Consider the following 72089-nt stretch of genomic DNA (forward strand, 5'->3'; position numbering starts at 1 on the left):
GGAACGCTTCAACGGATCCTAGCGGTTCTGAGATTGTTTTTTCGTGACATATTGGGCTTCATGTTAGTGGTAAATTTAAGTCAATAAACTCTGCATTTATTTGTGATAAAAACGTAAATTTGGCGAAAATTTTGAAAATTTCGCAATTTTCACATTTTGAATTTTTATTCTGTTAAACCAGAGTTATGTGACACAAAATAGTTAATAAATAACATTTCCCACATGTCTACTTTACATCAGCACAATTCTGGAAACAATTTTTTTTTTTGCTAGGAAGTTATAAGGGTTAAAATTTGACCAGCGATTTCTCATTTTTACAACGAAATTTACAAAACCATTTTTTTTAGGGACCACCTCACATTTGAAGTTAGTTTGAGGGGTCTATATGGCTGAAAATACCCAAAAGTGACACTAAAAACTGCAACCCTCAAGGTGCACAAAACCATATTCAAGAAGTTTATTAACCCTTCAGGTGCTTCACAGCAGCAGAAGCAACATGGAAGGAAAAAATGAACATTTAACTTTTTAGTCACAAAAATGATCTTTTAGCAACAATTTTTTTATTTTCCCAATGGTAAAAGGAGAAACTGAACCACGAAAGTTGTTGTCCAATTTGTCCTGAGTACGCGGATACCTCATATGTGGGGGTAAACCACTGTTTGGGCGCACGGCAGGGCTTGGAAGGGAAGGAGCGCCATTTGACTTCTTGAATGAAAAATTATCTCCATCGTTAGCGGACACCATGTCGCGTTTGGAGAGCCCCTGTGTGCCTAAACATTGGAGCTCCCCCACAGTGACCCCATTTTGGAAACTGGACCCCCCAAGGAACTTATCTAGATGCCTAGTGAGCACTTTAAACCCTCAGGTGCTTCACAAATTGATCCGTAAAAATGAAAAAGTACTTTTTTTTTCAAAAAAAATTTCTTTTCGCCTCAATTTTTTCATTTTCACATGGGCAATAGGATAAAATGGATCCTAAAATTTGTTGGCCAATTTCTCCCGAGTACGCCGATACCTGATATGTGGGGGTAAACCACTGTTTGGGCACACGGCAGGGCTCGGTAGGGAAGGCGCGCCATTTGACTTTTTGAATGGAAAATTAGCTCCAATCATTAGCGGACACCATGTCGCGTTTGGAGAGCCCCTGTGTGCCTAAACATTGCAGATCCCCCACAAATGACCCCATTTTGGAAACTAGACCCCCAAAGGAACTAATCTAGATGTGTGGTGAGCACTTTGACCCCCCAAGTGCTTCACAGAAGTTTATAACGCAGAGCCATGAAAATAAAAAATAAAAATTTCTTTTCTCAAAAATGATTTTTTAGCCCGCAATTTTTTATTTTCCCAACGGTAACAGGAGAAATTTGACCCCAAAAGTTGTTGTCCAGTTTCTCCTGAGTACGCTGATACCCCATAAACCACTGTTTGGGCACACGTCGGGGTTTGGAAGGGAAGTAGTGATGTTTTGAAATGCAGACTTTGATGGAATGCTCTGCGGGCGTCACGTTGCGTTTGTAGAGCCCCTGATGTGCCTAAACAGTAGAAACTCCCCACAAGTGACCCCATCTTGGAAACTAGTTTTTATTATTTTCCCAAGGGTTACAGGAGAAATTGGACCCCAAAAGTTGTTGTACAGTTTCTCCTGAGTACGCCGATACCCCATTTGTGGGGGTAAACCACTGTTTGGGCACACGTCGGGGCTCAGAAGGGAAGTAGTGACTTTTGAAATGCAGACTTTGATGGAATGGTCTGCGGGCGTCACGTTGCGTTTGCAGAGCCCCTGGTGTGCCTCAACAGTAGAAACCCCCCACAAGTGACCCCATTTTGGAAACTAGACCCCCCAAGGAACTTATCTAGATATGTGTTGAGCACTTTGAACCCCCAAGTGCTTCACAGACATTTACAACGCAGAGCCGTGAAAATAAAAAATCATTTTTCTTTCCTCAAAAATGTTTTAGCAAGCAATTTTTTATTTTCACAAGGGTAACAGGAGAAATTGGACCCCATTAATTGTTGTGCAGTTTGTCCTGAGTATGCTGGTACCCCATATGTGGGGGTAAACCACTGTTTGGGCACACGTCGGGGCTCGGAAGTGAGGGATGTTGTGATAGGCAATTCAGTATCACAATGGACATAGCGGTCAGAGCACATACAGTGATCTGACAATAACCCAAAATAATAGAACGAGCTCTGAGACGTGGGAACTCTGCAGACCGCAATCCCTAATCCTCTCCAAACAACACTAGAGGCAGCCGTGGATTGCGCCTAACTCTGCCTATGCAACTCGGCACAGCCTGAGAAACTAACTAGCCTGAAGATAGAAAATAAGCCTACCTTGCCTCAGAGAAATACCCCAAAGGAAAAGGCAGCCCCCCACATATAATGACTGTGAGTTAAGATGAAAAGACAAAAGTAGGGATGAAATAGATTCAGCAAAGTGAGGCCCGACTTTCTTAACAGAGCGAGGATAGGAAAGATAACTTTGCGGTCTACACAAAACCCTAAAGAAAACCACGCAAAGGGGGCAAAAAGACCCTCCGTACCGAACTAACGGCACGGAGGTACACCCTTTGCGTCCCAGAGCTTCCAGCAAAACAATTAGACAAGCTGGACAGAAAAAATAGCAAACAAATAGCAAAGAAGAACTTAGCTATGCAGAGCAGCAGGCCACAGGAATGATCCAGGGAAAAACAAGTCCAACACTGGAACATTGACAGGAAGCATGGATAAAAGCATTAGGTGGAGTTAAGTAGAGAAGCACCTAACGACCTCACCAGATCACCTGAGGGAGGAAACTCAGAAGCCGCAGTACCACTTTCCTCCACAAACGGAAGCTCCCAGAGAGAATCAGCCGAAGTACCACTTGTGACCACAGGAGGGAGCTCTGCCACAGAATTCACAACAGTACCCCCCCCTTGAGGAGGGGTCACCAGGCCGACCAGGATGAGCCACATGAAAGGCACGAACAAGATCGGGAGCATGGACATCAGAGGCAAAAACCCAGGAATTATCTTCCTGAGCATACCCCTTCCATTTAACCAGATACTGGAGTTTCCGTCTTGAAACACGAGAATCCAAAATCTTCTCCACAATATACTCCAATTCCCCCTCCACCAAAACCGGGGCAGGAGGGTCAACAGATGGAACCATAGGTGCCACGTATCTCCGCAACAATGACCTATGGAATACGTTATGTATGGAAAAAGAATCTGGGAGGGTCAGACGAAAAGACACAGGATTAAGAACCTCAGAAATCCTATACGGACCAATGAAACGAGGTTTAAACTTAGGAGAGGAAACCTTCATAGGAATATGACGAGAAGATAACCAAACCAGATCCCCAACACGAAGTCGGGGACCCACACGGCGTCTGCGATTAGCGAAACGTTGAGCCTTCTCCTGGGACAAGGTCAAATTGTCCACCACATGAGTCCAAATCTGCTACAACCTGTCCACCACAGTATCCACACCAGGACAGTCCGAAGACTCAACCTGTCCTGAAGAGAAACGAGGATGGAACCCAGAATTGCAGAAAAATGGCGAAACCAAGGTAGCCGAGCTGGCCCGATTATTAAGGGCGAACTCAGCCAAAGGCAAAAAGGACACCCAGTCATCCTGATCGGCAGAAACAAAGCATCTCAGATAGGTTTCCAAGGTCTGATTGGTTCGTTCGGTCTGGCCATTAGTCTGAGGATGGAAAGCCGAGGAAAAAGACAAGTCAATGCCCATCCTACCACAAAAGGCTCGCCAAAACCTCGAAACAAACTGGGAACCTCTGTCAGAAACGATATTCTCTGGAATGCCATGCAAACGAACCACATGCTGGAAGAACAATGGCACCAAATCAGAGGAGGAAGGCAATTTAGACAAGGGTACCAGATGGACCATCTTAGAAAAGCGATCACAGACCACCCAAATGACTGACATCTTTTGAGAAACGGGAAGATCTGAAATAAAATCCATAGAGATATGTGTCCAAGGCCTCTTCGGGACCGGCAAGGGCAAAAGCAACCCACTGGCACGAGAACAGCAGGGCTTAGCCCGAGCACAAATCCCACAGGACTGCACAAAAGTACGCACATCCCATGACAGAGATGGCCACCAAAAGGATCTAGCCACTAACTCTCTGGTACCAAAGATTCCAGGATGACCAGCCAACACCTCAGAGATAACTTTATTGGTCCACCTATCAGGGACAAACAGTTTCTCCGCTGGACAACGATCAGGTTTATTAGCCTGAAATTTTTGCAGCACCCGCCGCAAATCAGGGGAGATGGCAGACACAATTACTCCTTCCTTGAGGATACCCGCCGGCTCAGATAAACCCGGAGAGTCGGGCACAAAACTCCTAGACAGAGCATCTGCCTTCACATTTTTAGAGCCCGGAAGGTACGAAATCACAAAGTCAAAACGGGGAAAAAACAGCGACCAACGAGCCTGTCTAGGATTCAAACGCTTAGCAGACTCGAGATAAGTCAAGTTCTTATGATCAATCAATACCACCACGCGATGCTTAGCTCCTTCAAGCCAATGACGCCACTCCTCGAATGCCCACTTCATGGCCAGCAACTCTCGGTTGCCCACATCATAATTTCGCTCAGGAGGCGAAAACTTCCTGGAAAAAAAAGCACATGGTTTCATCTCTGAGCAATCAGAACCTCTCTGCGACAAAACAGCCCCTGCTCCAATCTCAGAAGCATCAACCTCGACCTGGAACGGAAGAGAAACATCTGGTTGACACAACACAGGGGCAGAAGAAAAACGACGCTTCAACTCTTGAAAAGCTTCCACAGCAGTAGAAGACCAATTGACCAAATCAGCACCCTTCTTGGTCAAATCGGTCAATGGTTTGGCAATACTAGAAAAATTGCAGATGAAGCGACGATAAAAATTAGCAAAGCCCAGGAACTTTTGCAGACTTTTCAGAGATGTCGGCTGAGTCCAATCATGGATCGCCTGGACCTTAACAGGATCCATCTCGATAGTAGAAGGGGAAAAGATGAACCCCAAAAATGAAACCTTCTGCACACCAAAGAGACACTTTGATCCCTTCACAAACAAAGAATTAGTACGCAGGACCTGAAAAACCGTTCTGACCTGCTTCACATGAGACTCCCAATCAACCGAAAAGATCAAAATGTCATCCAAGTACACAATCAGGAATTTATCCAGGTACTCTCGGAAGATGTCATGCATAAAGGACTGAAACACTGATGGAGCATTGGCAAGTCCGAATGGCATCACTAGATACTCAAAATGACCCTCGGGCCTATTAAATGCAGTTTTCCATTCATTGCCTCGCCTGATTCGCACCAGATTATACGCACCACGAAGATCTATCTTGGTGAACCAACTAGCCCCCTTAATCCGAGCAAACAAATCAGATAACAATGGCAAGGGGTACTGAAATTTAACAGTGATCTTATTAAGAAGGCGGTAATCTATACAAGGTCTCAGCGAACCATCCTTCTTGGCTACAAAAAAGAACCCTGCTCCTAATGGCGACGATGACGGGCGAATATGCCCCTTCTCCAGGGATTCCTTCACATAACTGCGCATAGCGGTGTGCTCAGGCACGGATAAATTAAACAGTCGACCTTTTGGGAATTTACTACCAGGAATCAAATTGATAGCACAATCACAATCCCTATGCGGAGGTAGGGTATCGGACTTGGGCTCATCAAATACATCCCGGTAATCAGACAAGAACTCTGGAACCTCAGAAGGGGTGGATGACGAAATTGACAGAAATGGAACATCACCATGTACCCCCTGACAACCCCAGCTGGACACCGACATGGATTTCCAATCCAATACTGGATTATGGGCTTGTAGCCATGGCAACCCCAACACGACCACATCATGCAGATTATGCAACACCAGAAAGCGAATAACCTCCTGATGTGCAGGAGCCATGCACATGGTCAGCTGGGTCCAGTATTGAGGCTTATTCTTGGCCAAAGGCGTAGCATCAATTCCTCTCAATGGAATAGGACGCTGCAAGGGCTCCAAGAAAAACCCACAACGCTTAGCATATTCCAAGTCCATCAAATTCAGGGCAGCGCCTGAATCCACAAACGCCATGACAGAATACGATGACAAAGAGCAGATCAAGGTAACGGACAGAAGGAATTTTGACTGTACTGTACCAATGGTGGCAGACCTAGCGAACCGCTTAGTGCGCTTAGGACAATCAGAGATAGCATGAGTGGAATCACCACAGTAGAAACACAGCCCATTCAGACGTCTGTGTTCTTGCCGTTCAACTCTGGTCATAGTCCTATCGCACTGCATAGGCTCAGGTTTAATCTCAGGTAATACCGCCAAATGGTGCACAGATTTACGCTCACGCAAGCGTCGACCGATCTGAATGGCCAAAGACATAGACTCATTCAAACCAGCAGGCATAGAAAATCCCACCATGACATCCTTAAGGGCTTAATAGCTTCCAGCGCAGATTCATTCCATTGAGTGAGCACGGACCACTTTCTAAATTTCTGGCAATATACCTCTATCTCATCCTGAGCCTGACAAAGAGCCAGCAAATTTTTTTCTGCCTGATCCACTGAATTAGGCTCATCGTACAGCAATCCAAGCGCCAGGAAAAACGCATCGATATTACTTAATGCAGGATCTCCTGACGCAAGAGAAAATGCCCAGTCCTGAGGGTCGCCACGCAAAAAAGAAATGACGATCCTAACCTGTTGAACTGGGTCACCAGAGGAGCGAGGTTTCAAAGCCAGAAATGGTTTACAATTATTTTTGAAACTCAGAAATTTAGTTCTATCTCCAAAAAACAAATCTGGAATAGGAATTCTCGGTTCTAACAAAGAATTCTGAACCACAAAATCTTGAATATTTTGAACTCTTGCCGTGAGCTGATCCACACATGAAGACAGACCTTTAATGTCCATTGCTACACCTGTGTCCTGAACCACCCAAATGTCTAGGGGAAAAAAAGGCAAAACACAGTGCAAAGAAAAAAAAATGGTCTCAGAACTTCTTTTTTCCCTCTATTGAGAATCATTAGCACTTTGGGCTTCCTGTACTGTTGTGATAGGCAATTCAGTATCACAATGGACATAGCGGTCAGAGCACATACAGTGATCTGACAATAACCCAAAATAATAGAACGAGCTCTGAGACGTGGGAACTCTGCAGACCGCAATCCCTAATCCTCTCCAAACAACACTAGAGGCAGCCGTGGATTGCGCCTAACTCTGCCTATGCAACTCGGCACAGCCTGAGAAACTAACTAGCCTGAAGATAGAAAATAAGCCTACCTTGCCTCAGAGAAATACCCCAAAGGAAAAGGCAGCCCCCCACATATAATGACTGTGAGTTAAGATGAAAAGACAAAAGTAGGGATGAAATAGATTCAGCAAAGTGAGGCCCGACTTTCTTAACAGAGCGAGCATAGGAAAGATAACTTTGCGGTCTACACAAAACCCTAAAGAAAACCATGCAAAGGGGGCAAAAAGACCCTCCGTACCGAACTAACGGCACGGAGGTACACCCTTTGCGTCCCAGAGCTTCCAGCAAAACAATTAGACAAGCTGGACAGAAAAAATAGCAAACAAATAGCAAAGAAGAACTTAGCTATGCAGAGCAGCAGGCCACAGGAATGATCCAGGGAAAAACAAGTCCAACACTGGAACATTGACAGGAAGCATGGATAAAAGCATTAGGTGGAGTTAAGTAGAGAAGCACCTAACGACCTCACCAGATCACCTGAGGGAGGAAACTCAAAAGCCGCAGTACCACTTTCCTCCACAAACGGAAGCTCCCAGAGAGAATCAGCCGAAGTACCACTTGTGACCACAGGAGGGAGCTCTGCCACAGAATTCACAACAGAGGGAGCACCATTTGACTTTTTGAATACAAGATTGGCTGGAATCAATGGTGGCGCCATGTTGCGTTTGGAGACCCCTGATGTGCCTAAACAGTGGAAACCCCTCAATTCTACCTCCAACACTAACCCCAACACACCCCTAACCCTAATCCCAACTGTAGCCATAACCCTAATCACAACCCTAATTCCAACCCTAACCCTAATTCCAACCCTAAGGCTATGTGCCCACGTTGCGGAGTCGTGTGAGATTTTTGAGCACCATTTTTGAAAAATCTGCAGGTAAAAGGCACTGCGTTTTACCTGTGGATTTACCGTGGATTTCCAGTGTTTTTTTGTGCGGATTTCACCTGCGGATTTCTATTGAGGAACAGGTGTAAAACGCTGCGGAATCCGCACAAAGAATTGACATGCTGCGGAAAATACAACGCAGCGTTTCCACGTGGTATTTTCCGCACCATGGGCACAGCGGATTTGGTTTTCCATATGTTTACTTGGTACTGTAAACCTGATGGAACACTGCAGCGGATCCGCAGCGGCCAAATCTGCACCGTGTGCACATAGCCTAATTCTAAAGGTATGTGCACACACTGCGGAAAACGTTTCCCATGAGTTTACAGTTCAATGTAAACCTATGGTAAACAAAAATCGCTGTACACATGCTGCAGAAAAACTGTACGGAAACGCAGGGGTTTACATTCCGCATCATGTCACTTCTTTCTGCGGATTCCGCAGCGGTTTTACAACTGCTCCAATAGTAAACTGCAGTTGTAAAACCGCAGCGAAATGCGCAGAAAAACCGTGGTAAATCTGCAGCGGTTTAGCACTGCGGATTTATGAAATCCGCTACGGAAAAATCCGCAGGGGACCAGAATACGTGTGCACATACCGAAACCCTAAACCTAACCCTAGTGGAAGAAAAAAAAAATTTTCTTTATTTTATTATTGTCCCTACCTATGGGGGTGACAAAGGGGGGGTCATTTAGTATTTTTTTATTTTGATCGATCACTGTGATAGGTTTTATCGCAGTGATCAAAATGCACTTGAAGCGAATCTGCCAGCTGGCAGATTCGGCGGGCGCACTGCGCATGCGCCCGCCATTTTGGAAGATGGTGGCGCCCATGGAGAAGACGGACGGACCCCGGGAGGCTCGGTAAGTATGATGGGGTGGGGAGGGAGCACGGGGGGGGGGTGGATCGGAGCGCGGGGGGTGGATCGGAGCACGGGGGGGTGGATCGGAGCACGGGGGTGTGGATCGGAGCACGGGGGGGTGGATTGTAGCACCGGGGGGTGGATCGGTGTGCAGGGGGGGTGGATCGGAGTGCAGGGGGGGGTGGATTGGAGCACGGGGGTGGGATTGGAGCACGGGGGTGAGCAGACAAGAGCACGGGGGGAGCGGACAGGAGGACGGAGGGGAGCGGAGCTGTGTACCGGACTGATCGGAGGACTGGGGGGGGGGGGGGGACAGACCAGTGTTTCCAGCCATGGCCGATGATATTGCAGCATCGGCCATGGCTGGATTGTAATATTTCACCAGTTCTAATAGGTGAAATATTACAAATCGCTCTGATTGGCAGTTTCACTTTCAACAGCCAATCAGAGCGATCGTAGCCACGGGAGGGTGAAGCCACCCCCCCTGGGCTAAAGTACCACTCCCCCTGTCCCTGCAGATCGGGTGAAATTGGAGTTAACCCTTTCACCCGATCTGCAGGGACGCGATCATTCTGTGACACAGCATATGCGTCACAGGTCGGATTGGCACCGACTTTAATGACGCATACGCAGTGTCACAGGTCGGGAAGGGGTTAATGATAATTAAGTTGCCTGCTTTTACAAGTACGGTATTTTGTCTCCTGGCTTCCCTCTTGCCAGTGGCGGTCAGCTCTTACTTTATTGGCATTGCTCCCTTCATGTGTGACATCAGGCTATTTTCATGAACACTCTGGCATACACAGATCGCCACTGCCCTCACTTCTGCGCAGTGTTCTGCCCGCTTATTGGCACTGGTTTCAGCTTCCTTCTGCTCAGGAGCGGAGCAGCCACGTAGAAGGAAGTTAGTGATCTGCGCATTCTCAAGCTTTCATGAACAGGCCCTGACGTCACATGTGCAGCGAGGAGATGCGTCACTAAGCATTAAAGTAGCTCTAGAGGCAGACTCAATTGTGGTGAAATGATGAACAAAAGTCTTCAGCCATATGTTTTTTGGGTTTATTTTTACAGCTTTAATTGTGTAGACTAAATGACTTTGGAACGTAATTCTCCAAGTCAGTATGGTTGTAGAGATACAAAACATGTATAATTATTTTAACAAGTTTTTCCACCTACAAAGATTGGAGAGGTCTGTAATTTTTATCGAAGGTACACTTCAACTGTGAGAGATAGAATCTAAAAAAAAACAAACTGAAAAAATCACATTGTATGATTTTTACCTAATTAAGTTGCATTTTTTTGCATGAAATAAGTATTTGATACAATAGAAAAACAGAACTTAATATTTGGTACACAAACCTTTGTTTGCAATTAGAGGTCAGACGTTTCCTGTAGTTCTCAACCAAATTTGCACATACAGCAGCAGGGTCTTTGGCCCACTCCTCGATATAGATCTTCTCCAGATCTTTCAGTTTTCGGGGCTGTCACTGGGTGACATTGAGTTTCAGCTCCCTCCAAAGATTTTCTATCGGGTTCAGGTCTGGAGACTGGCAAGGCCACTCCAGGACCTTGAAATTCTTCTTATGGAGCCACTCCTTAGTTGCCCTGGCTGTATGTTTCATGTCATGGTCATGCTGTAAGACCCAGCCACGCCCCATCTTCAATGCTCATACTGATGGAAGAAGGTTGTTGGCCAAAATCTTGCTATACATGATCCCATACATCCTCCTTTCAATAAGGTGCAGTCGTTCTGTTCCCTTTGCAGAAAAGCACTGCCAAAGTATGATAGTCCCCCCAACATGCTTCACGGCTGTCATGGTGTTCCTGGGGTTGTACTCATCCTTTTTCCTCCAAACACAGCAAGTGGAGTTGATACTAAAAAGTTCTATTTTGGTCTCTTCTGACCACATAACTTCTCCCATTCCTCCTCACATGGACCTGGAAATTTACTGGCATGAGCAGGGGTACCTTGTGTGCCCTGCAGGATTTTGATCCCTTAATGAGCAAGCCACTTTGTCGGTTAATGAACAGGCTTCATTTTTTAAAGCTGATCACTGTCACTTTGAGGTAATAACTCTGGAACAATTGTCTGGAATTGAGAGCGCACACCATGCCGTGTTTGAAGAGCCCCTAATGTGCCTAAACAGTAGAAATGCCCAACAAGTGACCCTATTTTGGGAACTAGACCCCTCAAGGAACCTATCTAGATGTTTTTTATGGTTTTAGTATTGTTTAGTATTTGTGTATGTCAATAAAGAGAAATTATTTTTATATATTCTTCTGAGTGATCCTTGTGATGTTTTATGCCTCTCTTCTTTGTGGGTTTCAGGAATCCAAATTGGGCATAACACAGGTGATCTTTTTTAAATTGTGGTGGTGCCCTACTTATTCAAAAATCTGCTATCTAGATGTGTGGTGAATGCCTTGAACCCCATGGTGTTTCACAGAAATTTATAGCGTAGATCCGTGTAAATAAAAAATCAAATTTTTTCAACAAAAATCATCTTTTAGCCCCATTTTTTAATTTTAACAATGGTAACAGGAAAAAATGGATTGCAATATTTGTTGTCCAATTTCTCCTGTGTACGCCGATACCCCATATGTGGGGGAAAAACCACTGCCTGGAGCGAGCGATGTGAGCGGACGTGCGACGGGTCTCTCTCCCCGCACCGCTCCTAAGTTCTTACCTTTGAAGGCGTCGCCGAGCGCCGAAAACCGGACGGAGACGCTCCGCAAGACCCCTGGGCACGGGGGAGAGGGCCGGAGGCAGGGAGAGGAGTAAAGCGGCGATGCCGCGCCGAAAACAGTCGGCGCCCGCGACTGGCGCGAAAATCCAAGATGGCGCCGTGGCAGAGGAGGAGGCGGCCAGAGCCAATACTGAATACCGCCGGAGGCTGGAGGTAATCGCCCGGCTGGAAAGGTTTGCTCGAACGGAGGAGGGGGGTGCCCTGCTGCTGGGCCCAGAAGGGCCGGAAGAGAGGGAACCCCTGCAGAGGCAGAAGAGAGGGGGGGAAGATACCCTCAGTGTGGTGGAGGAGCAGCTTTCTCCAGGGAGGATGCAGGAGATGCATGGTGCAAATAACATGACACCTGCCGCCAGCCCAGTACAGGCTAAGGACTCTGAGGGTGCGCAGCAATCAAATGTGGGGGAGCCTACACTGCAGGACATTTTCTCAGTCGTTATACACTGTAAATCTGCCCTGGCCGCACTGAATCTAAGAGTGGACGATTTAACAGTTGAAATGAAGTCCCTTAATTCTGCTATGCGTAAAGTGGAGAAAAGAGTGGAGGTGGTGGAGGAGCGCGTGGGCAGTGTGGAGGATCAGACAAATGAACTGTTAAAAAGAGAAAAGAGATACATTCAGCGCATTGCGGAACTGGAATTTAAAACAGATGACCTGGAAAACCGTTCCCGAAGGAACAATCTAAGAATAATTGGGGTGCCGGAGAAGGTGGAGGGGAATAATCCTGCTGAATACATTGAGGCATGGCTTAAAAACTCGGTGGGAGGAGCAGATCTTACTAACCACTTCTCCGTGGAAAGGGCCCATAGAGTCCCCACCCGACCCCTGCCGCCTGGATCCCCCCCTCGAGCCTTGATGGCAAAAATTTTGGACTATCGGGATCGGGAAACCCTACTAAGGAAGGCCAGGATCAGTGATGGGCTGAGTATAGACGGAAATCGGATCTCCATTTATCCGGACTATTCGGCATCGGTGCAAAAACTGAGAATGAAGTTCGGGGAAGTCAAGCGGCGGCTCCGAGACCTGGATCTAAAATATTCAATGCTATACCCGGCTAAGCTCAGGGTGGTAGCGCTGGACCGGGTTCATTTTTTCCAGAACCCGGAGGAGGCTATGCAGTGGCTGGATACCAATACCAAGAAAACTGGCGTGGATCGGAACCGATGAGACTGACGCTGTGACTTCGCCACTCATCTGGTTATACCCCATGACTGTGATTTTTGAAATTGTCTTGTGTCTTTAGACAGAATGTTCTCAAAAGGATAAAACAGTGTGCTCGGCGGCGCAAAGAATACTTCATGCTGTTAGCGGTGGGAGGGGGAGAGATGGACTGCAAAGGGCTTAGTTCTAGGTTGTATCAAGAGCTCTCAGTTCTCATACAGAGAAAGAAAGTTTGTTCTAGTTGAACTCCATTGAGTTTTAGATGGGGGAGTCGAGGAAAGGGGCGGGGAGGGGGGAGGTGGGTATCGGGGAGACCTGAAGGAGACTGCTCTAACTAATCATTTTGTTTCTAGGAAATGGGAGGGGATGTTAACATTATAAGCTGGAATGTTAGGGGATTAGCGGACGCCACTAAACGCGCAGCAATATTTCAGTATTTACTGAAACAGAGGCCCTCGGTGATTTGCCTGCAAGAGACCCATCTAGTGAAGGAAAAAGTTGATATGTTACAGAAAAGATGGGTGCGCAAGGCGTATCATTCGACGTTCTCTAGTTATGCGAGAGGTGTGTCAGTATTGATTCATACTAATACCCCATTTGAGGAAGTTGAGGTCAAAATTGACACGGATGGTCAATATGTTTTGTTGGTGTGTAAACTCTTTAATCGTTTAATATGCATAGTATCATTGTATATACCTCCGCCATACTCTGGAAGGAAGATCCAGGACATATTGGAGTCTATAAGAGGTTGGGATGGGATCCCTCTTTTGGTGGTGGGGGATGTAAATAATATAGCAAATGACCACTGGGACAAGAGTAACCATGCACCTAAGCGTAGGGACGGTAATGACACTCCCTTTGGTAATTATCTCAGAGAAATAGGCTGGACTGATCTGTGGAGGGTCCGCAATGTCAACACATATTCCTATTCCTGTTACTCGACTACATATGGCTCGATGTCAAGAATTGATGTCGCCTTGGGAAACGATAGGATGAACGAACTGTTAAACTGGGTGGAATATAATCCTAGGATTTTATCAGATCACAGCCCTGTTCAGGTCTCTTTAAAGTTGTCAAGTCAGGATGGTTTGGGGAAGGCGGGATGGAAAATTCACCCAGTTTGGTTACAAATTTTGTACATGGAAAAGGTGGGGGCAGAGATAGATGAGTTTTTTAAGATCAATGAAGGGAGCGCAGAATGCCATGTAGTGTGGGACACCATGAAAGCGTATCTAAGGGGAATTTTGTTTAGGGACATCTCAAGACATAAGACAAGGACCAGAGAGCGGGATCAGGGTGTCCTAGAGGAATTGAAGGCAGCAGAGGCGGCATTGGGGGAACATCGTACTGTGGAATCTCGGAATCGTATGAGGGCAGCTCAGAGGGAGGTTGACCAGCTATTTTTGAAAAAGGCGGAGAGGTTGAGGGCCTTCCAGAAAGAAACCTTTTACTCAGAGGGGGAAAAAGTGGGGCACTTGCTCTCGGTAGTGGCGTCCGCGCAAAGAGAATCTTCACATGTCTACTCTATTAAGACGGAGGAGGGAACGGTGGTCACTCAGGGGGTGCAGATCTTGGAAGTGTTCAGGAAATTCTATGACAAATTATACGCGTCCAGTGTGGAGAGGGGACCCGAAGATATGGCAAAATATTTGGAAGAAATTGATTTGCCCCGGTTGAGTAGAGAGGAGTGTGAATTGTTGGAAGAACCGATTGGAGAGGAAGAATTGGGGGCTGCATTGGCGGGCGTTGCGGGGGGTAAGGCTCCGGGAGCGGAAGGCATTCCAGCTGAGATTTATAAGACCCTGAAAGAAACTCTGTTGGCCAAATTGGTAGGGGTGTATAATAGCTCGTTGGAAAGAGGGGAGTTGCCTTTGTCGATGAGAGAGGCTATTGTGGTGGTTATCCCTAAGGCCGACAAAGATCCACTGATGCCAGAATCCTATAGACCAATTTCACTCCTGACTGCCGATATTAAGATTTTGGCAAAAACCTTGGCAAATAGGTTAAGTAGGGTGATAGACAAATTGGTACACCCTGATCAGTCAGGCTTCATGCCAAACAAATCAACGGCACTCAATCTGAGAAGGCTGTTTTTAAATTTACAAATCCCTTCGGACAATGTTGGCAAAAGGGTTGTGGTATCATTGGACGCCCACAAGGCCTTTGACTGTGTGGAGTGGGGCTATTTGTGGTCAGTGTTGGAACGTTTGGGATTTGGACCTAAATTCATCTCATGGGTGCGGCTGTTGTACTCTTCCCCAGTGGCCAAAATTAGAGTGAATAATGTCCTTTCTGAGACTTTCTCTCTGTCTAGGGGAACTAGACAGGGATGTCCTTTGTCCCCACTGCTATTTGCCCTGGCGGTGGAGCCCCTTGCTGCGAAAATTAGAGGCTCCCGGGAGGTGAAAGGATTTATGTATGGGGTTTCGGAAGAAAAGATTGCGTTATACGCAGATGATATTTTGCTATTCTTGGAGGATTCGGGGGAGACCCTGGCAGGGGCGGAGGCCATTATTGAGGAATTTGGGAGTTACTCTGGTTTGAGAATCAACTGGGAAAAGTCCAATATGATGTTAGTAGATGGGGACTATGATAATAGTGAAATACGGGACTCTCCTACAAAGCTGAGGTTAGTAGATAAATTTAAATACCTGGGGATCCAGATCGCGTTGCCTCTGACTAGCTTTGAGGAACTAAATTTGGCGCCACTTTTGCGGAAGATACGCACTAAGGTTCAGGCGTGGAAAAAGCTACATTTATCGGTTATTGGTAGAATAAATCTAATAAAGATGATTGTGATGCCGCAACTTCTCTACGTGCTACACAACTCCCCTATGTGGATATCGCAGAATAGATTTAGGAGGATTAAATCTCTATTTGGCGAGCTGATTTGGGATGGGAAAAGTTCTAGATTTAAACAAGAAATTCTACAAAGACCAAAGACGGAAGGAGGAGTGGCATTGCCCAACCCATGGTTATACTTTTTGGCTGCACAATGTCAACATTTTAGGGGATGGGGTGAGGAATCGGGTTGGGAGCGGACACCCTGCAGTCTGAGGAATTTGATTGGGTCAAGGGTACTGAGTGAGGGCCTGGAGGGTGGGCATTTTCGAGAGAAGGGTACTAAATTCTGCACTATTAGGCTTATCCAAAAGGTTTGGGACAAAGTTAAGGGAATTAGGGGAGTGAGGGCACTTACTAGGTTCTCGCCCTTGTGGAATAATTGTCTCCTACAGGAATTTAGACAGATGGAGGGATTTCAGGTTTGGAAGGGAGCGGGAATCTCTCGGATGAGCCAGGTTTTGCACCAAGGTAGAATGAAGGATTTCAAGACATTACAGGAGGAATTTCTGCTGCCAAGCTCTGAACTGTATCAGTATAATCGCATCTCTCATGCATATCGGGCACAATGTAGGAGGGGGCCTATAGAGATTCAGGTAGACCTGATGCTAGACTTTATCCTTATGGGGGAAAGCACAAGGGGGGTGATCTCGGGAATATATGAGTTCCTGCTATTTTCCTTTTTAGAGAAACATCCTATCAGAGACAGGGCGAAGTGGGAGGCCGATTTGGGGGCGATTGACGGCGATCGGTGGGACTCAATATTGGAATACGTGCCCAAGATCTCGATGAGTGAGCCTGGGAGGTTGTCACAATTGTTTGTTATTCATAGGGCCTATAGAACTCCGGATATGCTGTTCAGGGCAGGTTTAAGACCTAATTCTGAGTGCCCTAGGTGCTCGCAATCCGAGGCGGGTATCTTCCATATGATGTGGCAGTGCCCTAGGCTGGCCTCGTTTTGGATTGTAGTGATAAACAAAGTGGGACTAACATACAATTGTTCGGTACCACGGGACCCTCTGGTATGCATATTAGGTTACGTGGAGGAAATTGTAACTGATAACTTGTATAAAACAGTTATTGCTAGATTGCTGTTTATTGCACGAAAGTTGATCGCTAAGTTCTGGATTAGGGTTGAGCCACCAACGAGAAGAGATTTCATGATGCAAGTAGACCATATTGTTGCATTGGAGAGGAGCATCTATTCTAAAAGAAACAAGATGGACCTTTTCAACAGGTTATGGAATCCCTGGATCGAGTCGACGTGATCTGGAGACCTTGCTCGTGCTTTTGGAACATATATCCCCGTGGGAGCAGTATTGATACGACGCCTTCTTGTTCCTGGTTAATAATGGACATTCGGGTAGATCGGAGTGGTTCTTGTTAGGTCTCCAGGGGTGGGGGTGAGGGGGGGGAGGGAGGTTGGTTTGGGGCTGAAAGAAAAAAAACCAAAAAAAAAAAAGAAAAAAAAAAAACCACTGCCTGGACGCATGGCAGGAATCAGAAGGGAAAAGGAGCACATTTGACTCTTGGAATGCAAAATTGGCTAGAATCGAGAGCAGAGACCATGTTGCATTTGAAGAACCCCTGATGTGCCTAAACAGTGGAAACCCCCACAAGTGACCCCATTTTGGGAACTAGATCCGTCAGGGAACTTAATTGTATGTGTGGTGAGCACCTTGATTTCCCTGGTGCTTTGCAGAATTTTATAACTTGGAGCCAAAAAAAAATTAAAATTTTCCCACAAAAAATTTCTTTTAGCCCCAAATTTTATATTTTTACAAGGGTAAGAGGAGAAAATGAATGGAACCCAAGTGTGTTGTGCAGTTTCTTCTGAGTGTGCCAATACCCCATTTGTGGGGGAAAACTTCTTTTGAGGCACATTGCAAAGCTCAGAAGAGAAGAAGTTCCATATTGGAGTTCAGATTTTTCCGGAATGGTTTCAGGGTGCCATCTCATATTGGCAGAGCCTGATGTGCCAGAATAGCATAAACCCTCAATAAGTTATATAATTTTACAGACTACACCTCTCAATTAATTCATCTAGGGGTGCAGTGATCATATTGACACCACATGTGCCTCACAGAAGTTTAGACTTTTTGGACAGTGAAGAAAGAATAATTACATTTCTTCTATTAATATTATTATTGTGCAGATTTTACTTTTATTGTTTGAGTGTGCCATGACCCACTGGGAGAGCCCCTGAGGTGCCAGGTCAGCAGAACCCCGCATAAGTAACCCCATTTTACAAACTACACCTCTAAATGAACTCATCTAGGGGTGCAGTGACCATATTGACACTACAGGTGTGTCACTGAATTTTATACAGATGGTCAGTGAAGAAAAAACAATTACCGTATATACTCGAGTATAAGCCGAGATTTTCAGCCTATTTTTTTAGGCTAAAAGTGCCCCTCTCGGCTTATACTCGAGTCATTGTCCCAAGGGGTCGGTGGGGGAGGGGGAGCGGCGGCTGTCACATCATACTCACCTGCTCCCGGCGCGGTCCCTGTTTCTCTGATGCGATGGTCTCTGTCGCCAGCAGCTTGTTCCTGTGTTCAGCGGTCACGTGGTACCGCTCATTAAAGTAATGAATATGGACGCGACTCCACTCCCATAGGGGTGGAGCGCATATTTATTTCTTTAATGAGCGATACCATGTGACCGCTGAACACAGGAACAAGCTGACGGCACCTCAGACCATCGCATCGGAGAAGCAGGGACCGCGCCAGGAGGGGGTGAGTGTAACTGGGGAGGGTGAGCCATGCGATATTCACCTGTCCCTGTTCCGCCGCCGGGCCCCGTCTTCCACATCCTCTGGCTGTGACGTTCAGGTAAGAGGGCGCGATGATGTGGTTAGTGCGCGCCCTCTGCCTGAACAGTCACTGCAAAGACCCAGAAGACACAGCGGCGCGAGGCAGTGGAACGGGGACAGATGAATATCGCAAGTGCCGGGGGCCTGAGCCAGCGGTGAATCCCGCACCTGACCCCCATAGTGCGCCGGTGCCCCCGCCTGCTCATGACCCCGGCACCTCTCCCCCAGCGATGAGAGGTGAGTGTGTCTTTTTTCTTTTTTAATCGCAGCAGCATTATATGGGGCATAATATTCTATGGAGCATCTTATGGGGCCCTTAAACTTAATGGAGCATTATATGGGGCATAATCTATGGAGCTTCTTATTTGGCCAACAACCTTTATGGAGCATTATATGGGGCATAATATTCTATAGAGCATCTTATGGAGCTATCAACCTTTGTGCAGCATTATATGGGGCATAATCTATGGAGCATCTTATGGGGCCATCAACCTTTGTGCAGCATTATATGGGGCATAATCCATGGAGCATCTTATGGGGCCATCAACCTTTGTGCAACATTATATGGGGCATAATCTATGGAGCATCTTATGGGGCCATCAACCTTTGTGCAGCATTATATGGGGCATAATATTCTATGGAGCATCTTATGGGGCCATCATTAACCTTTTATGCAGCATTATATGGGGGATATTTTAATATGGAGCATCTTATGGGGCCCATCATGAACTTCATGGAGCATTATATGGGGCATATTTTGTATGGAGCATCTTATGGGGCCCATCATGAACTGTATGGAGCATTATATGGGGCTCCTGATTCAATATGGATTTTCAAAAACACTTAACCTACTGATGTCTCATCAAGTTTACTTTTATTGGTATCTATTTTTATTTTTGAAATTTTTGAGTAGCTGCTGCATTTCCCACCCTAGGCTTATTCTCGAGTGAATAAGTTTTCCCAGTTTTTTGTGGCAAAATTAGGGGTCTCGGCTTATACTCGGGGCGGCTTATATTCAAGTATAATAAAATGTATAGTCACTACACTCGTGCAAGATAAGGTTTGCTTCAAGTGAATAATTTATTGGTGAAAAGTGAGGCGTCAGAAAAAATTAACTTTTCAGCCAATCAGTGGCCTTTATCACAATGTCGCCCTTTGTAGGTAGTTTTCTACAATTTAAACATGTAGTATCGTTGAGGTAGATAAATATGAGGATGTATACATACAATCCACACTGAGGGAAAAAAAAATTTTTGCACTGGGGTCCAAAAGACACCAAGGTAGGCATGCATACAGTGTATACTGACAGGCAATAAGATTGGTATTTGGTTTTGAAAAAAGAACAGGTCCGTGTTTTAATGGAGTTACTGTTCTGGTCGGCGTTAGTGATACAGTGGAAATGCTGAGATATACAGTATATATCCAGGCAAGGAGGATATTATGGCCAAAAGAGGGTTTGGAAACAAGTCTGTTGGTGGCGCAGCTGTGCCTGCAGAACAGGCAGTTTCCCTGGAGTTGCTGCCGGAGCCAGCATTGGCTAAATGGGGGATGCTGACACGGACGTGTCTCAGCAGAAGGAGCAGCAGAATTGGCATGCATATTCCCGCTAAATACTAGCGTTTTGCAAGTGTAATTAGCTTGCAGAATGCTAGCGTTTTCTGAGCGATCTGTAGCATCGCTTGGAAAACTGATTGACAGGTTGGTCACACTTGTCAAACATAGTGTTTGACAAGTGTGACCAACTTTTTACTATTGGTGCTGCCTATGCAGCATCAATAGTGTAAAGATATACTGTAATGTTAAAAATAATAAAAAAAATCGTGATATTCTCACCTTCCGACAGCCCCCGCAGCCTTCCCGCTCCTCGCGATGCTCCCGTTCCCAGTAATGCCTCGCGACAATGACCCCAGATGACGTAGCATCATGCGAGACCGCTGCGTCATCACAAGGCATTACTGGGAACGGGACATCACGAGGATCGGGAAGGCTGCTGAGGACGCCAGAAGGTGAGAATATAACCATTTTTTATTTTAATTCTTTTTTTTTTACAGGTATATGGTTCCCAGGGCCTGGAGAAGAGTCTCCTCTCTTCCACCCTGGGTACCAACTGAACATAATCCGCTTACTTCCCGCATGGTGGGCATAGCCCCATGCGGGAAGTAAGCGGATCAATGCATTCCCATGTGTGCGGAATCGCCGTGATTCCGCACAAACAATGAACATTCTGAGTTTTTTTCCGGATTGTGATTCCGCCGAGGAAAAAAATGCAGCATGTGCACAAAAAATGCTCAATGCATTAAAAATGATGGGATGCTTATGTAAGTGTTTTTTTAGTGTTTTTTTTCGGCGGAAAACGGCCGAAGAAAAGCTAAAAATCCTGAACGTGTGCACATAGCCTTAAATCTGTCAGTGACGTAATTCAGATGAAACCCCCGAGAGATCCATTCACTATAATGAGGCAGCAGAGTTACTCTGTACTCTGGCCTCTTCAGCAGTGTTCTTCTTTTCAGAAGTGCACAAAACTGTGGCCGATTGCACTTTTATGCAATCCTAATAAGACAGACACCGCTGGATCATAGTGCAGACACTTCTGCCGGGGGTTTTGTCTGAATCACGTATTTCACAGAATTACATGGAAGCCCTTAGCATAGAGTACAGGATAAATGTGTGCCAAATATTACTGTGATCTTTGGGAGGCAGAATGAGCAAATACACTTCAGGTGAAGAATTGGTTTTATTTTTTCCGTTGTTCCTCATGCGGTATAAGTGATTAGGGACTTTATTCTTCGGGTTGGTGCGATTACAGCGATACCAGATTTATTTCGGGTTTTTATGTTTGGCAACTGTCTCACACTAATAGACTCTTTATTATATTGCCTTATTTTAAGAGTTATAATTTTTCCATATTTCTGCCCACAGAGTCATGTGAAGGCTTGATTTTTGCAGGATGAGTTGACGTTTTTATTGGTACCATTTTTAGTTATATAACTTTTTTGATTGCTTTTTACTCCGATTTTTGTGAAGGCAGAATGAACAAAAAACAGCAATTCAGGAATTGTTTTTTGTTTGTTTTTTAAGCCTCTCCACTTGTGGTAAAATTGATAAAGCAGTTTTATTCTTTGAGTCAGTATGATTACAGCGATACCTCATTTATATCTTTTTTATGTTTTGACGCATTTACACATTAAAAACGTTTATTGAAAAAATAATTATTTTTGCATCGCTTTATACTGAGCGCTATAACTTTTTATTTTTCCATTGATGTACCTTAAAGGGACTCTGTCACCTGAATTTGGCGGGACTGGTTTTAGGTCATATGGGCGGAGTTTTCGGGTATTTGATTCACCCTTTCCTTACCCACTGGCTGCATGCTGGCTGCAATATTGGATTGAAGTTCATTCTCTGTCCTCCATAATACACGCCTGCGCAAAGCAATCTTGCCTTGTGCAGGCGTGTACTATGGAGGACAGAGAATGAACTTCAATCCAATATTGCAGCCAGCATGCAGCCAGCGGGTAAGGAAAGGGTGAATCAAACACCCGAAAACCCCGCCCATATGACCCAAAGCCAGTCCCGCCAAATTCAGGTGACAGGTTCCCTTTAATGGCGGCTTGGTTTATGCCAGACAAGATGACGTTTTCAGTTATACCATTTTTATTTATATTCATCTTTTTGATAACGTTTTTTTCCACATTTTTTCAGCGGTATGATGATAAAGCAGTTTGCTACTTTTTTGTGTTTTTTTATGGTATTCACTAGTGTGACACTTAATAGATCGGGTTGTGCCGGATGTAGCAATGTCAAATATGTGTACTTTTTTGTTTATTTTTTTTCTAACATATAAATGTGTTTTTATCAGTGTAATTATTATTATTATTATTTTGTCTATTTTTCGTATTTAATTTTTACCTAGTCCCTCTATAGGACTTTCACTTTTTAAAAAAATTTGAATGCAGGTATAATGTATTGCACGGCGCTAGCATTTAGCATTGCAGTGCATTATACCTATACTGAAAGCTTCTGACACCATGAGTGCACGGACCGATGGCATGAGTCCCTGTGCCACTCAGTTGTCAGTGGCAGATGTCGGCACTGAACTGTCACTGCGTGTTTGACGGACATAGCACAGCATGGAGCGGGAACTGACATCCGCTCATGATGTGGAATATCCGTCATTGAGCGTTAAGGGGTTAATTTGTGATGGCTTAGTGTGTTACTAACAGTAATGTTTGAGGCTGTGGTCCCAGCTCTCTTCAGGTCATTGACCAGGTCCCCCCGTGTAGTTCTGGGCTGATTCCTGACCTTTCTCAGAATCATCCTTACAACACAAGGCGAGATCTTGCATAGAGCCCCAAACCAAGGAAGATTGACAGTCATCTTGTGTTTCTTCTATTTTCCAATAATAGTGCCAACAGTTGTTGCCTTCTCACCAAACTGTTTTCTTATTGTCCTGTAGCCCATCCCAGCCTTGTGCAGGTCTACAGTTTTGTCCCTGGTTTCCTTAGACACCTCTTTGATCTTGGCCATGGTAGAGAGGTTGGAGTGTGATTGAATGTGTGTAAAAGGTGTCTTTTATACAGGTAATGAGATCAAACAGGTGCAATTTATTCAGGTAGTGAGTGCTGAGTAGGAGAGCTTCTTAAAGGGAACCTGTCACCTGAATTTTGCGGGACAGGTTTGTGGTCATATGGGCGGAGTTTTCGGGTGTTTGATTCACCCTCTCCTTACCCGCTGGCTGCATTCTGGCCGCAATATTGGGTTGAAGTTCATTCTCTGTCCTCCATAGTATACGCCTGCGCAAGGCAAGATTGCCTTGCGCAGGCGTGTACTACGGAGGACACAGCATGAACTTCAACCCAATATTGCGGCCAGCATGCAGCCAGCGGGTAAGGAAAGGGTGAATCAAACACCCGAAAACTCCGCCCATATGACCACAAACCTGTCCCGCCAAATTCAGATGACAAGTTCCCTTTAACAGGTCTGTGATGAGCAGAATTCTTGCTGGTTGGTAGGTGAGCAAATACTTATTTTATGCAATAAAATGCAATTTAATTATTTAAAAATCATACAATGTGATTTTCTATTTTTTATTTTTAGATTCTGTCTCTCACAGTTGAAGTGTACCTACGATAAGAATTACAGATCTCTTCACTCTTTGTAGATGGGAAAACTTGCAAAATCGGCAGTGTATCAAACACTTATTTTCCCCACTGTATGTGTTGAATTTTCCCAGAATGCAACTGTAATGTTGCCATTGGTGGGTATTCAATAAACAGAGGCCACAAAATAAATGATGTAAAAATTATGAAAAAACGTTTCACCAATAAATACACCTTTTTATATACCGTATATACTCGAGTATAAGCCAAGCTTTTCAGCACATTGTTTTGTGCTGCAAACTCCCCCCTCGGCTTATACTTGAATGAGGGTCCCAGAACATGGAGGGGGAGCAGCAGCCGCAGAGCAGCGGGTCGCAGAATGTAGGAACCGGCTCTGCCCACTGCTAAAGAGAAATGAATATTCACTTCGCTGGCAGTGAATATTCATTTCTCTGTAATAGCGGGCACAGTAGTTGCAGCCGCCAGCTTTCTTTTTGTAGCTGGGTGGTCACGTGTGCCCGCTACTTGAGGGTATGTGCACACGTAGAATGGTTCTCTGCTGATTTTTCCGCAGCGGATTTGCAAAAACACCGCGTTTTTCCTGCGGATTTATAGCGGATTTACCGCGGTTTTTGTGCGGATTCCACTGTGGTTTTACACCTGCGGTTTTCTATTATGGAGCAGGTGTAAAACCGCTGCAGATTCCGCACAAAGAATTGACATGCTGCAGAATGTAAACCGCTGTGTTTCCGCACGTTTTTTTCCACAGCATGTGCACAGCGTTTTTGGTTTCCCATAGGTTTACAATGTACTGTAAACTCATGAGAAACTGCTGCGGATCCACTGCGCATCCGCAGCAAAATCCGCATCGTGTGCACATAGCCTAAGAGAAATTAATATTCACTTGTCTCCTCTCCCGTAGCGGGCACACGTGATGGCTACTTGCACCAGAACAAAGCGCTGCTCAGGAGCGCAGAAAGGTAAGTAGGATTAGGTTTATTTTTTTGATGGGGGGCCATGCATAGAAGGACAGGGATGAAGAGCCGCGCAGACCTAGATAGGGATGAGGAGGTATGCATACCAGGAAAGGAATGAATAGCTATGCAGACCAGGATGAGGATGAGGAGCCATGCATACCAGGATAGGGATGAGGAGCCATGCACACCAGGATAGGGATGAAGAGCCATGCATACCAGGATGGGGATGAGGGAGCCATGCGGACCAGGGTGGGGATGAGGAGCCATGCGGACCAGGATGGGGATGAGGGAGCCATGCATACCTGATGATCTGATTTAAAGGGAACCTGTTACCCCCCAGGCATTTGTAACTAAAAGAGCCACATGGGGCCGCACTAATGCTGCATTCTGACAAGGTGGCTCTATTAGTTCTGGTCCCTGGCACTGCTGGAATGTGTCCCTCATACCTAGAAATCGTCAGGGAGGCACGTCTTTCCCCCCTAATCCAGACGCTTCACAGCCGTCACTCATGGCCTCTGCGCGGCGGGTGCTGCCTCCTCTTCCTTCATTAGCGTTCCCGGTGTCTGCGCTGTTATTTTTTTTTTCAGGCATGCGCAGTTGCGCTGCCCTTCGAACTTACAGCACAGGCGCCAGGAACGCTAATGAAGTAAGAGAAGGCAGCGCCTGGCACGCAGAGGCCATGAGTGACGGCTGTGAGGCATTTGGATTAGGGGGGAAAGACCTGGCCCGGGACGATTTTGAGGTATGAGGGACAAATTTCAGAAACGATTATTTCTGGACAAGAACTAAAAGAGCCACCTTGTCGGAATGCAGCATTAGTGTGGCACAAGGTGGCTCTTTTAGTTACAAACTCCTGGGGGGAAGGGAGGGGGTGACAGGGTCCTTTTAAGTATTTTGCAGATTTAGATGGAAACCCCAAAGTAAGTGCTCAGTGTAGAGCACAGGATAATTATGAATGTAGCCATAAAAGTGAAGCAAATTATTATGTACTCCAAAATCAAGTAAAAACGTCAACTCATCGCGCTAATAAACAAGCCTCCACTCAGGTCCCCCATATGTCAACAGAAATGTGGAGAACTTCCACATTCTGGTAACACAATGGTTCAGAAAAACAGTATTGCTTCTCTCTAAAATGAAAAAAATCCAACATCTGCTCTCCAAAACCCAGATGCCCACATGTCTCTTGGCCCCACACAGTTATTGTGTACGTTTGGCTTTTCTCTATCTGGGAGACACCACTTAACAATTTACAGGGTGCCTGTCTCCAGAAGCGCAAGCTGGGCACTAAGCTGACTCCCCCCTACTAGATGAAGTCTTTAAAGTGAACCTGTCACCCCGTTTTTTCAGATTGAGAAATAAATACTGTTAAATAGGGCCTGCGCTGTGCGTTACAATAGTGTATGTAGTGTACCCTGATTCCCCACCTATGCTGCGAAATACATTACCAAAGTCGCCGTTTTCGCCTGTCAATCAGGCTGGTCAGGTCAGGTGGGCGTGGTGACATCGCTCTTTTCTTCCCCAGCTTTCCGTTGGTGGCGTAGTGGTGTGCGCATGTCGCAGTGACGAGTCCACTGCGCGCACGTGAAGAAGCAGCGCGCGATCTGCGCTATTACCCCCTGTCATCGGTGGGGGCGGCCATCTTCCTGGGGCCGCGCGTGCGCAGATGGAGTGCTCTGCTGCACGGCTTTGGGAAAATGGCCGCCGCGATCTCTTCTGCGCACGCGCGGCATCCCGCGGCCATTTTCCTGAAGCCCCGAACGGAAAGCTGGGGAAGAAAAGAGCGATGTCACCACGCCCACCTGACCTGACCAGCCTGATTGACAGGCGAAAACGGCGACTTTGGTAATGTATTTCGCAGCATAGGTGGGGAATCAGGGTACACTACATACACTATTGTAACGCACAGCGCAGGCCCTATTTAACAGAATTTATATATCAATCTGAAAAAACGGGGTGACAGGTTCCCTTTAAGGTATGTTGTTTAACCCCTTAGTGACAGAGCCAATTTGGTACTTAATGACCGAGCCAATTTGAAGTCATTTTGAGGGGTCTATATGATAGAAAATAACGAAGTGTGACACCATTCTAAAAACTACACCCCTCAAGGTTCTCAAAACCACATTCAAGAAGTTTATTAACCCTCTATGTGCTTCACAGGAACTGAAAAAATGTGGAAGGAAAAAATGAACATTTAACTTTTTTTTGCAAACATCTTAATTCAGAACCATTTTTTTTATTTTCACATGTGTAAAAACAGAAATGTAACCATAAATTTTGTTATGCAATTTCTCCTGAATACGCCAATACCCCATATGTGAGGGTAAACAACTATTTGGGTGCACCGCAGAGCTTGGAAGTGAAGGAGTGCCGTTTTACTTTTTCAATGTAGAATTGGCTGGAATTGAGATCGGACGCCATGTCGCGTTTGGAGAGCCCCTGATGTGCCTAAACAGTGGAAACCCCCCACAAGTGACCCTATTTTGGAATCTAGACCCCTTAAGGAACTTATCTAGATGTGTGGTGAGCACTTTGAACCCCCATGTGCTTCACAGAAGTTTATAACGTAGAGCCGTGAAAAAAAAAAATCGCATTTTTTCTACAAATATGATCTTTTTGCCCACAAATTTTTATTTTCACAAGGGTAACAGGAGAAATTAGACCACTAAAGTTGTTGTGCAATTTCTCCTGAGTACGTCGATACCCAATATGTGGGGGTAAACCACTGTTTGGGCGCACCGCAGAGCTTGGAAGAGAAAGAGTGCCGTTTTACTTTTTCAATGTAGAATTGGCTGGAATTAAGATCGGACGCCATGTCGCGTTTGGAGAGCCCCTGATGTGCCTAAACAGTAGAAATCCCCCACAAGTGACCCTATTTTGGAATCTAGACCCCCCATGGAACTTATCTAGATGTGTGGTGAGAACTTTGAATGCCCAAGTGCTTCACAGAAGTTTATAATGCAGAGTCGTGAAAATAAAAAATATTTTTTTTTCCACAAAAAAGATTTTTTAGCCCCCAAGTTTTTATTTTCACAAGGGTAACAAGAAAAATTGGACCCCAAAAGTTGTTATCCAATTTGTCCTGAGTATGCTGGTACCCCATATGTGGGGGTAAACCACTGTTTGGGCGCACGGCAGAGCTCGGAAGGGAAGGAGCGCCGTTTTGGAATGCAGACTTTGATAGAATGGTCTGTGGGCGTTATGTTGCGTTTGCAGAGCCCCTGATGTACCTAAAGAGTAGTAACCCCCCAAGTGACCCCGTTTTGGAAACTAGACCCCCCAAGGAACTTATATAGATGTGTGGTGAGAACTTTGAATGCCCAAGTGCTTCACAGAAGTTTATAATGCAGAGTCTTAATAATAAAAAAAAAAAAATTTCCACAAAAAAGATTTTGTAGCCCCCAAGTTTTTATTTTCACAAGGGTAACAAGAGAAATTGGACCCCAGAAGTTGTTGTCCAATTTATCCCGAGTACGCTGATGACCCATATGTGGGGGTAACCCACTGTTTGGGCGCACGGCAGAGCTCAGAAGGGAGGGAGCACCATTTGACTTTTTGAGCGCAAAATTGGCTGTCGTGTTTGGAGACCCCCTGATGTACCTAAACAGTGGAAACCCCCCAATTCTAGCTCCAACCCAACTCCAACACACCCCTAACCCTAATCCCAACCTGATCCATAATCCTAATCACTAACCCTAACCATAATCACAACCCTTACCCCAAAACAACCCTAATGTCAACCCTAACCATAACCCTAATCAAAACCCTAAATCCAACACACCCCTAATCCTAATCTCAACCCTAACCTCAAACCTAACCCTAATCCCAATACACCCCTAATCACAACCCTAACCTTAACCCTAATCCCAAACCTAACCCTAATCCCAAGCGTAACCCTAATGCCAACCCTAACCCTAATACCAACCCTAATCCAAACCCTAACCCTAATCCCAACTCTAACCCTAACTTTAGCCCCAACCCTAGCCCTAACTTTAGCCACAACCCTAGCCCTAAGGCTACTTTCACACTTGCGTCGTTTGGCATCCGTCGCAATCCGTCGTTTTGGACAAGAAACGGATCCTGCAAATGTGCCCGCAGGATGCGTTTTTTGCCCATAGACTTGTATTGCCGACGAATCGTGACAGATGGCCACACGTCGCGTCCGTCGTGCACTGGATCAGTTGTGTTTTGGCGGACCGTCGGCACAAAAAAAGTCCAATGAAACGTTTTTTTGTACGTCGCATCCGCCATTTCTGACCGCGCATGCGTGGCCGTAACTCCGCCCCCTCCTCCCCAGGAGATAGATTGGGCAGCGGCTGCGTTGAAAAACTACATCCGCTGCCCATGTTGTGCACAATTTTCACAACGTGCGTCGGTATGTCGGGCCGACGCATTGCGACGGCCCCGTACTGACGTAAGTGTGAAAGAAGCCTAACCCTAAATTTAGCCCCAACCCTAACCCTAAATTTAGCCCTAGCCCTAACCCTAGCCCTAACCCTACCCCTACCCCTAACCCTAGCCCTACCCCTAGCCCTAACCCTAGCCCTAACCCTACCCCTAACCCTAATTTTAGCCCCAACTGTTGTTCTCCTGCCGGCCAGCAGATGGAGACAGATGGCGGGCCCACTGCGCATGCGCCCGCCATTTTCTTTTCCCCGGCAGCCAGGTGGAGCAGCAGGAGGATCCAGGGACACAGGTGAGTATGCTAGGGTCCCTGAATCCCCCTATTTCTCTGTCCTATGATGTGCGATCACATCAGAGGACAGAGAATTACACTTTACTTTTTTTTTTGCGGTCGCCGGTAAACAGTTAATTACCGGCGATCGCAAACCAGGGGTCGGTAAAACCGACCCCGATCATGTTCTTTGGGGTCTCGGCTACCCCCGGCAGCCGAGACCCCAAAGATTCTCCCGGTGGCGGGCGCACTACGCATGCGCCCGCCATTTTGAAGATGGCGGCGCCCACCGGGAGCCACGAGGAGCATCGGGGGAGATAGGTGAGTATTGGGGGGCTACCTGGGACCCCTTTTCTATGTCCTCCGATGTGCGATCACATCGGAGGACAGAGAAATTAAAGAGATCGCGTTTTTTTTTTTTTTGCGATCGCCGGTAAACGGTTAATTACCGGCGATCGCAAATGCGGGGTGGGTAAAAAAAAACCCGAATCATGTTCTCTGGGGTCTCGGCTACCCCCGGCAGCCGAGACCCCGGAGAAAATCCGACTCTGGGGGGCGCTATTCACTTTTTCCACAGCGCCGTTAATTAACGGCGCTGTGGTTTAAGTACCCTTAGCGGCCGCCGTTAAAAGGCGTATCGGCGGTCGCTAAGGGGTTAAAAAATGTGGTCACAATTGTTGGGTCGCTGTTTTGCCACCTTCGGGGGCTCTCCTATTTGACATTGTGTCTACAATCTATTCCAGCCAAATTTGCCTTCCAAAAGCCATGTAAGATACGTTCTCGTCTGAACCCAAACTGTAGTTCACAACCACATATCCGTGTACTCAGGAGAAATCACACAACAAATAGTAGTGTCCATTTTCTTCCAATAACCTTGTGAAACTAAGAAATTTACATGGAAAAAACATTTCATTTTTATGACCCAATATCATAAAGTTCTGAAAAATATCAGTGTGTTCAAGATGCTCATAACACCACTAGATGAATGGTGTAATTTCCAAAATAGAGTGAAATATTGGGATTTCTGCTGTTTTGATACCACAGGGACTCTGCAAATGCGACACGGTGTCCGCAATCTACTCAGTTCCAAACATCAAATAACACTCATCATCTGAGGCTTACTGTGCTCCCAAACAGTAGATTCCAACCACATACAGTATGGGGTGTCGGTATCATCACAAGTTCTGGGGACCATTTTCTTCTATCATCCTTGTGAAAAAAAATGGGGCTTAAAGTAACATTTTAGTAAAATAAATGTAATTTTTCATTTCCACTATGTATTAAATCCTGTGAAGCATGTGTAGGGCTACCAAACTTTCTGAATACAGTATTGAATATTGTGAGGGGTACAGTCTTTAAAATGGTGTCTTGTTAGGGGTTTTCTGGCACATAGGGCCTTTAAAGGCCCTTAAAATGTAAAGTGGTCTTTAACTCTTTTACGACCCATGACGTATTCGTATGTCATAAGTCGCCTCCCTTTCTTTCATGCGGGCTGAGACCGCATCTTTTTAGCCATCGCTATCCATCCGCAGCTATTAACATGTTAAATACCGCTGTCAATCTCTGACCCTGGCATTTAACACGATCTCATAGGAAGCACATAAAAAACCATGCCCATAGGCTCTCCCTTGTCGCGGGGCACCAATGGGCTGGCTTGACAACCAGGGATCTGCAGGAAACCCCCTGTGCTTGTTATTGTCGATCTGCTATGAGCGCTCCTCGTGGCCGGCGTTCATTGCCGATGATGATTTTTACAAGCCCTGCTATGTGTAGCACAAGCGATCAGAAGATAGCGGCTTCATGTCTCTTAGGCTATGTGCACACGTTGAGTATTTGATTGCAGAAATTTCTGCAACGTTTCTGTATCTCTAGGAATTTGTTGTAGAAAAATTCATGCTTCCCTTTGCTGACAAGCTTTTTGGAGCTGGAAATGTCATTTTCCAGCAGGACTTGGCACCTGTCCACACTGCCAAAAGTACCAATACCTGGTGTAAAAACAACAGTATCACTGTGCTTTATTGGCCAGCAAACTCGCCTGATCTTAACCCCATAGAGAATCTATGGAGTATTGTCAAGAGGAAGATGAGACACCAGACCCAACAATGCAGACGAGGTGAAGGCTGCTACCAAAGCAACCTGGGCTTCCATAACACCTCAGCAGTGCCACAGGCTGATCGCCTCCATGCCATGCAGTACAGTACAGTACTGATGCAGTACTGATTACAGATACAGTAATTGATGCCAAACTAGCCCCGACCAAGTACTGAGTGCACTTACTGAACATATCGTATATACTCGAGTATAAGCGGAACTGAGTATAAGCCGAGACCCCTAATTTTGCCACAAAAAACTGGGAAAACTTAATGACTTGAGTATGAGCCTAGGGTGGAAAATGCAGCAGCTACTGGTAAATTTTAAAAATATAAATAGATACCAATAAAAGTAAAAATTAATTGAGACATCAGTAGGTTAAGTCTTTTTGAATATCCATATTGAATCAGGAGCCCCATGTAATGCTCCATACAGTTCATGATGGCCCCATAAGATGCTCCATATGAAAATATGCCCTATATAATGCTGTAGAAATGCTGATTATGGCCCCATAAGATGCTCCATATAAAAATGCGCCACATATAATGCTCCATACAGTTCATTATGGCCTCATAAGATGCTCCATACGGATATTTGGCCCATATAATGCTGCACAAATGCTGATTATGGCCCCATAAGATGCTCCATATAAAAATGTGCCGCATATAATGCTCCATACAGTTTATTATGGCCCCATAAGATGCTCCATAGACACATTTGCCCCAGATAATGTTCCACAAATGCTGATTATGGCCCCATAAGATGCTCCATACAGATATTTGCCCCATATAATGCTGCACATGGCTCCATACAGATATTTGCCCCATATAATTCTGGCCATGGCCCCATACAGATATTTGCCCCATATAATGCTGCACATGGCCCCATACAGATATTTGCCCCATATAATGCTGCACATGGCCCCATACAGATATTTGCCCCATATCTTGCTGCACATGGCCCCATAAGATGATCCATACAGATATTTGCCCCATATAATGCTGCACATGGCCCATACCGATATTTGCCCCATATAATGCTGCACATGGCCCCATACAGATATTTGCCCCATATAATGCAGCACATGGCCCCATACAGATATTGCACCATATAATGCTCCGCGTTCCACCATCGGCGCCACTGTGTCTTCCCCATCCTCTGCACTGACTGTTCAGGTAGAGGGCGGTGCGCACACTAATCGCGTCACCGCGCCCTCTGACCTGGGCGTCACTGCAGAGGACGGAGAAGACGCAGCGGCGGCCGGCAGCGGTGGAATGCGGAGCAGGTGAATATCTCGCACTGCGTTATACTCACCTGCTCCTGGTGCGCTGTCCCTGGTTCTCCGGCGCCGGCAGCTTCTTTCTGTATTGAGCGGTCACATGTGTCATGATCCCAATGGCAGGGGATCACAAAAGGACAAGCACAAAAAACAAAACAAGCTCTAGGGTGATGGAAACTGAGCTGACCGCGATCCTGAACCTAAACACACAACTAGCTGTAGCCGGGGAACGTGCCCACGATGATTCCTAGACGTCTCGCGCCAGCCGAAGGACCAACTTCCCCCATTAGAAGAAACACAGACCTCTCTTGCCTCCAGAGAAACACCCCACAGAAATAGCAGCCCCCCACATGTAATGACGGTCAAATGAGAGGAAAGCACATACGTAGTTATGAAAACAGATTTCGCAAAATGAGGCCCGCTAAAGCTAGATAGCAGAGGATACAAAAGTGAACTGCGCGGTCAGCGAAAAACCCTACAAAAAACCATCCTGAAATTACTTGAACTCATGTGCCAACTCATGGAACATGAGGAGTAATATCAGCCCACTAGAGCAACCAGCAAAAAGGAATCACATATCTGCAAGCTGAACTAAGACAAAAATTAAGCAAAACGTGGAACAGGAAAATAAAAAACTTAGCTTGTCCTGAAGATTACAGAAGCGGGAAGCAGAGGTAACAAGACACACTGATTTCATTGATAGCCGGCGAGGAAATGACAAGAAAGCCAGGTTAAATAGGAAACTCCCATATCCTGATAGAACAGGTGGACACCAGAGACCGCAGAGAACACAAGTCACCCAGTACCATCTGTAACCACCAGAGGGAGCCCAAAAACAGAATCCACAACAGTACCCCCCCCTTGAGGAGGGGTCACCGAACCCTCACGAGAACCACCAGGGCGACCAGGATGAGCCCTATGAAATGCACGGACCAAATCATCAGCATGAACATCAGAGGCAACCACCCAAGAATTATCCTCCTGACCATAACCCTTCCACTTGACCAAATATTGGAGTTTCCGTCTGGAAACACGAGAATCCAAGATCTTCTCCACAACATACTCCAATTCTCCCTCCACCAGCACCGGAGCAGGAGGTTCAAGCGAAGGAACAACAGGTACCTCATACTTCCGCAACAACGATCGATGGAACACATTATGAATAGCAAACGATGCCGGGAGATCCAAACGAAACGACACAGGGTTAAGAATTTCCAAGATCCTATAGGGACCGATGAACCGAGGCTTGAACTTAGGAGAAGAGACCTTCATAGAAACAAAACGAGAAGACAACCACACCAAGTCCCCAACACGAAGTCGAGGACCCACGCGGCGACGGCGATTAGCAAACTGCTGAGCCCTCTCCTGGGACAACTTCAAATTGTCCACCACATGACTCCAAATCCGATGCAACCTATCCACCACCAAGTCCACTCCAGGACAATCAGAAGGCTCCACCTGACCAGAGGAAAAACGAGGATGAAACCCCGAATTACAAAAGAAAGGAGAAACCAAGGTAGCAGAACTAGCCCGATTATTAAGGGCAAATTCGGCAAGCGGCAAAAAGGTAACCCAGTCATCTTGATCAGCAGAAACAAAACACCTTAAATAAGTTTCCAAGGTCTGATTAGTTCGTTCCGTCTGGCCATTCGTCTGAGGATGGAATGCAGACGAAAAGGACAAATCAATGCCCATCTTAGCACAGAACGTCCGCCAAAATCTAGACACAAACTGGGATCCCCTGTCAGAAACGATGTTCTCCGGAATCCCATACAAACGAACCACGTTCTGAAAAAACAGAGGGACCAACTCAGAGGAGGAAGGTAACTTAGGCAAGGGTACAAGATGAACCATCTTAGAAAAGCGGTCACACACAACCCAGATGACGGACATTTTCTGAGAGACAGGGAGATCCGAAATAAAGTCCATGGAAATGTGCGTCCAAGGCCTCTTCGGGATAGGCAAAGGTGACAACAATCCACTGGCCCGAGAACAGCAAGACTTAGCCCGAGCGCAAACTTCACAAGACTGCACAAAAGAACGCACCTGGCCACCAAGTCTCTAGTACCAAATATCCCAGGATGACCTGCCAACGCAGAAGAATGGACCTTGGAGATGACTCTACTGGTCCAATTATCCGGAACAAACAGTTTTTCAGGCGGACAACGATCAGGTTTATCCGCCTGAAACTCCTGCAAAGCACGTCGCAAGTCTGGGGAGACAGCCGACAAAATCACCCCATCCCTAAGGATACCAGTGGGCTCAGAATTTCCAGGGGAGTCAGGCACAAAACTCCTAGAAAGAGCATCCGCCTTCACATTCTTTGAACCTGGCAGGTATGAAACCACAAAATCGAAACGGGAGAAAAACAGTGACCAACGAGCCTGTCTAGGAGTCAGACGCTTGGCAGACTCAAGGTAAATCAGATTTTTGTGATCAGTCAAGACCACCACACGATGTCTAGCACCCTCAAGCCAATGACGCCACTCCTCAAATGCCCACTTCATGGCCAATAGCTCCCGATTACCAACATCATAATTGCGCTCAGTGGGCGAAAACTTTCTAGAAAAGAACGCACATGGCTTCATCACTGAGCAATCGGAGCTTCTCTGCGACAAAACCGCCCCCGCTCCAATCTCGGAAGCATCAACCTCAACCTGAAAAGGAAGCGAAACATCTGGCTGACGCAACACAGGAGCAGAAGAAAACCGGCGCTTAAGTTCCTGAAAGGCCTCCACAGCCGCAGGAGACCAATCAGCAACATCAGCACCCTTCTTAGTCAAATCCGTCAAAGGCTTAACAACACTAGAAAAATTAGTTATGAAACGACGATAAAAATTAGCAAAGCCCAAGAACTTCTGTAGACTCTTAAGAGATGTAGGCTGCGTCCAGTCACAAATAGCCTGAACCTTGACGGGATCCATCTCAATAGTAGAAGGGGAAAAATATACCCCAAAAAAGAAATCTTCTGGACTCCAAAGAGACACTTTGAACCTTTTACAAACAAAGAATTGGCCCGCAGGACCTGAAACACCTTCCTGACCTGCTGAACATGGGACTCCCAGTCATCAGAAAAAACCAAAACATCATCCAAATATACAATCATAAATTTATCCAGATATTCACGGAAAATATCGTGCACAAAGGACTGGAAGACAGAAGGAGCATTAGAAAGTCCAAAAGGCATCACCAAATACTCAAAATGGCCCTCAGGCGTATTAAATGCGGTCTTCCACTCATCACCCTGCTTTATCCGCACAACTCCTTAACATAATCCCGCATAGCAGTATGCTCTGGCACTGACAGATTGAACAAACGTCCTTTAGGAAATTTACTGCCAGGAATCAAATCTATAGCACAATCGCAATCCCTGTGAGGAGGAAGCGAATTGAGCTTAGGCTCCTCAAAAACATCCCGATAATCAGACAAAAATACAGGAACCTCAGAAGGAGTAGATGAAGCGATAGAAATCGGAGGTGCATCATCATGAACCCCCTGACATCCCCAGCTTAACACAGACATCGTTTTCCAGTCCAAGACTGGGTTATGAGTTTGTAACCATGGCAGACCAAGCACTAAGACATCATGTAAATTATACAGTACCAGGAAGCGAATCACCTCCTGATGAACGGGAGTCATACGCATGGTCACTTGTGTCCAGTACTGAGGTTTATTCATAGCCAAAGGTGTAGAGTCAATTCCTTTCAAAGGAATAGGGACTTCCAGAGGCTCCAGACTAAACCCACAGCGGTTGGCAAATGACCAATCCATAAGACTCAGGGCAGCGCCTGAATCCACATAGTCATCGACGGAAATGGCTGATAATGAACAAATCAGAGTCACAGACAGAATGAACTTAGACTGTAACGTACTAATGGCAACAGACTTATCAACCTTTTTTGTGCGTTTAGAGCATGCTGATATAACATGAGCTGAATCACCACAATAAAAACACAACCCATTTTTCCGCCTATAGTTTTGCCGTTCACTTCTGGACTGAATTCTATCACATTGCATTGTCTCAGGTGCCTGTTCAGAAGACACCGCCAAATGGTGCACAGGTTTGCGCTCCCGTAAACGCCGATCAATCTGAATAGCCATAGTCATAGACTTATTCAGACCTGTAGGCGCAGGGAACCCCACCATAACATCTTTAATGGCCTCAGAAAGGCCATCTCTGAATCTTGCAGCCAGGGCGCACTCATTCCACTGAGTAAGCACAGACCATTTCCGAAATTTCTGACAATATATTTCTGCTTCATCTTGCCCCTGAGAGAGAGCCAATAAAGCTTTTTCAGCCTGAATCTCTAGGTTAGGTTCCTCATAGAGCAAACCCAATGCCAGAAAAAACGCATCCACATTGAGCAACGCAGGATCCCCTGGTGCCAATGCAAATGCCCAATTCTGAGGGTCACCCCGCAGGAAAGATATAACAATCTTGACTTGCTGAGCAGGGTCTCCAGAGAAGCGAGATTTCAAAGAAAGAAACAACTTGCAATTGTTCCTAAAATTCAGAAAACTAGATCTATCTCCAGAAAAAAACTCTGGGATAGGAATTCTAGGTTCAGACATAGGAGCATGTACAACAAAATCTTGTATATTTTGAACCTTAGCAGCAAGATTATTCAGGCTGGAAGCCAAACTCTGGACGTCCATGATAAACAGCTGAGGTCAGAGCCATTCAAGGATTAAGAGGAGGTAAGACGCAGCCAGGCTGCAATTAAGGCTAGGCAGCAAACTCTGAGGGGAAAAAAAAAAAACTTCCTCAGACTACTTTTCCTCCTACTTCAGCCAATACGATTACCACTTTTTGTCCGGCTATACTGTCCTGATCCCAATGGCAGGGGATCACAAAAGGACAAGCACAAAAAACAAAACAAGCTCTAGGGTGATGGAATCTGAGCTGACCGCGATCCTGAACCTAAACACACAACTAGCTGTAGCCGGGGAACGTGCCCACGATGATTCCTAGACGTCTCGCGCCAGCCGAAGGACCAACTTCCCCCATTAGAAGAAACACAGACCTCTCTTGCCTCCAGAGAAACACCCCACAGAAATAGCAGCCCCCCACATGTAATGACGGTGAAATGAGAGGAAAGCACATACGTAGTTATGAAAACAGATTTCGCAAAATGAGGCCCGCTAAAGCTAGATAGCAGAGGATACAAAAGTGAACTGCGCGGTCAGCGAAAAACCCTACAAAAAACCATCCTGAAATTACTTGAACTCATGTGCCAACTCATGGAACATGAGGAGTAATATCTGTTGTGAGTTCTGTTTTTGGGCTCCCTCTGGTGGTTACTGATGGTACTGGGTGATTTGTGTTCTGCTGTCTCTGGTGTCCACCTGTTCTATTAGGATTTGGGAGTTTCCTATTTAACCGGGCCTTCTTGTCATTTCCTGGCCGGCTATCAAGGTCATCAGAGTGTTTTGTTACCTCAGCTTCTGGCCTCAGTAATCTTCAGGACAAGCTAAGTTTTTGATTTTCTTGTTCCACGTTTGCTTTATTTTTGTCTTGTCCAGCTTGCATTGATGTGTTTCTTTGCTGCTGGTTGCTCTAGCGGGCTGTAATTGCTCCTCATGTTCCATGAGTTGGAACATGAGTTCAAGTAATTACAGGATGGTTTTTTGAAGGGTTTTTTGCTGACCGCGCAGTTTACTTTTGTATCCTCTGCTATCTAGTTTTAGCGGGCCTCATTTTGCTGAATCTGTTTTCATACTGTGTATGTGCCTTCCTCTCATTTCACCGTCATTATATGTGGGGGGCTGCTATTTCTGTGGGGAGTTTCTCTGGAGGCAAGAGAGGTCTGTGTTTCTTCTAATAGGGGAAGTTAGATCTTCGGCTGGTGCGAGACGTCTAGGATCAACGTAGGTACGTTCCCCGGCTATTGTTATTTATGTGTTCAGGTTTAGGGTCGCGGTCAGCTCAGGTTCCATCACCCTAGAGCTCGTTGGTGCTTGTCCTTTTGTGATTCCCTGCCATTGGAATCATGACAGTATAGCCGGCCAAAGTTTGGGCTGAAGTAGGAGGAAAAGTAGTCTGAGGAAGTTTTTTTTTTTTTTTCTCCTCTGAGGTTGCTGCCTAGCCTTAATTGCAGCCTGGCTGATTTTTTTTTTCCTCCTCTTAATCCTTGAATGGCTCTGACCTTAGCTGTTTGTCATGGACGTCCAGAGTTTAGCTTCCAGCCTGAATAATCTTGCTGCTAAGGTTCAAAATATACAAGATTTTGTTGTACATGCTCCTGTGTCTGAACCTAGAATTCCTATTCCAGAGTTCTTTGCTGGAGATAGATCTAGTTTTCTGAATTTTAGGAATAATTGCAAGTTGTTCCTTTCTTTGAAATCTCGCTCTTCTGGAGACCCTACTCAGCAGGTTAAGATTATTATATCTTTCCTGCGGGGTGACCCTCAAAATTGGGCATTTGCATTGGCACCAGGGGATCCTGCGTTGCTTAATGTGGATGCGTTTTTTCTGGCATTGGGTTTGCTCTATGAGGAACCTAACCAAGAGATTCAGGCTGAAAAAGCTTTATTAGCTCTCTCTCAGGGGCCAGATGAAGCAGAAATATATTGTCAAAAATTTCGGAAATGGTCAGTGCTTACTCAGTGGAATGAGTGCGCCCTGGCTGCAAAGTTTAGAGATGGCCTTTCTGAGGCCATTAAAGATGTTATGGTGGGGTTCCCTGCGCCTACAGGTCTGAATGAGTCTATGACTATGGCTATTCAGATTGATCGGCGTTTACGGGAGCGCAAACCTGTGCACCATTTGGCGGTGTCTTCTGAACAGGCACTTGAGACAATGCAATGTGATAGAGTTCAGTCTAGAAGTGAACGGCAAAACTATAGGCGGAAAAATGGGTTGTGCTTTTATTGTGGTGATTCAGCTCATGTTATATCAGCATGCTCTAAACGCACAAAAAAGGTTGATAAGTCTGTTGCCATTAGTACGTTACAGTCTAAGTTCATTCTGTCTGTGACTCTGATTTGTTCATTATCATCCATTTCCGTCGATGCCTATGTAGATTCAGGCGCTGCCCTGAGTCTTATGGATTGGTCATTTGCCAAGCGATGTGGGTTTAGTCTTGAGCCTCTGGAAGTCCCTATTCCTTTGAAGGGAATTGACTCTACACCTTTAGCTATGAATAAACCTCAGTACTGGACACAAGTGACCATGCGTATGACTCCCGTTCATCAGGAGGTGATTCGCTTCCTGGTATTGTATAATTTACATGATGTTCTAGTACTTGGTGTGCCATGGTTACAAACTCATAATCCAGTCCTTGACTGGAAAACAATGTCTGTGTTAAGCTGGGGATGTCAGGGGGTTCATGATGATGCACCTCCGATTTCTATCGCTTCATCTACTCCTTCTGAGGTTCCTGTATTTTTGTCTGATTATCAGGATGTTTTTGAGGAGCCTAAGCTCAGTTCGCTTCCTCCTCACAGGGATTGCGATTGTGCTATAGATTTAATTCCTGGTAGTAAATTTCCTAAAGGACGTTTGTTCAATCTGTCAGTGCCAGAGCATACTGCTATGCGGGATTATGTTAAGGAGTCCTTGGAAAAGGGACATATCCGTCCATCTTCGTCCCCTTTGGGAGCAGGTTTTTTTTTCGTGGCCAAAAAATATGGGTCCTTGAGGCCTTGTATAGATTATCGTCTTTTGAATAAGATTACCGTAAAATATCAGTATCCTTTGCCTTTGTTGACTGATTTGTTTGCTCGCATTAAGGGGGCTAAATGGTTCACTAAGATTGATCTTCGGGGTGCGTATAATCTTATACGAATAAAGCAAGGTGATGAGTGGAAAACCGCATTTAATACGCCTGAGGGCCATTTTGAGTATTTGGTAATGCCTTTCGGACTTTCTAATGCTCCTTCAGTCTTCCAGTCCTTTATGCACGATATTTTCCTTGAATATCTTGATAAATTTATGATTGTGTATTTGGATGATATTTTGTTTTTTTCTGATGACTGGGAGTCTCATGTTCAGCAGGTCAGGAAGGTGTTTCAGGTCCTGCGGGCTAATTCCTTGTTTGTAAAGGGCTCAAAGTGTCTCTTTGGAGTCCAGAAGATTTCTTTCTTGGGGTATATTTTTTCCCCTTCTACTATTGAGATGGATCCCGTCAAGGTTCAGGCTATTTGTGACTGGACGCAGCCTACATCTCTTAAGAGTCTACAGAAGTTCTTGGGCTTTGCTAATTTCTATCGTCGTTTTATAACTAATTTTTCTAGTGTTGTTAAGCCTTTGACGGATTTGACTAAGAAGGGTGCTGATGTTGCTGATTGGTCTCCTGCGGCTGTGGAGGCCTTTCAGGAACTTAAACGCCGGTTTTCTTCTGCTCCTGTATTGCGTCAGCCTGATGTTTCGCTTCCTTTCCAAGTTGAGGTTGATGCTTCCGAGATTGGAGCGGGGGCGGTTTTGTCACAGAGAAGCTCCGATTGCTCGGTGATGAAGCCATGTGCGTTCTTCTCTAGAAAATTTTCGCCCGCTGAGCGGAATTATGATGTGGGTAATCGGGAACTTTTGGCCATGAAGTGGGCATTTGAGGAGTGGCGTCATTGGCTGGAGGGTGCTAGACATCGTGTGGTGGTCTTGACTGATCACAAAAATCTGATTTACCTTGAGTCTGCCAGGCGTCTGAATCCTAGACAGGCTCGTTGGTCACTGTTTTTCTCTCGTTTCAATTTTGTGGTTTCATACCTGCCAGGTTCAAAGAATGTGAAGGCGGATGCTCTTTCTAGGAGTTTTGTGCCTGACTCCCCTGGAAATTCTGAGCCCACTGGTATCCTTAGGGATGGGGTGATTTTGTCGGCTGTCTTCCCAGACTTGCGACGTGCTTTGCAGGAGTTTCAGGCGGGTAAACCTGATCGTTGTCCGCCTGAGAGACTGTTTGTTCCGGATAGTTGGACAAGCAGAGTCCATTCTTCTGCGTTGGCAGGTCATCCTGGAATATTTGGTACTAGAGACTTGGTGGCCAGGTCTTTTTGGTGGCCTTCCTTGTCGAGGGATGTGCGTTCTTTTGTGCAGTCTTGTGAGGTTTGTGCTCGGGCTAAGCCTTGCTGTTCTCGAGCCAGTGGATTGTTGTCACCTTTGCCTATCCCGAAGAGGCCTTGGACGCACATTTCCATGGACTTTATTTCGGATCTCCCTGTCTCTCAAAAAATGTCCGTCATCTGGGTTGTGTGTGACCGCTTTTCTAAAATGGTTCATCTTGTACCCTTGCCTAAGTTGCCTTCCTCCTCTGAGTTGGTCCCTCTGTTTTTTCAGAACGTGGTTCGTTTGCATGGGATTCCGGAGAACATTGTTTCTGACAGGGGATCCCAGTTTGTGTCTAGATTTTGGCGGACGTTCTGTGCTAAGATGGGCATTGATTTGTCCTTTTCGTCTGCATTCCACCCTCAGACGAATGGCCAGACGGAGCGAACTAATCAGACCTTGGAAACTTATTTGAAGTGTATTGTTTCTGCTGATCAGGATGACTGGGTTACCTTTTTGCCGCTGGCCGAGTTTGCCCTTAATAATCGGGCTAGTTCTGCTACCTTGGTTTCTCCTTCCTTTTGTAATTCGGGGTTTCATCCTCGTTTTTCCTCTGGTCAGGTGGAGCCTTCTGATTGTCCTGGAGTGGACATGGTGGTGGATAGGTTGCATCAGATTTGGAGTCATGTGGTGGACAATTTGAAGTTGTCCCAGGAGAGGGCTCAGCAGTTTGCTAATCGCCGTCGCCGCGTGGGTCCTCGACTTCGTGTTGGGGACTTGGTGTGGTTGTCTTCTCGTTTTGTTCCTATGAAGGTCTCTTCTCCTAAGTTCAAGCCTCAGTTCATCGGTCCTTATAGGATCTTGGAAATTCTTAACCCTGTGTCGTTTCGTTTGGATCTCCCGACATCGTTTGCTATTCATAATGTGTTCCATCGGTCGTTGTTGCGGAGGTATGAGGTACCTGTTGTTCCTTCGCTTGAGCCTCCTGCTCCGGTGCTGGTGGAGGGAGAATTGGAGTATGTTGTGGAGAAGATCTTGGATTCTCGTGTTTCCAGACGGAAACTCCAATATTTGGTCAAGTGGAAGGGTTATGGTCAGGAGGATAATTCTTGGGTGGTTGTCTCTGATGTTCATGCTGATGATTTGGTCCGCGCTTTTCATAGGGCTCATCCTGGTCGCCCTGGTGGTTCTCGTGAGGGTTCGGTGACCCCTCCTCAAGGGGGGGTACTGTTGTGAGTTCTGTTTTTGGGCTCCCTCTGGTGGTTACTGATGGTACTGGGTGATTTGTGTTCTGCTGTCTCTGGTGTCCACCTGTTCTATTAGGATTTGGGAGTTTCCTATTTAACCGGGCCTTCTTGTCATTTCCTGGCCGGCTATCAAGGTCATCAGAGTGTTTTGTTACCTCAGCTTCTGGCCTCAGTAATCTTCAGGACAAGCTAAGTTTTTGATTTTCTTGTTCCACGTTTGCTTTATTTTTGTCTTGTCCAGCTTGCATTGACGTGTTTCTTTGCTGCTGGTTGCTCTAGCGGGCTGTAATTGCTCCTCATGTTCCATGAGTTGGAACATGAGTTCAAGTAATTACAGGATGGTTTTTTGAAGGGTTTTTTGCTGACCGCGCAGTTTACTTTTGTATCCTCTGCTATCTAGTTTTAGCGGGCCTCATTTTGCTGAATCTGTTTTCATACTGTGTATGTGCCTTCCTCTCATTTCACCGTCATTATATGTGGGGGGCTGCTATTTCTGTGGGGAGTTTCTCTGGAGGCAAGAGAGGTCTGTGTTTCTTCTAATAGGGGAAGTTAGATCTTCGGCTGGTGCGAGACGTCTAGGATCAACGTAGGTACGTTCCCCGGCTATTGTTATTTGTGTGTTCAGGTTTAGGGTCGCGGTCAGCTCAGGTTCCATCACCCTAGAGCTCGTTGGTGCTTGTCCTTTTGTGATTCCCTGCCATTGGAATCATGACAAATATCAGCCCACTAGAGCAACCAGCAAAAAGGAATCACATATCTGCAAGCTGGACTAAGACAAAAATTATGCAAAACGTGGAACAGGAAAATCAAAAACTTAGCTTGTCCTGAAGATTACAGAAGCGGGAAGCAGAGGTAACAAGACACACTGATTTCATTGATAGCCGGCGAGGAAATGACAAGAAAGCCAGGTTAAATAGGAAACTCCCATATCCTGATAGAACAGGTGGACACCAGAGACCGCAGAGAACACAAGTCACCCAGTACCATCTGTAACCACCAGAGGGAGCCCAAAAACAGAATCCACAACACACATGGTACCACTCATTACAGTAATGAATATGCGGCTCCACCCCTATGGGAGTGGAGTCGGGTCCATATTTATTACTGTAATGAGCGGTACCATGTGACCGCTCAATACAAAAATAAGCTGCCGGCGCCGGAGAACCAGGAACACCGCACCACGAGTAGTTGAGTATTATTGCACAGCTGCCGCTCCCCCTCCCCTGTCGACCCCTGGGTATGACTCGAGTATAAGCCAAGAGGGGCAATTTCAGCCTAAAAAAATGGGCTGAAATTCTTGGCTTATACTCGAGTATATGCGGTACATTTCAGTAGGCCAACATTTCAGATTTTAAAATCATTTTTCAATCTGGTTTTATAAAGTATTCTAATTTACTAAGATAGTGACTTTTGAGTTTTCATTGGCTGTAAGCCATAATCATCAACAATAACCGAAATAAACACTTGAAAAGATCACTCTGTAATGACTCTGCATAATATATGAGTTTCACTTTTTGTATTGAAGAACTGTAATAAATTAACTTTTTGATGATATTCTAATTTTGTGTGAGAAGCACCTGTATCTATAATTTTATGAAATTGTCGACTAAAATCTGATTGTGTGAGAAGCTCCTCTATGTATCTACTATATAATTGTCTTAGGGTCACTTCCATCTGTCCTTCTGTCTGTCACGGATATTCATTGGTCACGGCCTCTGTCAGTCATGGAAATCCAAGTCGCTGATTGGTTGTAGAAAAACAGCTACGACCAATCAGCGACGGACACAGTCCGGAAGAAAATGGCCGCTCCTTCCTCCCCGCAGTCAGCGCCCGCTCCGTACTCCCCTCCGGCCACTGCGCCTTCTCCGTACTCCCCTCTGGTCACAGCGCCCGTTCCGTACTTCCCTCCGGTCACAGCGCCCGCTCCGTACTCCCCTCCGGTCACAGCGTCCGCTCCGTACTCCCCTCCGGTCAGCGCTCACACAGGGTTAATGGCAGCGTTGACTGCGGTGTAACGCACTCGGTTAACACTGCTATTAACCCTGTGTGACCAACTTTTTACTATTCATGCTGCCTATGCAGCATGAATAGTAAAAATATCTAATGTTAAAAACAATAAAAAAATAAAAAATAGTTACATACTCACCTTCTGGAGCCTCCGCATCGAAGCGGCCGGTTACCGATGCTCCTCGCGATGCCCCGGTGACCGCTGCATGCAGTGCGGTCTCGCGAGATGACGACGTGCGGTCTCGCGAGACGATGACGTGTGGTCTCGCGAGACCGCTACGTCATCATCTCGCGAGACCGCAATGCAATCTTCAGACCGGAGCACGCGAGGAGCATCGGTAACCAGACGCTTCGATCCGGAGAAGGTGAGTATGTAACTATTTTTTATTTTAATTCTTTTTTTTTAACACGGATATGGTGCATACTACGTCACTGGCCAATATACTACGTGACTGGGCATGAATCAGTGACAATGTTGAAGTTACGCAGGGGATGGATCTTTCAGCAAGACAATGATCCAAAACACCGCTACAAATCTACTCAGGCATTCATGCAGAGGAACAATTACACTGTTCTGGAATGGCCATCCCCGTCCCCAGACCTGAATATCATTGAACATCTGTGGGATCATTTGAAGAGGGCTGTCCATGCTCAGCGACCATCAAACTTAACTGAACTGGAATTGTTTTGTAAAGAGGAATGGTCAAAAATACCTTCATCCAGGATCCAGGAGCTCATTAAAAGCTACAGGAAGCGACTAGAGGCTGTTATCTTTGCAAAAAGAGGATCTACTAAATATTAATGTCACTTTTCTGGTGGGATGTTCGTCCCCACTGGGAACCGTCCAACACACAGGCCACCAGAACCAAGGCCTCATCATGTTCTCTGTTGTGAATTCTGCTTTTGGGCTCCCTTCGGTGGTTGTAGGTGGTAATGCAGTTGTCCCAGGGCTGCAGTCATGGTCAGGTGTTTCTGCTGATTGCAATTCTGACTGGGGTATTTAGGTTTGCAGGATTTATTAGTCCTTTCCAGTTGTCAATGTTTCTTGGGAAGTGTTGGATCTCTGTATGGCTTCTCCTGCTTAGCTGCCAATTCAGCAAAGATAAGTGTCTGTTTCTTTTTCTTTGGCACACAAGCTGTGTGCTTGTTTTTTGATTGTATTCCTGCTCTGAGTGTAGGATTCTCTGGAGTTGCAGATATACGTTCCACGTCTTTAGTTAGATGGAGGAATTTTTGTATTATCTGCTGTGGATATTTTTGGAAGGGTTTTAATACTGACCGCATAGTACGCTGTCCTATCCTTTCCTATTTTAGCTAATGTGGCCTCTTTTGCTAAATCCTGTTTTCTGCCTACGTGTGTCTTTCCTCTCCTACTCACAGTCAATATTCGTGGGGGGCTGCCTATCCTTTGGGGTTCTGCTCTGAGGCAAGATAGTATTCCTATTTCCATCTATAGGGGTATTTAGTTCTCCGGCTGTGACGAGGTGTCTAGGGTTTGTTAGGCACACCCCACGGCTACTTCTAGTTGCGGTGTCAGATCAGGATTGCGGTCAGTATAGTTACCACCTACTCCAGTGAAAGTTATTCATGCGGCTGCAAGGTCACCGGATCATAACAGTACAACTGGCCAATAATGAGTTAAATGCATCTCAGAAGAAGGGAAGAAAGGTGTTGAGCAATTTTTTTTCTTCAGTCTGCTTTATCTTCTCTTCCCTCTTTATCTCTGGGTAGCTGAGGAGCCTAGTGCTAGCATGAATGTTCAGGAATTAGCTTCTCGTGTAGACCAGCTTGCTGCTAGGGTACAGGGTATTTCTGATTATATTGTTCAGACTCCTGTTTTAGAACCAAAGATTCCTACTCCTGATTTGTTTTTTGGTGACAGGTCCAAATTTTTGAGTTTTAAAAACAACTGTAAACTGTTTTTTGCTTTGAGACCTCGATCCTCCGGTGATTCCATTCAGCAGGTTAAAATCGTCATCTCCCTGCTGCGTGGCGACCCTGTTGTGAATTCTGTGGCAGAGCTCCCTCCTGTGGTCACAAGTGGTACTTCGGCTGATTCTCTCTGTGAGCTTCCGTTTGTGGAGGAAAGTGGTACTGGGGCTTCTGAGTTTCCTCCCTCAGGTGATCTGGTGAGGTCGTTAGGTGCTTCTCTACTTAACTCCACCTAATGCTTTGATCCTGGCTTCCTGTCTATGTTCCAGTGTTGGACTTGTTTTTCCCTGGATCATTCCTGTGGCCTGCTGCTCTGCACAGCTAAGTTCTTCTTTGCTATTTGTTTGCTATTTTTTCTGTCCAGCTTATCTAATTGTTTTGCTGGAAGCTCTGGGACGCAAAGGGTGTACCTCCGTGCCGTTAGTTCGGTACGGAGGGTCTTTTTGCCCCCTTTGCGTGGTTTTCTTTAGGGTTTTGTGTAGACCGCAAAGTTATCTTTCCTATCCTCGCTCTGTTAAGAAAGTCGGGCCTCACTTTGCTGAATCTATTTCATCCCTACGTTTGTCTTTTCATCTTAACTCACAGTCATTATATGTGGGGGGCTGCCTTTTCCTTTGGGGTATTTCTCTGAGGCAAGGTAGGCTTATTTTCTATCTTCAGGCTAGTTAGTTTCTCAGGCTGTGCCGAGTTGCATAGGCAGAGTTAGGCGCAATCCACGGCTGCCTTTAGTGTTGTTTGGAGAGGATTAGGGATTGCGGTCTGCAGAGTTCCCACGTCTCAGAGCTCGTTCTATGATTTTAGGTTATTGTCAGATCACTGTATGTGCTCTGACCGCTATGTCCATTGTGGTACTGAATTGCCTCTCATAACACGACCTGCAGGATTGGGCGTTTTCCCTGGAATCCGGGAATCCGGCTTTGCTTAATGTAGACTCCTTTTTTCAGGCTTTAGGATTATTATATGATGAACCTAATTCTGTGGATCAAGCTGAGAAGACCTTGTTGGCCCTGTCTCAGGGTCAAGAGGCGGCAGAATTGTATTGTCAGAAATTCAGAAAATGTTCTGTGTTGACTAGATGGAATAATGATGCTTTGGCGGCTATTTTCAGAAAGGGTCTTTCTGAATCCGTTAAAGATGTTATGGTGGGGTTTCCCACGCCTTCCATCTGAGTGATTCTATGTCTCTGGCCATTCAGATTGACCGGCACTTGCGGGAGCGCAGAACTGTGCACGCTGTGGCGTTGTCCTCAGAGCAGATGCCTGAGCCAATGCAGTGTGATAGGATTCTGTCTAGAACGGAACGACAAGGATTCAGACGTCAGAATAGGTTGTGTTACTATTGTGGCGACGCTTCTCATGTCATTTCAGTCTGCCCTAAGCGGACAAAGAGGATCGCTAGTTCATTTACCATCAGCACTGTACAACCTAAATTCCTGTTATCTGTGTCCTTGATCTGCTCATTGTCATCATTTTCTGTTATGGCGTTTGTGGATTCAGGCGCCGCCTTGAACTTAATGGACTTTGAGTTTGCCAGGCGTTGTGGTTTTCCCTTACTGCCTTTGCAGAACCCTATTCCTTTAAGGGGCATTGATGCTACACCCTTGGCTAAAAATTAGCCCCAGTTTTGGACACAGGTGACCATGCGCATGGTGCCAGCCCATCAGGAAGATTGTCGATTTCTGGTGTTGCATAATTTGCATGATGAGACCCAGGATCAGACCCCCCTGCGACAACCCCCCTTCCGCGTCCCTGAGTCTGTACGAGAAGGGATGCGACAAGAGATACAAGAGATGTTGCGTTTAGGGGTCATTGAAGAGTCAGATAGTCCCTGGGCATCCCCCGTAGTGTTAGTGCCCAAGAAAGATGGGACTACACGGTTTTGTGTAAACTATCGTAAGCTCAATGAGAAAACAGTGACGGATGCGTATCCAATGCCGCGTGTGGATGACTTGTTAGACCGGCTGGCGTGGGCAAAGTATTTGACCACCATCGATCTATGCAAAGGCTACTGGCAGATTCCCCTTAGTCCTGATGCTATTCCCAAGTCGGCATTTGTCACCCCGTTTGGCTTATTCCAGTTTCGAGTTATGCCATTTGGGATGAAGACTGCCCCGGCGACCTTCCAGAGGCTGGCTGACCGGCTTCTAGATGGTCTCCAGGATTATGCATGTGCCTACCTGGATGACATCGCCATCTACAGCTCGACATGGGAAGAGCATCTAAATCACCTAGAGACAGTATTAGACAGGATCCACAAGGCCGGAATCACCCTGAACCCAAACAAGTGTCACGTGGGCCAAGCAGAGGTTCAGTATTTAGGGCATTGGGTGGGAAGTGGGAAACAGAGACCAGAACCAGCCAAGATTGAGGCCATAGCTAAATGGCCCACCCCACGCACTAAAACCCAGGTCATGGCGTTTCTAGGGACAGCGGGGTATTACAGGAAATTCGTTCCCAATTACAGCAGCGTGGCCAAGCCCCTCACTGATCTGACCCGTAAGAACGAACCCCGCCAGGTAACCTGGACCCCAGAGTGTGAGGAAGCCTTCTGCCAGCTAAAGGACGCCCTCACCAATACTTACCCTGTACTGGCCGCACCCGATCCAACTAAACGTTTCCTGGTTCACACAGACGCTTCTATGTTTGGATTGGGGGCAGTAGTAAGCCAAGTAGGGCTGGACGGCCAAGAACACCCGGTAGCTTACCTGAGTCAGAAACTACTGCCCCGTGAAGTAAGCTATGCGGCCATTGAGAAGGAGTGCCTGGCAATAGTATGGGCACTCAAAAAGTTACAACCATATTTGTATGGACGACAGTTTTCCCTCCTAACGGACCATAATCCCCTAGTCTGGCTTAATCGGGTCTCCGGAGACAACGCCAGATTACTGCGGTGGAGTTTAGCCCTACAACCTCTGGACTTCACCATCCACTACAGACCCGGCGAACAAAACGGTAATGCAGATGGACTAAGTCGACAAACGGAACTTGTACCAACCCCATAAACTTCGGTCATCCCCAAACCGATCCGTTAAGGATCAGACTGTGTATGCCGATCTCGTCGCTGAAAAGGGGAGCCGTGTTACAGAACCCCCAGCACCAAGAATATGTTATGCTATATATATTCTGTATAATAGTTTCCATGTGAAATGCATCAGTCCACAGGCTGCATCCCTGGACAAGATATTCTCTTTCTGACCTCCCCCCACCTTTATAATTCCCACAGTAAATACCAGCAGGCTCCGGCCCCCTGCGGCTATTGTAATGTATGTCTGGCCTGCTTTTTCTATTGACCTGCCCTGTGTATCTGTGTTATATATTCTGTGTGTTGTAAATAAAGTGTGTTCTTTTAGACTGGAAATACCTGGAGTAGCAGTCAGCTTTTATATGCTCCCATGTAGTCAAGAAATTCTAGCCAGCGTCCTTCATTCAGACTCCAGCCAAAGCAGAGTGGACCTCCGGAAACACGGGGTGGTACTGAAAGAGGTACCCCAGATTGGTAGACCCCGTTACAGGCACAAATGACAAAGTTAGAGGTAGGTGGAAGGTCCTTAAAGATGATTTCAGGGAATTAGGCTGCAAGCTGAAAGCAAGGACTTCTAACGTAGTATTTTCCGAAATACTGCATGTACCACGTGCCACGCCAGAGAGGCAACAGGTGATTAGGGAGGTTAATAAGTGGCTCAAGAATTGGTGTAGGAAGGAGGGGTTTGGGTTCCTGCAGAACTGGGCCGACTTCTCAGTTGGCTACAGGCTCTACGCTAGGAACGGTCTGCACCTCAATGGGGAGGGTGCAGCTGTGCTGGGGGAGAAAATGTTTAAACTAGGGATTGGGGGGGGTATTCAATTTATAGGAGGGGAAGATACTGCAGATAGAGACCTGGGCACAAATAAGGAAGTTGGGGGTGGCGGTGGCATGGGGGGTGGGGTTAGAATAGTTAATAATTTAAGAAAGAATAGAGGTACAGAGAGGAACATCAAGTTCATGTATACTAATGCCAGAAGCCTCGCCAACAAAATAAACGAATTAGAACTAATGTTGTTGGAGCATAATTATGACATGGTGGGGATATCTGAAACATGGCTGGATGAGAGCCATGACTGGGCTGTTAACTTGCAGGGCTATAGCCTGTTCAGAAATGACCATACAGATAAGCGAGGGGTTGGGGTGTGTCTATATGTAAAATCGCCCTTAAAACCCATCCTGCGTGATAACATAGGTTAATTTAATGAAAATGTAGAATCCCTGTGGGTGGAGATAAGGGATGGGGGAAAAATAATAAATTACTGATAGGGGTTTGTTATAAATCTCCAAAAATAATGGAAGCAATGGAGAATATCCTCGTAAAGCAAATAGATGAAGCTGCGACTCAAGGGGAAGTCATTATTATGGGGGACTTCAACTAACAGAAACCGGCAGTTCCAGCAAAGGTAATCGGTTTTTGACAACTATGAGAGACAATTACCTTTCACAACTGGTTCAGGACCCAACAAGAAGGGGGGCACTGCTAGACCTGATATTACCCAACAGGCCAGACCACATAGTAAATATAAGGGTTGGGGAATAGTGATCACAAAATAATAAGTTTTCATGTATCCTTTAACCCTGCTGTTTTGTTCGCATTTACTATACACTTGTAGTGTTCCGGGTCACTATGACCTGGCTTATTAAACCTTGATTTTAGACACTCTAACTCCATTTTTTTATACTTTTTGCTTACTAGACTGTTTGTGAACATGTTTGGTAGTAAAAAAAAAAAAGAAAAATGAACTAGAAATCTTTTTTTTTTGTTTTTATTCTGAAAAAACAGATCCATCCAATGAGCAAAACGAAAATAGAAAACTACACATATTTTGTAAAAAAAACAAAACAATCAAATCAAACATTTTGTGACAAAAAATTAAAGATAATAAACATTACAATGTGAATATATTTACATGATCATATACATTTACGGATTCTTGCATGAAAAACAATACACATGATTTTTGCATAGAAATGTTTTACAGCCAGAACATGTTACAGCCAGAACTCGTCTTGTTGTCACAAGTAGAAGGGCAATAGCTGCATCTTTTTCTTTTGATGCCGGAAGAGGCCATGGGGGTAGAAGCACACAGCTGCTCTACAAAGAAACTGAAAGGTAACATGTCTGGGCTAGCATATGTGTACTGATAAGAGCAGAGAAGATAAGAACCCTTCTGAAAACAAGCAGATAAGCCAGGAAGACAGACTTAAGGTACTGTCACACTAGACGATATCGCTAGCGATCCGTGACGTTGCAGCGTCCTCGCTAGCGATATCGTCCATTGTGACAGGCAGCAGCGATCAGGCCCCTGCTGTGCTGTCGCTGGTCGGGGAAGAAAGTCCAGAACTTTATTTCGTCGCTGGACTCCCCGTAGACATCGCTGAATCGGCGTGTGTGACACCGATTCAGCGATGTCTTCGCTGGTAACCAGGGTAAACATCGGGTAACTAAGCGCAGGGCCGCGCTTAGTAACCCGATGTTTACCCTGGTTACCATCCTAAAAGTAAAAAAACAAACACTACATACTTACCTACCGCTGTCTGTCCTCCAGCGCTGTGCTCTGCACTCCTCCTGCTCTGGCTGTGAGCGTCGGTCAGCCGGAAAGCAGAGCGGTGACGTCACCGCTCTGCTTTCTGGCTGCCCGGCGCTCACAGCCAGACCAGAGAAGCAGAGCGCCGAGGACAGACGGCTGTAGGTAAGTATGTAGCGTTTGTTTTTTTACTTTTTAGGATGGTAACCAGGGTAAACATCGGGTTACTAAGCGCGGCCCTGCGCTTAGTTACCCGATGTTTACCCTGGTTACCGGGGACCTCGGGATCGTTGGTCGCTGGAGAGCTGTCTGTGTGACAGCTCTCCAGCGACCAAACAGCGACGCTGCAGCGATCCGGATCGTTGTCGGTATCGCTGCAGCGTCGCTATGTGTGACGGTACCTTTACTTAGCAAAAATAAATTATTTGCAAGACTTTACAGCTCAGCTTTACAAAAAAAAAGTCTTAGACAGCGCGTTCTGAGCAGTCCGTTCTGCGCATAATATACACGTGTAGTGCACACCTAGTGATCTCTCCGGATGCACTCTACATTTTAGAATAGACTGCGCACCCAAAATAATCAATATTAAGCCATTTTTATGGTGCGCAGATCTCAATGCATACCCCCGGTAGAGCGCGTGTACGACCCCATTGAAATAATTTAGGAAATAAATCAATTGATATACAATAGTAGATGCAATAAATAGACCCAACTGAGGTTATAACTCCTTTATTTCACTGAAAATATGGCCTCACAGCTGTAAAAAACGATGTCGGGTCACTATAACCCGAACACAACAAGTGTAACTTTTTGCGTGAAGCAAAAAGTAAACGAAAAAAAAAAAAAATACTCATAGGTAGGTCCCCCCAAATGAGGAAAAGTCAAGGAGTCTCAAGTTTTAGAGACTTACAGAAAAAAATCTACAGGGCCGCAAAAAGTCTGTTCGGGTCACTATGACCTGAACAGAACAGCAGGGTTAAAAAGATGTGTAGAGGGGTTACAAGGACACTAATCTTCAGGAGGGCAAATTTCCAAGAGATGAGAGAGGATCTTGGTGCAATTAACTGGGACGATATCCTGAGACACAAAAATACACAAAGAAATTGGGAGACGTTTATTAGCATCCTGGATAGAACCTGTGCACAGTATATACCGTATGGGAATAAACATACTAGAAATAGGAGGAAACCAATATGGCTAAATAGAGCTATAAGGGGCGCAATAAGTGACAAAAAGAAAGCATTTAGAGAATTAAAGGAAGTAGGTAGTGATGAGGCATTAAATAAATACAAAAAATTAAATAAATTCTGTAAAAAGCAAATCGAGGCAGCAAAGATGGAGACAGACAGACTCATTGCCAGAGAGAGTAAAAATAATCCCAAAATTTTCTTTAACTACGTAAATAGTAAGAAACTAAAAAATGATAGTGTTGGCCCCCTTAAAAATAGTCTGGGTGAAATGGTGGATGAGGATGAGGAAAAAGCCAATATGCTAAATGACTTTTTTTCATCAGTATTTACACAAGAAAATCCCATGGCAGACAAAATGACTAGTGATAAAAATTCCCAATTAAATGTCACCTGCTTAACACAGCAGGAAGTGCGGCGTCGTCTAAAAATCACTAAAATTGACAAATCTCCGGGCCCGGATGGGATGCACCCTCGAGTACTGCAGTAATTACCGTATATACTCGAGTATAAGCCGACCCGAGTATAAGTCGACCCCCCTAATTTTGCCACAAAAAACTGGGAAAACTTATTGACTCGAGTATAAGGCTAAGGTGGAAAATGCAGCAGCTACCGGTGAATTTCAAAAATAAAAATAGATGCTCCATACTGTTCATTATTGCCCCATAGCTGTGCCATATAGTGCTCTGCGCCGTTCATTATTGCCCCATAGATGTGCCATATAGTGCTCTGCGCCGTTCATTATTGCCCCATAGCTGTGCCATATAGTGCTCTGCACTGTTCATTGTTGCCCCATAGCTGTGCCATATAGTGCTCTGCGCCGTTCATTATTGCCCCATAGATGTGCCATATAGTGCTCTGCGCCGTTCATTATTGCCCCATAGCTGTGCCATATAGTGCTCTGCACCGTTCATTGTTGCCCCATAGCTGTGCCATATAGTGCTCTGCGCCATTCATTATTGCCCCATAGATGTGCCATATAGTGCTCTGCGCCGTTCATTGTTGCCCCATAGCTGTGCCATATAGTGCTCTACACCGTTCATTGTTGCCCCATAGCTGTGCCATATAGTGCTCTGCGCCGTTCATTATTGCCCCATAGTTGTGCCATATAGTGCTCTGCGCCGTTCATTATTGCCCCATAGCTGTGCCACATAGTGCTCTGCGCCGTTCATTATTGCCCCATAGATGTGCCATATAGTGCTCTGCACCGTACATTATTGCCCCATAACTGTGCCATATAGTGCTCTGCACCGTTCATTATTGCCCCATAGCTGCCATATAGTGCTCTGCACCGTTCATTATTGCCCCAAAGCTGTGCCATATAGTGCTCTGTGCCGTTCATTATTGCCCCATAACTGTGCCATATAGTGCTCTGCGCCGTTCATTATTGCCCCATAGCTGTGCCATATAGTGCTCTGCACCGTTCATTATTGCCCCATAGCTGCCATATAGTGCTCTGTGCCGTTCATTATTGCCCCATAGCTGCCATATAGTGCTCTGCACCGTTCATTATTGCCCCATAGCTGCCATATAGTGCTCTGTGCCGTTCATTATTGCCCCATAGCTGCCATATAGTGCTCTGCGCCGTTCATTATTGCCCCATAGCTGTGCCATATAAAGCTGTGCCATTGCTGCTGCAATAAAAAAAAAATGCCATACTCACCTCCCTATGGGAGGTGGAGCCGCATATTCATTTCTCTAATCAGCGGTCCCACGTGACCGCTGAACAGGGGAAGAGCTGCAGCACCGAAGACCATGTGACGGGCAGAGGGAGCGTCAGGATCGCCGGGACTAGGTGAGTATGCCTCAGCGCCCTCTCCCCCTCACCCGCCGACCCTGCCACAGACCGTGACTCGAGTATAAGCCGAGAGGGGCACTTTAAGCCCAAAATTTTGGGCTGAAAATCTCGGCTTATACTCGAGTATATACGGTAAGTACAGTCATTGATAGACCATTATTTTTAATCTTTAAAGACTCCATAATAACAGGGTCTGTACCACAGGACTGGCGTATAGCAAATGTGGTGCGAATATTCAAAAAGGGGACAAAAACTGAACTCGGAAATTATAGGCCAGTAAGCTTAACCTCTACTGTGGGTAAAATCCTGGAGGGCATTCTAAGGGATGCTATACTGGAATATCTGAAGAGGAATAACCTCATGACCGAGTATCAGCACGGGTTTACTAGGGACCGTTCATATCAGACTAATTTGATCAGCTTCTATGGAGAGGTAAGTTCCGGACTGGACCAAGGGAACCCAGTAGATGTAGTGTATATGGACTTTTCAAAAGCTTTTGATACGGTGCCACACAAAAGGTTGATACATAAAATGAGAATAATGGGGATAGGGAAAAATATGTGTAAGTGGGTTAAGAGCTGGCTCAGGGATAGGAAACAAAGGGTGGTTATTAACCCCTTCCCGACCTTTGACGCATACGATGCGTCATGAAAGTCGGTGCCATTCCGACCCATGACGCAGCATATGCGTCATGGAAAGATCGCGTCCCTGCAGGCCGGGTGAAAGGGTTAACTCCCATTTCACCCGATCTGCAGGGACAGGGGGAGTGGTAGTTTAGCCCAGGGGGGGTGGCTTCACCCCCCCGTGGCTACGATCGCTCTGATTGGCTGTTGAAAGTGAAACTGCCAATCAGAGCGATTTGTAATATTTCACCTAAAAAACTGGTGAAATATTACAATCCAGCCATGGCCGATGCTGCAATATCATCGGCCATGGCTGGAAACACTTATGTGCACCCACCCCACCCCACCGATCGCCCCCCCAGCCCCCCGATCTGTGGTCCGCTCCCCTCCTTCCTGTGCTCCGCTCCCCCGTCCTCCTGTCCGCTCCCCCCGTGCTCCAATCACACCCCCGTGCTCCAATCAAACCCCCCCCGCACTCCGATCCCCCCCCCGCACAGCGATCCCCCCCGCACAGCGATCCCCCCCGTGCTCCGATCCACCCCCCCGCACAGCGATCCTCTACCCCGTGCTCCAATCCACCCCCCCGTGTTCCGATCCACCCCCCCATGCTCCGATCCACCCCCCCCCCCCCCGTGCTCCGACGCCCCCCCCGTGCCCTGATCTCCCCCCCCTTATACTTACCTAGCCTCCCGGGGTCCGTCCGTCTTCTTTCCTGGGCGCCGCCATCTTCCAAAATGGCGGGCGCATGTGCAGTGCGTTCCAGAGTGCATTTTGATCACTGAGATAGGTTATATCTTAGTGTTCAAAATAAAAAAAATAGTAAATGACCCCCCCCCCCCTCCTTTGTCACCCCCATAGGTAGGGACAATAAAAAAATAAAGAATTTTTTTTTTTTTCCACTAAGGTTGGGGTAAGTACTAGGGTTAGGGTTAGGGGTAGGGGTAGGGTTAGGGTTCGGGATGTGCACACATATTCTGGTCCTCTGCGGATTTTTCCGCAGAGGATTTGATAAATCCGCAGTGCTAAACCGCTGTGGATTTATCGCGGATTTACCGCGGTTTTTCTGCGCTTTTCACTGCGGTTTTACAACTGCGATTTTCTATTATAGCAGTTGTAAAACCGCTGCGGAATCCGCAGAAAGAAGTGACATGCTGCGGAATGTAAACCGCTGCGTTTCCGTGCAGTTTTTCTGCAGCATGTGTACAGCGATTTTTGGTTCCCATAGGTTTACATTGAACTGTAAACTCATGGGAAACTGCTGCGGATCCGCAGCGTTTTCCGCAGCGTGTGCACATACCTTTAGAATTAGGCTATGTGCACACGGTGCGGATTTGGCTGCGGATCCGCAGCAGTGTTCCATCAGGTTTACAGTACCATGTAAACATATGGAAAACCAAATCCGCTGTGCCCATGGTGCGGAAAATACCGCGTGGGAACGCTGCGTTGTATTTTCCGCAGCATGTCAATTCTTTGTGCGGATTCCGCAGCGTTTTACACCTGTTCCTCAATAGGAATCCGCAGGTGAAATCCGCACAAAAAACACTGGCAATCCGCGGTAAATCCGCAGGTAAAACGCAGTGCCTTTTACCCGCGGATTTTTCAAAAATGGTGCTGAAAAATCTCATACGAATCCGCAACGTTGGCACATAGCCTTAGGGTTAGGGTTGTGGTTAGGGGTGTGTTGGGGTTAGGGTTAGGGGTGTGTTGGGGTTAGGGGTGTGTTGGGGTTAGGGGTGTGATTAGGGTTACGGCTACAGTTGGGATAAGGTTTAGGGGTGTGTTGGAGTTAGAATTGAGGGGTTTCCACTGTTTAGGCACATCAGGGGGTCTCCAAACGCAATATGGCGCCACCATTGATTCCAGCCAATCTTGTATTCAAAAAGTCAAATGGTGCTCCCTCACTTCCGAGCCCCGACGTGTGCCCAAACAGTGGTTTACCCCCACATATGGGGTACCAGCATACTCAGGACAAACTGCGCAACAATTACTGGGGTCCAATTTCTCCTGTTACCCTTGAGAAAATAAAAAATTGCTTGCTAAAACATCATTTTTGAGGAAAGAAAACATATTTATTATTTTCACTGCTCTGTGTTATGAACTTCTGTGAAGCACTTGGGGGTTCAAAGTGCTCACCTCACATCTAGATAAGTTCCTTTCGGGGTCTAGTTTCCAAAATGGGATCACTTGTAGGGGGTTTCTACTGTTTAGCCACATCAGGGGCTCTGCAAACGCAACGTGACGCCCGCAGAGCATTCCATCAAAGTCTGCATTTCAAAACGTCACTACTTCACTTCCGAACCCCAGCATGTGCCTAAACAGTGGTTTACCCCCACATATGGGGTATCAGCGTACTCAGGAGAACTGGACAACAACTTTTGGGGTCAAATTTCTCCTGTTACCCTTGGGAAAATAAAAAATTGCGGGCTAAAAAATCATTTTTGAGAAAAGAAATTTTTTTTTTTTATTTTCATGGCTCTGCGTTATAAACTTCTGTGAAGCACTTGAGGGTTCAAAGTGCTCACCACACATCTAGATTAGTTCCTTTGGGGGTCTAGTTTCCAAAATGGGGTCATTTGTGGGGGATCTCCAATGTTTAGGCACACAGGGGCTCTCCAAACGCGACATGGTGTCCGCTAATGATTGGAGCTAATTTTCCATTTAAAAAGCTAAATGGCGTGCCTTCCCTTCTGAGCCCTGCCGTGCGCCCAAACAGTGGTTTACCCCCACATATGGGGTATCTGCGTACTCAGGACAAACTGGACAACAACATTTGTGGTCCAATTTCTCCTATTACCATTGGCAAAATAGGAAATTCCAGACTAAAAAATCATTTTTGAGAAAAGAAAAATTATTTTTTATTTTCATGGCTCTGCATTATAAACTTCTGTGAAGCACCTGGGGGTTTAAAGTGCTCAGTATGCATCTAGATAAGTTCCTTGGGGGGTCTAGTTTCCAAAATGGGGTCACTTGTGGGGGAGCTCCATTGCATAGGCACACAGGGGCGCTCCAAATGCGACATGGTGTCCGCTAACAATTGGAGCTAATTTTCCATTCAAAAAGTCAAAAGGCGCGCCTTCCCTTCCGAGCCCTGCCTTGTGCCCAAACAGTGGTTTACCCCCACATATGAGGTATCGGCGTACTCGGGAGAAATTGCTCAACAAATTTTAGGATCCATTTTATCCTATTGCCCATGAGAAAATGAAAAAATTGAGGCGAAAAGAAATTTTTTGTGAAAAAAAAGTACTTTTTCATTTTTACGGATCAATTTGTGAAGCACCTGAGGGTTTAAAGTGCTCACTAGGCATCTAGATAAGTTCCTTGGGGGGTCCAGTTTCCAAAATGTGGTCACTTGTGGGGGAGCTCCAATGTTTAAGCACACAGGGTCTCTCCAAACGTGACATGGTGTCCGCTAAAGAGTGCAGCCAATTTTTCATTCAAAAAGTCAAATGGCGCTCCTTCCCTTCCAAGCCCTGCCGTGCGCCCAAACAGTGGTTTACCCCCACATATGAGGTATCAGCGTACTCAGGACAAATTGGACAACAACTTTCGTGGTTCAGTTTCTCTTTTTACCATTGGGAAAATAAAAAAATTGTTGCTGAAAGATCATTTTTGTGACTAAAAAGTTAAATGTTCATTTTTTCCTTCCATCTTGCTTCTGCTGCTGTGAAGCACCTGAAGGGTTAATAAACTTCTGGAATGTGGTTTTGTGCACCTTGAGGGGTGCAGTTTTTAGAATGGTGTCACTTTTGGGTATTTTCAGCCATATAGACCCCTCAAACTGACTTCAAATGTGAGGTGGTCCCTAAAAAAAATGGTTTTGTAAATTTCGTTGTAAAAATGAGAAATCGCTGGTCAAATTTTAACCCTTATAACTTCCTAGCAAAAACAAATGTTGTTTCCAAAATTGTGCTGATGTAAAGAAGACGTGTGGGAAATGTTATTTATTAACTATTTTGTGTCACATAACTCTCTGGTTTAACAGAATAAAAATTCAAAATGTAAAAATTGCGAAATTTTCAAAATTTTCGCCAAATTTCCGTTTTTATCACAAATAAACACAGAATTTATTGACCTAAATTTACCACTAACATGAAGCCCAATATGTCACGAAAAAACAATCTCAGAACCGCTAGGATCCGTTGAAGCGTTCCCGAGTTATTACCTCATAAAGGGACACTGGTCAGAATTGCAAAAAACGGCAAGGTCTTTAAGGTCAAAATAGGCTGGGTCATGAAGGGGTTAATGGAGCACACTCGGACTGGGTAGCGGTTAGCAGTGGGGTACCACAGGGGTCAGTATTGGGCCCTCTTCTTTTTAACATATTTATTAATGACCTTGTAGGGGGCATTCAGAGTAGAATTTCAATATTTGCAGATGACACTAAACTCTGCAGGGTAATCAATACAGAGGAGGACAATTTTATATTACAGGATGATTTATGTAAACTAGAAGCTTGGGCTGATAAATGGCAAATGAGCTTTAATGGGAATAAATGTAAGGTCATGCACTTGGGTAGAAGTAATAAGATGTATAACTATGTGCTTAATTCTTAAACTCTGGGCAAAACCGTCAATGAAAAAGACCTGGGTGTATGGGTGGATGACAAACTCATATTCAGTGGCCAGTGTCAGGCAGCTGCTACTAAGGCAAATAAAATAATGGGATGCATTAAAAGAGGCATAGATGCTCATGAGGAGAACATAATTTTACCTCTATACAAGTCACTAGTTCGACCACACTTAGAATACTGTGCACGGTTCTGGTCTCCGGTGTATAAGAAAGACATATCTGAACTGGAGTGGGTGCAGAGAAGAGCGACCAAGGTTATTAGCGAACTGAGGGGTCTGCAATACCAAGATCGGTTATTACACTTGGGGCTATTTAGTTTGGAAAAACAAAGACTAAGGGGTGATCTTATTTTAATGTATAAATATATGAGAGGACAGTACAAAGACCTTTCTGATCTTTTTAATCATACACCTGAGACAGGGACAAGGGGGCATCCTCTACGTCTGGAGGAAAGAAGGTTTAAGCATAATAACAGACGCGGATTCTTTACTGTAAGAGCAGTGAGACTATGGAACTCTCTGCCGTATGATGTTGTGATGAGTGATTCATTACTTAAATTTATGAGGGGACTGGATACATTTCTGGAAAAGTATAATGTTACAGGGTATATACACTAGATTCCTTGATAGGGCGTTGATCCAGGGAACTAGTCTGATTGCCGTATGTGGAGTCGGGAAGGAATTTTTTTCCCCAAAGTGGAGCTTACTCTTTGCCACATGAGTTTTTTTTTGCCTTCCTCTGGATCAACATGTTAGGGCATGTTAGGTTAGGCTATGGGTTGAACTAGATGGACTTATAGTCTTCCTTCAACCTTAATAACTATGTAACTATGTAATAAGGGAGCCAGTACATTATATCCATAACAAATATATCTATATTCAGTGTTGTCCATCGGCCTCAGTCCCCGCACCTAAATTCCACTCCAACTTGGTGCTGCAACAGGGAACCATCTGTAATGTTATCTTCTATATTGCGGTATTTAATGAGAAGTACGTGTACAATTCCATCTTCTGGCACCATGGCCGAACCTGGTGGCGTTATATCATTGATTTATTTTTAATTTGGGGTGGGGCTATTCGGCACTGAAAGCAGCTCTAATCCCGGCGAGTCAGCTGAAAGGTGAGACTCTGTAATTTGCACCATCTTGGTTATTTGCTGGGACTGTTCTATATGCTAGTGTGTATTGGTGGTGCAATAAATTATTGCCACACTGTTTTACCCTCACCCTGTGTTGTCTGAGTAGTGTTCTACCCACGGGGAGAGAACAGGTGTTCAGTTGTATGAGCCCTGGTCCATGCAGTCTTTCTAAAGACAGCTGGGTCAAAGGAGGAGAGCACCCTAACCCAGCATCTCTACAAATGTAATTGCACCAACCCTAAGAATACAGTCGTGTAATAACTTATACCACACTAGGAGTAGCATAAAAAATAAATCAAATTTTTGACCTGCAGTTGATTTTTGTCGATCGCAGTAAGGCTCGGCTCACATTTATCCTGCGCTCTTCGTTGAGTGGTTACACCGGGGTTTCCATGTAAATGTCTAAAATACGTGATTCTGGCAGAACCCCTAGTGGATGATTGCCTATAATGAGGCAGATGGAGACACTGTGGACACCGTCTGTTTTTTAGGCGTGCATAAAAATGCATCTGGCCACAGTTTTGTGTACTTCTGAAAAGTTGGATACTGCCAAACAGAAGCCAGACGGAGTCCGGAGTAATTCTGCTACCTGATTCTAGTGATTGGAAGCCTCAGTGGTTTCATTCGAATCATGTATTTTATAGATTTAGATGTAAACCCGATGTAAGTGCTCAGCATAGAGAACAGGATAAATTTGATCCAAAATATTCTGTACCCAAAAATGCCACAAATAAAAGCTTCTACTCAACTCACAAAAAACAAGTTCCCACTCTAGTTCGTCATCTGTTAACAGAAATATAGGGAGCTTCCACATTACTGATAGCACAAAGAGTATGGATAAATGACAGTGCTCCATCCAAAAGAAATCCAACAAACTCTGCTCTCTCAAATCCAAATGCACCCCTCCTCCTGAGCCCCACAGTTCACCTAAACCGCAGATAGCATCCACATCTTTGGCATTTTTGTAGTGAGGAGGGCGCACTTAAAGTAGGGGTGCGTATCTCCAAAACCACAAGCTGGTCACAATGTATAGGCACTTGTTGTGAATTCTGTTGTCGGGCTCCCTCCTGTGGTCATGAATGGTACTTCGGCTGGTTCTGTCCATCGACTTTCTCTGGTGGCTGTGGGTGTTTCTGAGTTTCCTTCCACAGGTGACGAGGTTAATTCGTTAGCTCGCTGCTCTATTTAACTCCACTTAGATCTTTGCTCCATGCCACCTGTCAATGTTCCAGTATTGGTCTTGTTCACTCCTGGATCGTTCTTGTGACCTGTCTTCCCAGCAGAAGCTAAGTGACTGCTTGTTTTTCTCTGGTTTGCTATTTTTCTGTCCAGCTTGCTATTTTGATTGTTGTCTTGCTTGCTGGAAGCTCTGGGACGCAGAGGGAACGCCTCCGCACCGTGAGTCGGTGCGGAGGGTCTTTTTGCACCCTCTGCGTGGTCTTTTTGTAGGTTTTTGTGCTGACCGCAAAGCTACCTTTCCTATCCTCAGTCTGTTCAATAAGTTGGGCCTCACTTTGCTTAATCTATTTCATCTCTGTGTTTGTATTTTCATCTTTACTCACAGTCATTATATGTGGGGGGCTGCTTTTTCCTTTGGGGAATTTCTCTGAGGCAAGGTAGGCTTTATTTTTCTATCTTTAGGGCTAGCTAGTTCCTTAGGCTGTGCCGAGTTGCATAGGGAGCGTTAGGAGCAATCCACGGCTATTTCTAGTGTGTTTGATAGGATTAGGGATTGCGGTCAGCAGAGTTCCCACATCCCAGAGCTCGTCCTATATTATCAGTAACTATCAGGTCATTCCGTGAGCTCTTAACCATCAGGTCCATTATTGTCCTGACCACCAGGTCATAACAGTACAGGTGGCCCAAAGTACTAATGCATCTCAATAGAGGGATAAGAGAAGTTCTGAGACCATTTTTTTTTCTTTGCAGTGTGTTTTGTCTCTCTTTTCCCGTTTACATCTGGGTGGTTCAGAACACAGGTGTAGACATGGACATTCAAGGTCTGTCCTCTTTGATGGATAATCTCACTAAAAGTGTACAAAACATTCAAGATTTTGTGGTTCAGAATCCGATGTCAGAGCCTAGGATTCCAATTCCTGATTTGTTTTTTGGTGATAGATCTAAGTTGTTGAATTTCAAAAATAATTGTAAATTGTTTCTTGCCTTGAAACCTCGCTCCTCAGGTGACCCTGTTCAACAAGTAAAGATCATTATTTCTTTGTTACGTGGTGACCCTCAAGACTGGGCATTTTCCCTTGCGCCAGGAGATCCGGCATTGCGTGATGTTGATGCGTTTTTCCTGGCGCTTGGATTGCTTTATGACGAACCTAATTCAGTGGATCAGGCAGAGAAAATCTTGCTGGCTCTGTGTCAGGGTCAGGATGAAGCGGAGATATATTGTCAGAATTTTAGAAAGTGGTCTGTGCTCACTCAGTGGAATGAATGTGCCCTGGCAGCAATCTTTAGAAAGGGTCTCTCTGAAGCCCTTAAGGATGTCATGGTGGGATTTCCCACGCCTGCTGGTCTGAATGAGTCTATGTCTTTGGCCATTCAGATCGATCGACGCTTGCTTGAGCGTAAAGCTGTGCACCATTTGGCGGTACTATCTGAGCATGGGCCTGAGCCTATGCAATGTGATAGGACTTTGACCAGAGCTGAACGGCAAGAACACAGACGTCGGAATAGGCTATGTTTTTACTGTGGTGATTCCACTCATGCTATCTCCGATTGTCCTAAGCGCACTAAGCGGTTCGCTAGGTCTGACACCATTGGTACGGTACAGTCTAAATTTCTATTGTCCGTTACTCTGATTTGCTCTTTGTCATCCTATTCTGTTATGGCATTTGTGGATTCAGGCGCAGCCCTGAATTTGATGGACTTGGAGTATGCTAGGCGCTGTGGTTTTTTCTTGGAGCCCTTGCAGTATCCTATTCCATTGAGAGGAATTGATGCTACGCCTTTGGCCAAGAATAAGCCTCAGTACTGGACCCAATTGACCATGTGCATGGCTCCTGCACATCAGGAGGATATCCGCTTTCTGGTGTTGCATAATCTGCATGATGTGGTCGTTTTGGGGTTGCCATGGCTACAGGTTCATAATCCAGTATTGGACTGGAAATCTATGTCCAGCTGGGGTTGCCAGGGGGTACATGGTGATGTTCCATTTTTGTCTATTTCGTCTTCCACTCCTTCTGAAGTTCCAGAGTTTTTGTCAAATTATCGGGATGTATTTGATGAGCCCAAAGCCAGTGCCCTACCTCCTCATAGGGATTGCAATTGTGCAATTAATTTGATTCCTGGTAGTAAGTTTCCTAAGGGCCGATTGTTCAATTTATCTGTGCCAGAACATGCCGCTATGCGGAGTTATATAAAGGAATCCTTGGAGAAAGGCCATATTCGCCCGTCGTCATCACCGTTAGGAGCAGGGTTCTTTTTTGTGGCCAAGAAGGATGGTTCTTTGAGACCTTGTATTGATTACCGCCTTCTCAATAAAATTACAGTCAAATTTCAGTATCCTTTGCCATTGCTGTCTGATTTGTTTGCTCGTATTAAAGGGGCTAGTTGGTTCATCAAGATAGATCTTCGAGGGGCGTATAATCTTGTGCATATTAAACAAGGCGATGAATGGAAAACAGCATTTAATACGCCCGAGGGCCATTTTGAGTACCTGGTTATGCCATTCGGGCTTTCCAATGCTCCATCAGTATTTCAGTCCTTTATGCATGACATCTTCCGAGAGTACCTGGATAAATTCCTGATTGTGTATTTGGATGATATTTTGGTCTTTTCGGATGATTGGGAGTCTCATGTGAAGCAGGTCAGAATGGTGTTCCAGGTCCTTCGTGCGAATTCCTTGTTTGTGAAGGGGTCAAAGTGTCTCTTTGGAGTTCAGAAGGTTTCATTTTTGGGGTTCATTTTTTCCCCTTCTACTATCGAGATGGACCCTGTTAAAATCCAAGCCATTTACGATTGGACCCAGCCGACATCTGCGAAGAGCCTGCAAAAGTTCCTGGGCTTTGCTAATTTTTATCGGCGCTTCATCGCTAATTTTTCTAGTGTTGCTAAACCGTTGACTGATTTGACCAAGAAGGGTGCTGATGTGGTCAATTGGTCTTCTGCAGCTGTAGAGGCTTTTCAGGAGTTGAAGCGCCGTTTTTCTTCTGCCCCTGTGTTGTGCCAGCCTTCGCTCCCGTTTCAGGTTGAGGTTGATGCTTCTGAGATTGGAGCTGGAGCTGTTTTGTCGCAAAGAAGTTCTGATGGCTCGGTGATGAAGCCATGTGCTTTCTTTTCTAGAAAGTTTTCGCCTGCTGAGCGCAATTATGATGTTGGTAATCGAGAGTTGTTGGCCATGAAGTGGGCATTCGTGGAGTGGCATCATTGGCTTGAAGGAGCCAAGCATCGCGTGGTGGTCTTGACAGATCACAAGAATTTGACTTATCTTGAGTCTGCCAAACGGTTGAATCCGAGACAGGCTCGATGGTCGTTATTTTTCTCCCGTTTTGATTTTGTGGTTTCGTACCTTCCGGGCTCTAAGAATGTGAAGGCTGATGCCCTGTCAAGGAGTTTTGTGCCTGACTCTCTGGGTGTTCCTGAGCCGGCGGGTATTCTCAAAGAGGGGGTAATTTTGTCTGCCATCTCCCCTGATTTGCGGCGGGTGCTGCAAAAATTTCAGGCTGATAGACCTGACCGTTGCCCAGCGGAGAAACTGTTTGTCCCTGATAGATGGACTAGTAGAGTTATCTCTGAGATTCATTGTTCAGTGTTGGCTGGGCATCCTGGAATCTTTGGTACCAGAGATTTGGTGGCTAGATCCTTTTGGTGGCCGTCTTTGTCACGGGATGTGCGTTCTTTTGTGCAGTCCTGTGGGACTTGTGCTCGGGCTAAGCCCTGCTGTTCTCGTGCCAGTGGGTTGCTTTTGCCCTTGCCGGTCCCGAAGAGGCCCTGGACGCATATTTCCATGGATTTTATTTCGGATCTCCCCGTCTCTCAAAAGATGTCGGTCATTTGGGTGGTTTGTGATTGCTTTTCTAAGATGGTCCATTTGGTACCTTTGTCTAAATTGCCTTCCTCATCTGATTTGGTGCCATTATTTTTCCAGCATGTGGTTCGTTTACATGGTATCCCGGAGAACATCGTTTCTGACAGAGGTTCCCAGTTTGTTTCGAGGTTTTGGCGATCTTTTTGTGCTAGGATGGGCATTGATTTGTCTTTTTCCTCGGCTTTCCATCCTCAGACAAATGGCCAAACCGAATGAACTAATCAGACTTTGGAAACATATCTGAGATGCTTTGTTTCTGCTGATCAGGATGATTGGGTGTCCTTTTTGCCGTTGGCTGAGTTCGCCCTTAATAATCGGGCCAGCTCGGCTACTTTGGTTTCGCCGTTTTTCTGCAATTCTGGTTTCCATCCGCGTTTCTCTTCAGGGCAGGTTGAGTCTTCGGACTGTCCTGGTGTAGATACTGTGGTGGATAGGTTGCAGCAGATTTGGACTCATGTGGTGGACAATTTGACATTGTCCCAGGAGAAGGCTCAACGTTTCGCTAACCGCCGGCGTTGTGTGGGTCCCCGACTTTGTGTTGGGGATTTGGTTTGGTTGTCGTCTCGTTATGTTCCTATGAAGGTTTCCTCTCCTAAGTTTAAGCCTCGTTTCATTGGTCCGTATAAGATTTCTGAGGTTATCAATCCTGTGTCATTTCGTTTGGCCCTTCCTGCTTCTTTTGCCATCCATAATGTGTTCCATAGGTCGTTATTGCGGAGATACGTGGCGCCTGTGGTTCCATCCGTTGATCCTCCTGCCCCGGTGTTGGTTGAGGGGGAGTTGGAGTATGTGGTGGAGAAGATTTTGGATTCTCGTATTTCGAGACGGAAACTCCAGTACCTGGTCAAGTGGAAGGGTTATGGTCAGGAAGATAATTCCTGGGTTTTTGCCTCTGATGTTCATGCTGCCGATCTGGTTCGTGCCTTTCATTTGGCTCATCCTGGTCGGCCTGGGGGCTCTGGTGAGGGTTCGGTGACCCCTCCTCAAGATGGGGGTACTGTTGTGAATTCTGTTGTCGGGCTCCCTCCTGTGGTCATGAATGGTACTTCGACTGGTTCTGTCCATGGACTTTCTCTGGTGGCTGTGGGTGTTTCTGAGTTTCCTTCCACAGGTGACGAGGTTAATTCGTTAGCTCGCTGCTCTATTTAACTCCACTTAGATCTTTGCTCCATGCCACCTGTCAATGTTCCAGTATTGGTCTTGTTCACTCCTGGATCGTTCTTGTGACCTGTCTTTCCAGCAGAAGCTAAGTGACTGCTTGTTTTTCTCTGGTTTGCTATTTTTCTGCCAAGCTTGCTATTTTGATTGTTGTCTTGCTTGCTGGAAGCACTGGGACGCAGAGGGAGCGCCTCCGCACCGTGAGTCGGTGCGGAGGGTCTTTTTGCGCCCTCTGCGTGGTCTTTTTGTAGGTTTTTGTGCTGACCGCAAAGCTACCTTTCCTATCCTCAGTCTGTTCAGTAAGTCGGGCCTCACTTTGCTTAATCTATTTAATCTCTGTGTTTGTATTTTCATCTTTACTCACAGTCATTATATGTGGGGGGCTGCCTTTTCTTTTGAGGAATTTCTCTGAGGCAAGGTAGGCTTTATTTTTCTATCTTCAGGGCTAGCTAGTTCCTTAGGCTGTGCAGAGTTGCATAGGGAGCGTTAGGAGCAATCCACGGCTATTTCTAGTGTGGTTGATAGGATTAGGGATTGCGGTCAGCAGAGTTCCCACGTCCCAGAGCTCGTCCTATATTATCAGTAACTATCAGGTCATTCCGTGTGCTCTTAACCATCAGGTCCATTATTGTCCTGACCACCAGGTCATAACAGGCACTATAATGTATGGGCACTACAATCTACAGGCACTGCAATCTATGGGCACTGCAATGGCTTATTTGCATTTTCACTTAGCAACATCCATTTCTGCTCATTTCTGGAAATCAGCCATGGAGTCAAAATCATCACAATACCTGTTGAAAAATTCCCAGAGGGCTGTAATTTCCAAATTGGGGTCAATTGCGGGGGATTCTGCTCTTCTGGCACTTAGGGGGTATTGCATTATCATTCCCTCTGAGAAATCATGTGAAAGAAACAAAGTATGTGTTCATTTTAAGTTATTTTTCCTTGTGAGAATGTAAAATCTTGGGCTAAAGCAACTTTATAGCAGTAAATATTTAATTTTTTTTTCTTCATCACTCAATGGTATAAAATTTTGTGAAACGTGTAGTCAATATAATCATAGCACCTCTAGATGATTTCTTTAAGGGGTGTAGTTTATAAAATTGGGTCATTTATGAGGGTAAACTGCCCTGACAGCTCAGAGGCTCTGCCAATGTGACATGGCACCGGCAAACCATTTCAGTTTGAAGGTGCCATAACGCTCCTTCACTTCTGAGCTTTCCACTGCTTAAAAAAAAACAAAACAGTTTTTGACCCCATATGGGCCAATGCCTTACTCAGGAGACAAATATTGGGATCCATTTTCTCCTGTTTGTGAAAATGAAAAATTTGGGGCTAAAAACTGAATTTTTAATTTTCACGGTCCAATGTTCTAAAATTCCGCAAATTAACTGTTAGGTCAAAATACTCACCACAGCTTTAGATAAATTCCTTAAGGGGTGCAGTTTCCAAAATGAGGTCACATGTAGGGGGGTTCCAGACAATTTTGCAGTCCCTGCGCCCCACCACATACGGAGTAGCAGTGTACTCAGGAGAAATTGCACAACAAATTTTGGAGTCAATTTTCTCCTGTTAGCCTTGTGAAAATAAATAAGGAACATTTTTGTGGGAAAAATTAGATTTTTTATTTTCACGGGTATACTTTATATAGTTCTGTGAATCATCTGTGGTTTCAAAGTGCTTGCCACACATCTAGATGAGTAAATCGATGGTTGGGATCTTCAACTGTTTACGCACATCAGAGGCTATCATTTTGCATTCAAAAAGTCAAAGGTGCTCCTTCCCTTCTGAGTCCTATCGTGCGTCCAAACAGTAGTTTTACCCCACATATGGTGTATTGACGTACCCAGGAAAAGTTGCAAAACAAATTTTGGGGTCCGTTTTCTACTTTTACCCTTGTGAAAATAAAAATATTAGGACTATAAGCTTCTGTGAAGCCCTTGGGGGTTCAAGGTACTCGCCACACATCTAGATAGATTCATTGACGGGTCTAGTTTCCAAAATCAGGTCACTTGTGGGGAATTCCTCTCTTTAGACTCATCAAGGGTTCCCCAAATGCGACATACCGTCCGCTCTCTCGATGTCAGCCATTTCTAACAGTGCTCTTTCCCTTTCAAGCCCTGCCGTGCCCCAAACAGTAGTTTTCCCCTACATATGGGGTATTGTATTACTCAGAAGAAATTGCACAACAAATTTTGATTTTGGGGTCCATTTTCTTCTGTTACCCTTGTGAAAGTAAACCATTTGGGGCTAAAGTAATATTTTTGTGAAAAAAGTCAAATGTTCATTTTTTCCTTCCACATTGCATTCTTGTATTTTGTGCCTCATTCTGGTATAACGTCCCTCATTCTGGTATACTGTCCCCAATTTGTTATTTTGTCACCCATTCTTGAATATTGTCCCTATTCTTGTATCTTGTCCCTCATTTTTGTGTACTGTCCCCATGCTTTTATATTGTCCCTCATTCTGGTACATTGTTCCCCATTCTGGTATAATGTCCCCCACTCTTGTATATTGTCTCCCATTCTGGTATAATGTCCACCACGCTGGTATAATGCCCTCATTCTAGTATGATATTTCCCATTCTGGTATATTGTCCCGATTCTGGTATAATTTCCCCCTTCCTAAGCACCTTCCATTCTTCTCCAGCACATAAAGAAACAAACAATTCTACTAACCTTCCTCCACTCCCACTGCACAGTATTCTCTTCTGTAGCTGGCACAGGAGTTGGCGGCTGACATCGGCTTGCCAACATGGGCAGCGCATGATGTCATTGCCATGCACCGTGCTTCACTGCCAAGTCAAAGTCTGTTGCCGCCGTTTGGCCAGTGGCATGTATTGCAGCGCAGGATCTTAAGGATGCACATCCTGGTGAAATTGGCCCTGTCATGGTCTCACATTCTGCAACAATGTGAGACATGAAATGGCTGCTCTCCTAATCTCACTGCAGAGGTGTGTTCAGTTTCCATCTCACAGGCAGCCAGTGTTGCAGTAGTGTTGCAATACAGCAGAGCTGTGAGAGCTGGAGCAAATATGTTTGTAAGGAGGTAAAGTTCAGGTCTACTGTTCTGTATTAATTACATGTCTCACACTGGTTATACCCCTTTTATTACAACTGTAAAGCTGTGGAGGCAGATTCTCATGCAGATTAGTGTTCAATCCATAGACATGAAGCGCTCATATGCATATAAGGAAAACATAGATATCTTTGGAATAAGCCTTTAGATTGCAGATATCAAGGTATCATTTAATTCAGCTTCCTATTATTATGCTTTGCTTATATAGCGCAATTATATTCTGCAGCGCTTTAAAGACAATTTCATGACTTACATGCCCATATAGATGTCTTCCCAAGGATTGATCCTACTGACATATTCCCTTTAAATCTGATTAAGTAATTAAATATTCTAAAATAGTATTTGTGTGGGTAATAATTAGCGATGAGCAAACACTAAAATGCTTGAGTGCTCGATACTCGAATAGAGTAGATCAGACGCTCGGACGCGCTATACTGGAGTACTGACAATAATGGAAGTCAATGAGAATCTCAAGCATTTTTTCCAGTAGACCCTAGCAGGAGACCTGGGAGGGGCCAGAAAATCACTGAAATTGATGTAAACAGAGCTCAAGTGCGGTTCCCAGTTAAGCAGATGTAAATTGAAAAGGAATATTCACTGCTCCCCACACCCACCTCTCAAGAAGAATTTTACTACCACTGGTGCCGAGAGGTGGGTGTGGGAAGTAGTGAATATTCATTTTCAATTTACATCTGATTAACTGGGCAGTGCGCAGTTAGATAGCAAGAAAACCGGTGAAGTGAGAGCAATAAAAGTTACATATCCTGAAAGGGCTGCCCAAGGCCTATTTCAGGAAATCATTAGTATAGTACAAAAAAATCATCTGACAGATTCTCTTTATTTAACATATTAAATAAAAAATAAATGTAAAATAAGATGTGGGGTCCCATCCATTTTTAAAAGCCAGCTAAGGGATAGCAGACACCTGGGGGCTGATATTAATAGGCTGGGAAAGTCCAGATATCCTTGGACCTTCCAAGCCTGATAATATCAGCTCACAGCTGTCTGCTTTGCATTTGCTGATTATAAAAAATGTGGGGGACCCTTAAAAAAATTACGTGGGGTCACTGCTCATCATTCCGGCTCTCATGCTGCCCTATGT

The sequence above is a fragment of the Ranitomeya imitator genome, chromosome 6 (assembly GCF_032444005.1).
Source record: "Ranitomeya imitator isolate aRanImi1 chromosome 6, aRanImi1.pri, whole genome shotgun sequence".
Taxonomy (NCBI): domain Eukaryota; kingdom Metazoa; phylum Chordata; class Amphibia; order Anura; family Dendrobatidae; genus Ranitomeya; species Ranitomeya imitator.